The sequence below is a fragment of the Hetaerina americana genome, unplaced genomic scaffold, assembly GCF_022747635.1.
Source record: "Hetaerina americana unplaced genomic scaffold, ioHetAmer1.1.p SCAF_4, whole genome shotgun sequence".
NCBI classification, from domain to species: domain Eukaryota; kingdom Metazoa; phylum Arthropoda; class Insecta; order Odonata; family Calopterygidae; genus Hetaerina; species Hetaerina americana.
Window position 1 is genome coordinate 77,385,948 of NW_027286985.1, and position 60,948 is coordinate 77,446,895.

The window sequence follows — 60,948 nt, forward strand, 5'->3', positions numbered from 1 at the left end:
CAGCTCATTGATAAGTTGGAAGAGTGTAGTAGTGGTGAATCTAGATTTTCTAAGGCCATAATGAATAAATGATTGTAGCACGATTCCACTTGATTGAAAATATCAAGTGGAAAAGTGCTGCGACCAGTTATTCATTATGTTCGACTTCCACCACATCATGCCTGAAGCTACTCAATTTGTTCTAAGGCCATGTTGAGTTTGTTGAAACAACTGATTATGTTCCAGAAATTTTGATCATGCAGTACACTGGCCTCAAAATTTTTGAGAACACAAACTACATAGAGGATGGTAAATATCAGAGATTTTGACTGCACCCTCTATAGGGATAGGAGTGGCAAGGGAAAATTTCAAGCTAGTGGGGAAGATATCTTATGACATTAAGTTGACTATTGGTTTTGTAATTATATGGTTAGATTGATAATCATCTTTATTTTGGGGTGAGATTGAGAGTAAGGAGTCTCTTCTACCTTGGATGCTTCTATGAGAATAAGAGGGTATTTCATCAATACATGAAGACCAAGTACTCTTAACTGAAAATTCTTCATTCAGTAAATAATTACAAGAAGTAGGGAATAGTAAGAGGCTCTAGGTGTGCATGCTACAGTTATGAAAGTATGAAAATTGTAAGAGTTGGCTTTCAAGGTAAACTCATCAAAGTAATTGTTAGGTACAAGATAAGAGATGGAAAGACTGCTAAGAGTTATGTCTCCCACTTAGGTCCTCTGGGCAACTTTTTGAATTATGTTTATGAATATTTCCAAGAAAAGGGTTATTAGAAGTCTCTGGAACTGAAGAAAATGTATTAAACAATTATGCATTTGACAAAAGAATCATTGTAGAACACAGCAGTATAAAAACACATTGATACTATGTTAACAGGACACACTTCTGTGGCTATGAAATATAAAACAAGGTTTGATTGATAAATTAGTAAAAGAATGATTGTGATGACTATAATCTGTATCTCCAGAGACATAACCAGAATTAAAAGTTTCATCTTTTTGCCAAGTTTTTCAAATAAGGTCCTTTCTGCCTGTTCTTGTTGAATAGCAATGGAAAGCTAGTTCTTTAGTAGCTAGAATTGAATGATTTTACTGATTTAATGCAGCATTAAAGCTTGTCCAAATACATATTCATTAACCAGAGTTGTGATAAGCACAAGATGAAACAAAATCCTCTTTCTCTTCAATTTGTTATGGCTTGAATATTGGGTTCCAACTTTTTCACATTTTGGAAACCTATACTCAAGTATACGAGCATTTTTCCAATTAAATACCTCATTTTCTTTGAATACTGATTATTTCATTCCAAAAGAGTCAAAAAGTCTGTACACATGCTGCTCAACGATACATAGTTTGCTACTAACTAATCAGGTAAAAAAATTCCAAAAATCTCAATTCTATTACCATGGGTAGATTAATTGGTACCCTCTGAACAAACTTAACCAGCACAGAAAAAAAATTTGATCTGTAAGTGAGTTATGACACTTAGTACTTGTTCTGGACACATAATTTTACTTCTTCGGCATGGCTAAATTATTTATTGTGAAAGTGAATTAAGATAGCTTATAGAGAAACTTGGATGGTTTGGGACTCTGGAGACCCAGAGATAGATTGGTATTGTCAGGTAGCTGAAGGTGGAATAATATTGATACAAATTGATCAATTAGGTAACACAGGTAGTTACTAGTGTTGAAGTCGAATTAAAAATTATGGCCTCGTACTAACATCTGCAATCAAAATATAACCTGCCTATTTTAACTTTTCATTTCATGTCTCCACTCTATGTCACCTGCAAATGCACAATTAGCAGGTGCATGTGAACTGTACAAAACTTGCAGAGTTCTGATCAGTTATAATAGAGAATATACCAAACATCCCTTTGGTTGGCCATTCCCTGATTCCTACCATCTAACTTTCGGAGGGAACTTAAAAGGAATGCATGAATCTAACTGGAGAGTTTGGGAGCAGACTGGACAATGAAAAATTCAACAGAAACTTTGCATTCACTGGAGACTATTCAAAGTGCAACTTGTTCATTTATATGAAGGCCTCAGACCAAATGAACTGAAATCAGTGATTTGAAGAAAAAATGAGAATATGAAAGATTTTGAAAAAAATTTTAGCTTAGTTGACTTCTACTTGGTCAACACAGGAGGTCAGTAAAGCTGTTTTGGAATAAATTGTTTAAAACATTATCCTTACTGGTGTACTGTTTATGACTTTTCAACATTTCAATCCTAGGGAGATTAAATGGTTATATTCGCCCAGTAGTGCTGCAAACGAGGATCAAAATCATCTTTGTGACCTTGACCACATTAGAAGTATTCATACAAAATTTTCCTATAAAATTTCATATGCCTCACATTTTTAACAGACTCTTTACTTTAGCCTAGTTTATAAAGAATCATAGACTTACAAGCAATTTTGATTGTAGGAACGAAGAAAAATTAGAAAAATGTTTGGTTCATTTTCTCCAAAATCCCCATTTTCTGAACTAAACTGAGGTTTCTAAGATGTTCCTTTAGGTATTTTTTGTGCCCAGAACTACTACATTTCCTCAACCTCTGAGGTTCAATGACTAAAATATTGACAATGCAACATTTATGACGTGTAAATCATTTGCCTTTACTGGGATATAGGCAAATGATTTTTACACCTTGAAATTGTTGCATTGTAATGTGCATTAGTGGATGAATCCATTAAAAGTTAATCTTGTAACACATACTGCAGTTAATTTAAATTTGTAAATGATTGAAATTTGAGGTAAGAAAAAGAAGGAGTTCACTAGACACTACTTCAGTTCTTTTCTGTACCTTTTCCCAACCTAACCTGTTGCTCTAAATACCCACAAGTTAAAACAATCACTTTCACTAAAATCGTATCAATCATCCTGTAATCTCTGCCAAATTATGCAACAATAAATAGAATAATTGAATACAATAAGAAAAATGTCAATGGTTTACCACAGTGAAAATCATTTATTGGTATATTCAAAATTATTTAGACCAGCATCAATGTATCAGCATACTGAAATTCAGGACTTTTGGCATAGTCGCTTATGTCTAGAGCCACTTCACAACTTTCTCTCACAACTCTTTTACTGTCCGCAAGGTAAAGTTTTAGGGCCTCAACACAACTCTCAGTCGCAATTGATCCAAGAGCTTCAGCACACTCATGCCGCACCTGTAAAGCAAATCAAGAAAATTGAACATTAGTAGTCAAAAGGGAACATTTTTACAATGGAGATTTTCATCCATACGGTGTTATTTCTCCAAAAACTAACCACATCCAGGCTCAGTACATACTTTACTTCCCAGGATTTTGCATTATTTTTCTCATTCTCACTAGGATACTATCATGAGGCAGCTTAAGGTGCAGCACATTATTTCACTTCTTAAAGCAATAGTTAACTTTTAGGTGAAAAGGAATTTCTTGGGGCAAATGGAATGTAATAAGGAATGTGTTCTTCACTGGTATAGTTTCATTAGTTCAAACAAAATTTGCAACAAAGTTCTAATTTCATTAAATAAATGCCTAAGTTTTTTTAAAAATAAATAATGCTATGTCCTCTTTTTATAAACCATGGAAATAGAAGGGAACGACCATGTATTTTGTACAGAAGTTTGTGGGATGGGAAATATCCAGAGCTAAAGATTCAAGTTATTGCAATATGTAGCACAGAGATTAGGGATATTTTTTCTCGTTACTTGGGGATTAGGAGCACAGCAGTGTGCAATGTCTCATCATCATCAGTGGTTGTTCTACAGCATGGCAAGTTTACTCATGGTGGACCTTCATGTCTTCCTGCCTTAAGCCATTCTTTTCATTCAAATGAAATGACTGCAGTGCCTGGGCCCATCAAAAACCTACCCTTGCTCAGCACACCACTAATAATAAGAAATAATAATTCATTCAAATCTAAGATCCTTTCCAAATATCACCACAATCTTCAAGGCTTCTGCCCTGTCCTACATGGAACTTACCCCACCTTTGAATTTTTTTAAATATTAAGAAGGCATAGTTTATACGCCCAAAATAAAAATCCGTGTAATCTTGAACTATTGAATAAATGCTAGGCATTATGTTTTAATTTTAGTAATTTATGAATAATGTAGTCCAAATCTATGACTATCAAGCAAGAAAACCGGTGTGGGTAACACAGTAACAGGTGAGGAAATGCAGCGAAAGCCTCAGAAAACACTGACCATTTCATTTTCAGTAAGATCAGCAAGGTTTTCCTTCAGGCAGTCGATAGTCTGAGGATCTTGCAGTTGTCCCAAAACAAAGGCAACTTCATGTCTGAACAAAGCACTTCCACCCTTCAAACCTTAAAGGGAGAAAATTCAAAATTAAATCATTAAAATGTTCCGATACTAAACTAGATATTCACAAAAATGAGCTTCTCCTGTGAATAAGATACGACAAATTAGTGCCATTAGGCAGAAAGTAAACTTACTACTCCAACCATATTTAGGGTATTTATCTTGAAAATGAGAAAGAAGATCCCTTTAAAGTTTCCAGGGACATCAACACATATTACACTCAGTAAGCATATATTAAACAAATAACTTAGGATCAATTTCATCATTCAACAAAATCTGAAATATCGATCAATAGTTGTTCAGCGTTCCAAGTATTAATTAAAGATCATAGTTATACTCCTGAGAAATACCTTTAGCGATGCTGAGAGCACTTTCGGAGGACCTCAGATTTCTTAGAGCAAACAGAGCTCTGTAACGCTCAAAAAGAGATTTATTGTCATCCAATAAAACAGACTCTAAATATGATATGTCCTTTTCCGAAGCCGGAGGAGCTGGATCAACAGAGTCAAAGGGGTTTTGTGATAATGTGCCACTGACGCAATTGCTGTCATTAATCTCTTTCCACTTTATTCTATCTATTGCCAACTGACAGGTTTCAGCAACTTCTGGAGATTTATCCTTAACGAATTCTTCAAGTATGAGAATCACATTCTGACCTCCGATAGCGCCAAGCGCTTCTCCTGCAAAAATTGCATGCATAAATACAAAGACAATTCAAATAAAATGAAGTTACCCAAGGTTAACTTATGTATTTACCAGCTTCATGCCGCACCATAGGTTCTTGGTCTTTATTTCGAAGGACAGACTCCAGTATTGGAATTGCATCCTCATTTTGCATTTGTCCCAAACAATATGCTAGCTCATGCTTTAGCAACGCTGAATCATCAGAAAAACATTTTTCGATGCAAGTGATTGCTACGGAACCTCCCAAATTTTTTAAGGTGAAAAGGGCACGGAACCTTTCCTTCAGCGGCCTCGAAGGATTATTAAGCACACTTCCAATTGCTTTAATTTTATCTTCTGGCACCATTTTTAAAGCCTAAAAACTCACAAATACCTACACTCAATTCACTCGCCCTTCTTTACACACGGGAATTGGCACCGCTTGACGCAATTCGTTATTCACTTGCCAAACAAGTAATTTGCGGCATGGCCTGTCGCAAAAGTAATTAATTTTGAAGTGCACATTTTCGTTTTAATCGTGTACATTATGCCTCAAAATAAAGGATAGTGACATTAGTAAGACTGTGAAGTAATCGAGTGGAACTAGTGTGTTGTCTATAGCGGGAATTCCGCATTTTAGCAAGTATGGCTTGGAGTAGATTGGAAAAAATCGGAACTATATTTACCAGGTTAGTGTATTAGTTTTCTTCTTCAGTTTATCGTGACATTTTTAGTAATTTTTCTTGTTGGGAACACCGTTGTAATCTGTTGTTGTTGGAAATGTTTGGAAAATTGCAGGATGAACTCCAAAAGAAATTATGGTTTGTGTCCATACGTATTCTTGTTACAGTTCTTTGTCATGTATATGTGACCTAAAGGATCTTTAAAAATTGTAATCAGTATTTGTTCTTTGTTTGCTTACTGTAATTCTTATGCTTCTTACCTTTTGCAGTGATTTTGCGTTTTAGCCTAGGTAACAGCGTTTTCCAGGACAATTGATTATTGGGCATTAAATTTTTGGCTATTTTCAGGGTTAATGGATTGATTAGATCTGGGGCCCTGAAAGAGGATGATAAGCCACTTTGGTTTGATCTTTACAAACGGTTTCCACCGATTGAGGAGCCAAGGTTCGATCGACCAGCCAAGAATGTTCCAGTGAGGAAAATCTTCTACCCGGAGGATGAAGTGAGAGCGTAAGTACATTTTCTGATATTGTTTCAGCCCATTTTTACTATATCTTAGTGTTATTGAATTTCGTACTAATATAAAACTTTTGCTTTAAGATTTTACTTTTTGACCTTTCCAGGAAATTCCATAGACTCTACGGTGGGCGTAACAGAGAAAACTTAGCTGACCCTAAAACTGAAACTAAATGCCAGCAGTTTATCAAGACTTACAATTTGCTGAAGGTAAAAGGGAGTTACGATGAAGAAGAAATATTCGATAAGGCTATAGAGATGATCGGACTGAGAAATGTCCGAGGTGTGGCAAATGTGGTAGGAGATGACATTAATGTGATTGAAAAGGATTTGGGAAGCTTACAAAAAGAGACTATTGTATCCAGCTTTAGGAATGCCAGAGGAAAACAAGATGAAGGAAGTCAATCTATTACTGATATAAATTTAAAGGACATATTCAAAGAATGATGGTCATAGTGTATGTATGACTAGTGCATAGTTACTTCTTGTTAGATTTAGTTATTTAGTTTATAACTTGAAAACCTTTGGAAGAGTTGTGATTAAAGTACAAAAATATTATCATCTTTTTAAGCTGCTAATGTTATACTAAAAGTGATTAGTCATTATGTTCTGCGAAAAGAATATTTGCACCTGTTTTTTTGTCTTTTGAATTGTTTTGATTAAACACATCATATTAACATATTTTAAATCCAAATGAAGAGTTTATGGGTGATTCGTGGGTAAACTTAGGAAATCGAGATCAGTTCACCAGAAATTTACATTAAACATTCATTGTACTCATATTATCACGTATTTCACATTTAGTAATTCTGAAAGATGCTGTGGAAAACCCTCCAAATAAAGTAAAAAATTTCATGCCAGAAGAGTGATTCACGTAAATTCCGCCTTGAAAATTTTTAGTTGAGCTGCCCATCATCGTAAGTATTTCAATGAAGAATTTGAAAGCCATCATTTGCCATGACAGTTCTTCATAACATTCCTCTTTATTTGGATATCTTGATTTCCCCATGTTTTCCTCTTGAAACCTTCTTATTTGGTTCCATAACCATACATGTTTTACCCAATTCATCCTGTTCATCTATTCCAAGGCACAAGTACATAAACCGTGCAGAGAGCAAAAAATAAATATTTTAAAATACAGAATAAGGTACAGAATCAAGTTTCTGAAATGGAATTTTTCAAAAGCCTTCTTTGGAGTTAGATTAATATTATCTATGATTGCATTAAAGTATTTTAATTTAAAAATTATTTTCATCAAAAAATAATTCATTATTTTGAAGCCAGTATAACTATGTACTAATTATTAATATCTCATGCATTATCATTTTGCATATTGGAGTGAGTATTCATTTCCCCTCTCAGCTAATCTTTTATTGATGATTGATATTAATCAAGCTATCTAAGAATACTCTTCTAATATATTTATCATGAAGTTTTTGTATTAACTTGTTGCTCCTTACCTGAATACAGTTTATCAAAATTAGTATGGTTCTTATCCCTTATAGTTGCTATCATTTTTCTATTTTTAATATATTATGCAATCATATATTATATTGAGAATCCACACCAAATGGAGGAGACTTTGCATGCAAGCAGGATGATGGAGACTGTTTTGGGATACCTCTTTTCTGTTTCTCATTCCAATTTATCTTTGCACTACATTTCTGCCCAACATTTTTGCTCTATTGGGGTATTTAATTCTTGATATATTCTTTTCCCAAGCTAAAGTCCACATTCTTACTGATCTCATAAGTTTTTCTAATCAATTTTACTTACTTTGCACTACATGTCATCAGTTATTTTGTGCATACCATTTCTATTGTTTACTCTGCAACATTTATTGCTCTTATCAGCCTTTAAAATCTTCCCACATTTCCTTCACTCTCTATCCCTTTCTCCTAAATTAGAACTTAAGCATCTAGTTCCTATTGTTAATTCCTTTTTTCTGATAGAAGCTTTCACAGTGTAAACATATTCAACCTCCTTCCCTTAGTCTCCCTAGAATTTCGATTCACATTTTTAACCACAGGATTTTGATACAAAAATTGTGCGAATCCTATGTAATTGTGAAAATTCTTAATGGTGAACTACCTTAATGCTGACTACCTCGTTATCTGTCTAGTATCTCCTTAACCTCTGTACAATATCCTCATGTGCCTTGGTATTTGTTGGTATTTTAATCTGGTTTTAGATATTATTACCATATTTTCCCATCGATAATGTGCACCCTATGTATAATGTGCTCCCAGAATTTTGTTGTTATAATGAATTTGTATTGACACCACGTGCCGAGGCTTCATAGTTATCTTGAAGGTGTAATGCTGCTGCGCAACTGTTTATACATGTGCATACTATATGTATAAAATGGAATGCAATTAGAAAGGCTTGCTTCCAGAGTAATACATTTTTGCAAGACTCTTCTTTAAATTATTGTGTATGTAGGTATGTAAATGTTTGAATATTTTCAATTTAATTACATAATGCACATCGTCATTTTTTCCATCATCTTAACATTTTTGTATAGATAATGTGCACGTTATCGATGGGAAAATATGGTAATTCCATTCTCCTATTATTATTAGGTAATCTACTGGTTAAGGTAGGTTTTTTTGAATGGGCAAAGCTCCTAAATAAATATTTTGTGACTCCTAGCAAACACAACATCCTACTCTCCATCAGGTCCCTCTTCATCTCCGAGTACCTTCTTCCTTCCTTCATCCCATCCGACATCCCTATCCTGTTCCTTCCCTTTCCTCGTTTGCCCAACATCTCCCCTCTATCACAGTCTTCAGCATCCGACTGCCGGTGAACACCCCCTTCATCCACTTTTCCTGCCTCCGTAGTCTGTCGGATTGGACATTTAACTACGGACCCCTTGGCGCCTTTCGTTCAGAGTAGGCTAATGTGGATGCCAGGTTTCTCTCCACCCTTCATCCTTTCCTGTCCATCCCTAATAAACCCCAAATGACCTGAGCTGTCAGTCGCCTCCCCTAAATACTACTACCGACAAATGGGAGGACAGTAATTTAGTATATGATGAATGCAGTTGGAGAAAATTGACTTAAGAGCTAAGGGATTTCTGATTTTAGTGAATATGTATAAGAGACTTACTAAACACAGGACTTTAGGGGTAACTTTTTGGATAGGTTGTGCCAAGGTGAGTTTGAAATCAAAAAATTACAAATCAGTAGTTAAATAACATATGTAAATAACATTTCGTGGAGCAGAGAAGGGAATCGAGGAACTAACAGCATTGGCTCATGAAGCAAATGCAAGTACTTACACTTTTAAAGGGTGGACCTTGAAATACCATGTTGAGTTGAAATTAGAGATGGGGTTAAGGACACCCTGGTAGGCTATACTCTCAGTAAATATACCATCATGGTACCAATTCCATGTGAGCCCAATTATGCAGTCTCTAGATTATCGTTAATGCAGTCTAGATTTTGGAGGACTTTTGAATGCTTACTCACCCACTATTGTGCCTATATGTATAATACAAATTTTGAGGAGTAAGATCTTATATGAGGTGATAATGATATGAAGCAAGTGTTCAAATCCTTCTCATAAATATTTATGTAGAGGATGCTACCATGTATGGATTATCCTCCTTAAGAGGCCCATTAGTGAACCTGAGGATTTTCTCATCTACCCTTGTGATTTCCGTGATCAACTGAAAGATGGTGTATTGAAATAAGTGCAAATACTTCTGAGAACGTTCATATCTGAGTATTAGTATTGTGAGCGAATGTACTTTATATAGCATTACTTATCAATTTTGTTTTAGGGGGTGATAGTGGGCCCTGTGGGGCTTTGTTTCCTTTGGTTTGGAGGAAGTTATGGTGCCCCATGCAGCTGCATATGTGCTGTTTGTCATCTCCATCAACACAGAATAATGCCATGTTTGTTAATAGGGGATGTATGAGAACTTACTGTAAATATTCTATTTGTTCTGCATGATCACATCGAAAACCACCATCATGCATCTATCAATTGTCTGTTTCAAATTTTAAAGACTTGATGGACTTCTATTTTCAATTTAAATACATGGGTCTTTTTTTGGGAAACTTACTCTCAAAGTTGCCAATTAAACTTTCAACAGTATTCCACCATTCCACGCACTTGGCATTATACCTATGTTTAACACCAATACAATTGCATCATATAATAGATGGCCATGACATGAAGGGCAGGTCTTTGTTGAACCCAGACACTATACATTACCATACTCCCAGGCTCTAACTTGTTTTGGATCAAAATGGTTAAGGTAGAAGGGATATAAAAAGAAGGATTGCATTAAGTAAAGCAGCTTTCACGAGGATGGAACTGATGGGAGGGATGTTGAGTAAGGATATTAAGTAATGGCTTGTCAAAACTTGGAAAAGGAGCGTGGTTTTGTATGACACAGAAACTTATTCATTGAGCATGTTTTGTGAATATTGGAGGATTTTGAATTGTGGGTCTGGGAAAGGTTGGAAAATGTGAAATGGACAGAAAGGGAAACAAGCTAGTAAGTTCTATGCATGGTGGAGGAGGAGAGAGGATTGTTGGGAGAAATCCAAAGGAGGCATAAAAGATGGATGCAAAGCATTTTGATTGGCAATGGTATGTTGAAGATTGTGATAAAGGGGAGAAGGTTGGACATGCAAGGAAGCAGTAGAAATAGGATAGGCATGTTGGATATAATGGAGGGAGCGAGGAAGTGTGTGGAATTGAAGAGGGGCTTACTGTAGTGTTGGATGTTAGATTGTGTTTTGTTAGGAGAGGCAATGGAATATATCATTATGTAGACTGTGTCCATCTAAACCTTACTTAACTCGTAGGATACCTAATGATAATAAATATACTGATATCTGATAGTTCTTGTACAGGTAACCATGAAAAAGTAATGAACAAGGAATTAATATTTGGACTACGGAAATTAATTCAGGGTATATTTAAAAAATATGAAATACATAATAAGGCCTTTCAAAATTGCCACTTTTTTCCCATTTTCCTTTTCGCTTTTGATAATTTAAGATTACTATTTCACTTTATGCCTGGAGTTAAATATCCATTATTATTGAATAATTAGGTAATCTACCGGTTAGGGTAGGTTTTGAATGGACACAACTACTAAATAAATATTTAGTAGTTTCTGACGGAACACAACCGAACATCCTACTATAACAGGCTCCTCTTCATCTCTCTTTACTTCCTCCCCTCATCCCATCCTGCATCCCTATCCAATACCTTCCCTTTCGTTTTTTGCCCAACATTCTCCCTTCTATCACAGTTTTCAACTTTCCTCTGGCGATCAATATGCTTTTCATCTATTTTTTCTGCCTCTTCATGATTTCTCCTAGCAATCCCCTATCTTCACCCACCATACTTAGTACTTCCTCATTTGTTTTCCTTTCGGTCCATTTCAACTCCATCCTTCTCCACACCCACATTTAATAAGCCTCCAATCTATATGTCTATCCTCTTGCTTCAATGACCAAGCCTCTGCACCATACATAGCTATGTTCCATATCAAAGTTTTCACAAATCTTTTCTTAACATTCTTACTCAACGTTCCTGTCATCAACTCCCTCCTCCTTGTGAAAGCCTCTTTGCTTAGCGCAATTCTTCTCCTTATATCCCTACTACTTTGACCGTTTTGTTCCAAAACACTTCGGAGATATGTATACTGTTCCACCTTGTCTAGTTTTTGCCCTTCTATTTTAAAGTAAAGCTTAGTCTTTCTCTTTCTGGTAAACACATATCTTTCTTTTTATTTATATTGATTCTCAACCCATATTTATCTGAACTGAATTTCCAATTCACTCGGCAATGCTTTCAACCCCTTGGCTAACTGATACACTGGAGCTTGGTCATGAGCAAAACTAACTGGTTTCACGGATCCCCCTCCGACTTTCATTTCTATCTCCAGTTCTTCCTATGCCTCTTTAATCATTTCCTCCAAATGTATGTTGAACAGCATTGGTGATGACAGACAACCCTGCCCAACACCTCTTCTTAAGACCACCCATCTGGACTCTCCCTCCCCTCTTGCACCTGAGCAGTCTGTGATGTGTAGAGGTTGCGGATTAGCCTCCTGTCCATCCAATCTATTCACATTTGCTACAATGTATTTACTCATAACTTTTTTCCAATATACTCTATCAAAAGCCCTTCGAAATCTTCGCAGCAGGCAGCTACATCTGGCTTGTGTTATATATTCCTCAATTAGTGATGTCATTACTACAATGGCGTCATGTGTGTCTCTTCATTTCCTAAAGCCAAACTAATCATCCCCTAAGAAATCATTTGCCCTGCTCTTTATCCTTTTGTCGACGATCCTGAGAACCACTTAAGCTGCATGGGAAATCAAACTTTTGTTTTGTAGTCCTCGCATGATGTAGCCTTTACCTTTGTCAGCATAAGAGCTAACACTGATCCTACAGTCTTCGAGCCAGATTCGTTTTTCATAGATGCTAAGGATCAGTTCATTTAGACTCTTCCTCCCACATTTTCCGAAACCTTTTAGTAGTTCCACAGGAATGTTGTCTACCCCCATGACCTTATTTGATTTCATCTCCCTTGATGCCATTTCTCTCTCATCGTCAAGTATCCGTGGACCTAAGCCATCTTTGTCTACATCCTGTTTCTATGTCTATCCTTGCTGACCTAAGTTCTTTACCACACTGTTCTCCTTTATATTCCTTATACAAGTATCTCTCTCGGATCTTTTGAGTGTCAACTATTATCTTACCTGACTTATCTCAAACTGTTAAGTAAGATCTTCCCTTCTTACTCCCTGATAGTGTTTTAGCCTTCTTGTATTACGCACCAATTTCACCCTTCCTTTGCAAACTTTCCATATCCTTGCACTGCATCTTCCACCACACTTCTTTTAGCCTATTTGTTACCTGTCTCAATTTATTATTTAACTCTTTTGTACCTTTAACTTTGTACTTCCTTCTGCCTAATTTGGTGTTTACATTCCTCCATTTCCTTCTCTCATCTATCTTTGTAATCATCTCATCCATAATACAGGTCTTCCTCCCGAGTCAATTGTCATTCTCCTGTAGTTGTGCCGTAAATCTGATATGTATCCAATACACATTCATTTTTAGAATAATATGTTTTATGCCTTAATTGCAGCAGAAGGACAATTCACTTGGATTTCATCTCGGCAGAATCGGAATTTCATCCAATGGAAATTTCATTTTTTGGATAGAATTGTTGGTCAAAAATGAAATGCAGGCATAGAATCTATTCTTTTAGGTAAGTGGTTTATTTTGTATTTGTATGTACCTAGTTCAGTGTTGGAAAATTAATCAAAAATGTCATTTTTGTCATTGTACAATTCGGATGGATTGAAGAGTACACAGTAGCATATTGTCAAGGTACTATTTGTGTACAAACAATGTGCAGTTATTGTAACATAGTTACGTAGATCTTGGGTTGTCACAATGTGTTAAATATATGTATATAGGCTTTTAGAGAGTTTGGTGGTGAAAAGAAGATTCTAGCGGTAGCAATTTAATATCCATGAATACTCATGCTGCTGCATTTATTGAACTGGACATTGGAAAAAGTGAATTGGTTACTAGTGAGTGCAAAAAAAAACTAATGTACGACTTATAAGACAGAATTGCACTTACACTTCTACATCTGCATAATACCCCGCATGCCAACTCAAAGGCGTGTGGTGGGGGGGCGTTAGGTCACCATCCTTAAAAAGGAGCAAAACCACATGCAAAATTGCACCCACAGTGGCGCAAAATCCCTTCATCCCTCATGCATGATACTCAAAACCGTTGAAGTTTTACCAACTCGTGATCGATATGCGCTTAGATGCGAGAATTCTGTCATTCTCTCCCACTTGCCATAGGTCTCTTGGTTGCAAGATAATTTTTTTGTCATAGTCATGCACACTCGGCGTCAGTTGAAAATTCGAAATGCTAGCTCGCGTATTGAGCAGCCAGTCATACTCGTATCGTTGGGAACACTAGTCAGTCTCCAGGGTGATGTAGCTTCTTTAAAATTAGGAGAAGAAATTTTAACAGTGGAGAGGAAAGATGCATCAAGATTTGGCAACAGTCGTGTGGAAGGGTTGCGGTGAGGTGGAAGAAGGAGAAAGTTGAGGTCATAAAGGTCAAGGAGTGTAAGGTTTCTTTGCGTATAAGAAGCCATTGCTGTGCTTGTGATTGAAAATGCTTTCAGCCGTGTCCAGTCTACTAATATTGTTGGTTGTATTTTTGAATAAACAAATTGCGTATTGTTACCTGATGCGCCGTCTTCAGTATGGTGTTTGCTGTATGATATTTTTCGTGTCGTTCAAGAAATTTGTCTTGTATATTTTTATTGCCTTCACATTTTATTTCTTATCATCCTAATTTTTCCTGTGGAGTCTTTTCCACCCCATGTGCTCATCTAGTTTTCAATCTGATCTATTATTTGTAATAATTGAAGTAATTTGGTTGGCGATTAACGTATTTAAATCTTTTTCGAATATACAGCGGTAGGAAGATAATGAGAGATAGTTATTTTTTAGACAATCTGAATACCTGTAGTATTTCTATTTGAATGGCTATTTTTTCATTAAAGTTTTTTTCATTAAAAGTAAGAGTAATTAGGTCAAATGTTACCTGCGACAGATGGTATTTTCGCTTTGTGTACAACGTGTAGCAGCCGCAGCAATTTTAGCGTTGGGTGAAAATATTGTGACCACGCGGTTGATATTCGTGTTCCTCTGTACGAGAGGTAATGATTTCACAGGTGCATCTTCCCTATGCATCGCTGGAATAAACAACAGTTTTATTAGACTCCTGTGTGTAAGGTAGAATAATTTCCTCTTGGTCTCCGGAAATAATTCATTTGCTGGGAATATCCCAAGCGATCGCAATTAAGTGCTGATAAAGTGCAATCTTAATTTCAACAAGCGAAGGAATATTATTAAAGAAACAATACAAGATTGAAAGGAGGCATCGTAGTGTAAAACTGAGAAGGATCTGGAATAGTATAATACTACCACACAATGTATATCCTTCTGCTCCCAATTCGAAGAAAGTCCACAAAATGCGAAAAATAATCAAAGTAAAAACATTAAATATCGTTCGGCCGGAATTGTTCTGAACGCTTTGAATGGACATAGAAAACTCAGAATGAACATCGTCACAGAAACCGACGCCTTATGCCTTCAGATTTGTACATTTTGTGTGTCTGCTTTTCAACATTTGGTGGTCAGAAAACCGTAGGAAGGGCTGGAGGTAGGATTGAAACCAGTTGGGCAACTTTTCAAGTCAATTCAAGTCAAGTAGGGTAAGAATCAATCAAGTAAACGAAGGCAATGGGGCCCGCCAGAAGTGCGAAGGTTGAGTTATATATTTAAGTTGGGGGAATTAATGTTATTCATTAAGGAAGGCTTTTATTTACGGTTTCCACAGCGATTATTTTCTCTTAATAACGTGAGTTTACGTTGCGTATTTAGCATGCTTCATGACTTAACGTTACGTTCTTCCTGCTGGGACCGAAACTTATTAGCAAGGGTTAGAAATAAAAACGGACAATGAGCGAGGACATCAAAAAGGATTTCCGTTCAGTAAAGGTTCTTTTTACGGGAGGAAGAAGTCAACCATCTAAAATAAAGATTGAAATTAAAGCTTGGTGAAAACTTATGTAAAGCGTAGTTTTTGTGGATTTGAAACTTGTCCTTGAGGATAAAGGATACGCATGGAGTGGAGGCTTTCTCCTTGCCTTGCACTCTACGTGCAACCGTTACGTAGTGGAAGAGCTTGTGCGTTCCGATGACCCCTAGAGCTGTGCTGGCGGGAGCAATGATAATTGATCCAGGTAGGGTCACCCATGCCAGAAAGGTCGAAGGTCAGGAGCCAAACGAAGGGGTCGTCCACGCAGCATCTGTTCCTCAGTAAGGTGGCTGCAAAGGTGACAGACCTCAAAGGGGCGGCCATCGAGTGATGGTGTCACGTTGAAAATACTACTGAGGAAAGTAACGGGAAAACACCTCAATTATTAATCCCCGGATTCTCATGATGGGAAGTGGAGGGAAAATGAGCCCTGGCAACTACGGAACTCGGTCCAATCGGCCGTGTCTCGTGCCCGACAGCGGGAGGGGCAAGGCGTGCGAGTACTTTCAGTGCAGTTACTGGAATTGAACATTCAAGTGTTGATCCCTAGGCGTCTTTAGTTGAGAGTGGGATTTTTCATTTAATTACACGAAGGTGTGGATAGCTTCATTAATCGTTAAAATGTTTATCTAGAAAAAAATTTAACTATCATACATACTTAGAATTTGTACCATTGAATGGGAAGAATAAAATTCTCATTCGTGAATGAATCGAGTAGTCGAGGTCCTGCTTGAGAAAAGGCGAATATTTACATTCTTCCTAAATGTCCTAGGATATTTGTATTATTTAAATCGCGGAGAAACTGTTCATGCTCGTGAACAAAAAATCTAATAATAACGAATATTCCCAATGAAAACTTAAATGAATTAAATACCATGAGTTATAAATATGTGTAATCGGGGCAAACATGGTGTTTTTAATTCTTCAAATAGCCGTCAGGTTTTTTTTCACGTAATTTTCCTTTTGGACTTGAAGAATGCTGTAAAAAGTTCTATTTTTTCGAAGTCTTAAAATTAAAAAAAAAACAATGGATCTTAAAACTCATGCAATCGTCCTTAAAAATGTTAACGCCGCACGCATCCTTATTATAATTGTTTTCTTTATATTTCAGTACTTTTGCAATAGAAAGTATCTCGAGTATTATATCCGAACATGTTGACGCAATTGGGCAATGCGTTTTTCTTAGAGACGCACTACTCAAAGCAAGTTAAGTAGTGCCAATCAGTATTACTGAAGGTTAAAAGAAGAACACATAGTTTGACATAAATCTCAGTGATCAACCCGAAAGTCGATTTGATAGGTGCGGGAAGAGCTCGCCTAGTGCTGAGCCATTTGGTATTTTAAAATAGGCAATCATTTTTGTGTGAAAAATTAAGTCAACTCCCTAATCGTTCCAGTAATGACTGACTAGAAAATAACAATGTAAGTACTTTATAAATTGTGTATGGTAAAATTACCAGTAGGCGTGGAAAATAAGACTGAATTAAGTAATTAAAAAAACATTTCGAGTAAATCTTTTACATTTTTACCAAGAAGACGCAAAATCACATTCATTTTATCGTCAGCATTCGGAATGCGTCCGCACACTTAATTTCGTTTTTCACACAAAATTTGATACAGATCGTTTGATCCATTTTTTGTAACAGGCAAAAATCGAAGACAAGCCAAAACACGCCCAAGCAAAACAGCTGTCGACAATTAACGAAACATTCAAAATTGCCGAACCTTTGGGTACAAGTGAGAGATATAAGTACCAACATAACACCACAAAAAAAGCGAACATCAAATATACGTAACCCGCGGAAATTCAAAATTCGCGATACTTTTTGAATAGACGTATGTTTTATTTTTATTCTTATACTGATGCGAGAACGTTTCTTCTAGGGGGATTAAATGTCTCAAACGTATTTGTAAAATAAAACACTCAAGATCTTCTTAAATGACATAAACCAAGCCATGAACACAGTAATCAACCTTAAGGCCGGTTTGAAGTAAGTGATACGGGTGGGAGGGCCAGTTCCTTTCCCTGTGCCAGTTATGGTTTCCCAGGGAGATCTGATACCCGAAAAATCACATAGCTTGGGTGGAGCTGCAGGCGACCCACTTTACATAAATTTCTCAGCTATAAATCATTGTCTAACAATGTACTTGTGCTACATTTATGCAACAAATGGTATGCATCTTTAAGTGAATATATAAGAAAATAAATAATTTTCTGTAGATTGAATAGAATGGATTGACCGATTTTGATTCTTTGATGTCAGGGCGATACCCTGTTTCGTAGGTTCTACAGATTCTTGTATTATCTTACACTGCGGGTGTAATGTAAAGTAGAAACGGCGAACATTGTGTAAGATGTAGTGAAATGGAATTCATAATATCGATTAAATATGGTTGGAGAGCTATATTGTCTATAGTTAGAGGGGTGGGAAGTGGCTTTTTATGAAATTTCCATCTTACCTCGGATCTCGCGTCCTCTTCGACTGTTGGCTTCTTTCAATGTGCTCTCGCCATTTCTATCCCATCAAAATATGCCTATATTTATTACAAGTTTATATTACTGTTGGCATATCCATGCATGGGGAAGAGCAAATGCACGAATCTCTGTCCTTTCTATTTTCTACAATTTAAATATTTTTTTGGGCTGAATACGCTTTAAGCGTATTACCTATTCTACGTCTACGAGTACATCTACATAAATACACCGCGATCCATCGAAAAGGTTTGTGGGAAACCTGGAAAAAGCGTGCAAATCCATGTGCCAACTGGCGGAAAACTTACCAGTGGTTTTAATTTCACCCAATAAATTAGTTCTTTGGTATACGAAAATGAAGGGAATGAAGATGTACAACAATCTTTTAAACGAAATTTGATTAGGATCTTGAATTGGATGAATAATGGTTGTCGTTAACAGGTACGCAATAGTAGCCCCATGACAAATTATTTTTGATTTCGAATAATTTCACTCGGAAATGGCACCGCCAAATTTGAAATTAAAAATTAACATTACACCATGGATTCGTATTTGGGCAGAGAAGTGTGATTGATGCAATTTGTTTAAGAAACGGAGTGGAAGATTTGTGGAAAATATTATTGATAAATAATGCTAAAAATTTCGAAAGGGGTATCAAGAAAGAGTGGATACTTCAGAATATCGAGGATATATTAAGATTCAGTGCTAATACAAATACACAATTACAAATTTGACTAAGGCCCGGTTTTATAAATCTCGCGAAATCCAGGCTTTGAAAATGTGAACGCTTACATAATTTGGAGATTATTGACAAATCCGATTATATGAACTAATAAGATTGATTTATAGTGAATGTGAACATTTTACCTGTAGTAACGTCCGTTAGTTATTCGGCTCTCTTACAATCGGTTTTCCTCCGTTTATACTGCTGCATTTTGGCCTTAACCGCAGGTTTAAGTTAACCTTCAGTTAAACTAGACATTGTAAAACTTGTCTAACTTTTTAAGCAGAATAAAACTTGTGTAAGGGCAGCATAAAGGAACTTCAATGGAAAAATAATGTATGGACATGTTATAAATGTTTTCGCAACGAGAATAACAGTAAAAAAACCAAGGTAACAGCATTTTTTAAGAGAATCTTTTCAATAATCCGACGCAGACAAATAAAGCAGATCATCCGATTTATTCTCGACTGTTTTGGATTTTTTGCCAATATTTTTACATTACATTCCTACACGATAAGAAAAAAAAGACGTTTCTCTGGGAAGTCGGTAAGTTGCATAAAATTGTTCTTTTTGGCATGGCTGTATTGAGTTGTAAACCTCCCTCGTCTAATCATTTTTGGAGGGGCGTTAGGTGTATCAAACGCCCATTAGAAGTTTTCAATTGAGACATTGCATTTTAACGTGAAATATGACAGCTTATTATGACTTCGTTTTTCCCTCTGTTTATAATTTTCAATTTCGAGTCTTAGGGGCCGGATGGGTGTGACAACGTATCATGCAATAGCACCAAATTCAAAAGGCGGAGATACGAATCCCTAACTTGAAGGGATTCCCAAAGACACTTTAATCCTTGTTCGCTTTCTCTGAGAAAACCATTAGGCAAAAAATTATAGATCCAATTTCACTCTCAAAAATATGTGATTCTAAATGGCATTTGAATAACACAATTTACAGTGCGGTGAGCTTGAATTCCTCATGGTTGAGATAACATCTTCCAAGTAGCATGAATAAGTGAAAATTATGCCAAGAGCAATGCTTAACTTGTATGTAAATTCCTTAACGTTAACGTTTTATGCGTGATTCGGGTATACCTGATGCTTAATTGTGCTTAATGTAACTTAGGACCATTCCTTTACAAGGCTTACACGATTTTGACCCATGATAATAAATGAATCATTTATTATTTAAAATGACCAAAGAAAACGATCGCAGATACGTTTGCAATGAGGATGGGGTCATCTACTTTTTCCGGTTGGTAACCGCAGAGCCGAATATTCGTGGACGCCATGCTCCACGACCTGTTACATACCTCTATCGCGTTCACAATTATCAGTTTCCATCCCTTGCCAGATAAATGGACGGCATATGCAAACATTAATTCTCGGATGACCTTGTCTGACACCCAAATCTGTTAGCCTTCGACAGCAAAAAGGCAGCCTGAACCGTCAATATTTTGAATGGCGACAGCGGTCGCGTTCCGTATTAACCTAAACGTTTTCTGGCCTAGTTATACCATGCCATATTAATTTGATATTCCATATTTGGTTAAATTGAAAGCGCTTCTCAACGCTTCCTTCGACATTAATCAGTAAATGCCAGAGGTTGTTCAGTCGACAATCAAGACTAATTCAGTCGTAATATACCACGCCATTTTACGGGACCAACAACACTGGGCATTTGGCAGCTGCAGCTCCCACAGGGCTCATCTTTCTGACCTTGCGAGAGATCAAATCAACAAAAGCACCATATCAGAGTCTCTTGCTTGATTATTTACGTCTTTCTTTCCTTTTCTCTCTCCTATTTTTCCCCGTTCTCGTCTCCGATCCCTCACTTCGCACCGCGGAGTGGGCTCCAGGTCGCGCTCACGTAATCTTAGGCGTAAACCAAATAAAGGTACAGTCAGAAATCGATTCAGGCAATCACTCCGACACAAGTTCATTATGGGCTGGCATTTTTGTTCTGTAACTCTAAGGACGGCAGATTGGTCGAGGCGGTCTCCCCAGACTTGGAAGTAGAGCGCTCAGTATCATCGTCTTCTTTTGTCTCATAGATCTCGGGTGATGGCTTCTTAAACCTGTTTATGAAATTTCTCAGCCTCTTCTTCATGAGGTCCTTAACATTCTTCTTCCAGACGAATATGAGGAATATGAAAACACCTTGCAAAGTGTTCACAGTGTCCGTGAAGAGCCAGATGCACTTCGACCCACCGATGAGGTACGAAACGATTTCCAGGATCCAACTGACGCCCATGACAATCGAGAGCTTTATATATAGCTTCATTCTATAATAAGAGAAGACGGAAATAGATCATTTTTTAATAATGAGGGGGTTTAGTGTTTGCATCTGCAAGATTTTATAAAGTCATCAGTTATAGTCCATTCACGTACCTGTTTTTGTCTTCCTTATTCTTCGTGGAATTTCCTCTATGCAAAATTGACGTTTCTCTATTCACTTTGTGAATATTGAAGGCAGTAAGGATAAACAAAACCACGTTGCATAAGACAAGAACCCCAACTGGTGCAATGAAGTAAGCAAGTCTACTGGAATATTCTGAAATGAGAAAAAACTGATTACTATTTTCATTTAGTTAGAACTCTGATCCATAAAATAAACTTTCAGGCAGCATATTAGATTGAAATATTTCCCTCGATGATTTGATTCCGATGGAAATTGAAACCTGGCAATGGCATGGATGAGGGTTAGAAAAGCATTTGATATAAATTTGAGGTTGGTGTTTAATGTTTAATGAGGTTAATGTTTAATTACGTGGTCTGTTCCAAAGGTTCCCGAATTGTGCGCCTCCAGTTGGTTATTTTACAAATTTGTGGAGGCGTCGAGTCTGCGAAAACTTCCTAAATTACCACCTTTATCCACTTTGTTAATATCTTATTTTTTGATTTGTTACGGCCGTTAATGCGGAGGGTTGTTTGTGGAGTGCGGCGAAAAATCGACGTTTGACTATCAGGGAACTTGCACAAGAGTGTGGCATCTCGATTGGTCTGTGCTATGAAATCCTGACTGAGATATTGAGGATGCATCGAATCACCGCCATATCTTTGCCTCGCCTGATTACGGGGTGGTGAGTCCAACTAAACGCTTGTTAAGTTTCTCCACGCTTAATTAAAATTCTCAATTGAAACTGATTATTCTTAGTAAAATCGTCTTGGTGTTCACCGTTTCTGTTCAATATAAAGCACTTTTTAACCTCTAAATTGATGTGGGTTCCTTCCACCACATCACGCTGGGATTTCTGGCTTTTAATACTGAACAAAAATTTGATAGCCGAAATGGTGGCTATTATTATGGATTTATTATAAACCTTTTTATAAAATTTCACTACTTCGTCAGAAAACACTCGATATTATTCGAATCTTCTTGCCTGGGTCGACTTCGATTGCGTGCAGCGTAGAGAAGCTAAATTTGTGAAACGTTGTTATGAAAAGCTTAGTAGCGTATCCAAAATATTACAGCAGCTAGGCTGGGAATCACTCACGGAGCGAAGGTTAAATTACAGATTGAAGCTCTTGTATAAATTGGAAGGGAGTCTCTTTAGCAGTGATGTTGAAAATGTATCATTACCCCATGGTACTTTGGTAGGAGAGATCACGTTGATAATAGTAGAGAGATTATGAGTAGAAAAAATGGATTAAAATGCCATTTTTTCCGCGATTTAATAATAACATTGCCCGACCGCGCTAGTGTCATGTTCGGGTAAAAATTAGTCTGGTGTGCAGTTACCCCCTGCCGCACTCCCTTCCAGCGGCTTGGAGGATACATAAATTAATAAATAAATTATCGTGATTCAGCTCATATTTCCTTTTCCGGTTTTAATTGTGCAACTAGCGCTTTGCATCGAAAGTTGGTAGCGTTTGGTACTACAACTTACTCTGCCAAGAACTTCGGTTTATACGGCGAGTTCTGCCTACGCGCGTACGACAGTCTCGCATGCGTCATTATACCTTCCGTTGACGGCACACGAGAGAGAAAGTAAGTGCAGGATAGAGGGGAAGTTTTAGGGGTACACCTAAGCCAGGCGCCTTGTGAAGTGGCTGATTTTAGTTCGGGCCCTCCAAATTTATAATATAGCCCATTCGATTGGGCGTAGTGCACTCAGTAGGTATACTTATTTCTTATTTAATGCCATGTTACGCACGTCGGAACCTGAGGTTCCCCTTGATTTTGGCATTAACGAGAAACCATTCGAAAACTACCAATGTTTTCAGATAATATTCAAAAGTAGCAATGACAACTTAGACATTTCGCCCCCACAAAAACTGCAATCTAAATTTGAAATTTTAATTTTAGATCTGCCACTAAGGGTGTTTACGGGGGCTGATCAGAAAGTAACTTACGTTCCGGCGTAGCGTGGCGGTGGGTAGAACTGGAGCCACTATCTTGGTGTCTAATCGTTCCAACACTTAGTACGCATCCTTCTGTGGTAGTTTTCAGACTATGGTTTTTCTACATTTCTCTCTGCGAGCTGTCAAAATGTGCGATGTATTAGAAAATCCCTCGAGTGGTGAAGTGCGATCTGTGATTAGGTTTGTGCAGGCAAAAAAAAAACCACCAGCCAATTGAAATTCATGAGCAACTTTGTGAAGTGTATGGAGACGGAATAATGTGTGAAGGCGGAGTGAGGCAGTGGTGCATTGAGTTTAAAAATGTTCACGCACCAATGTTCACGACGAGGCCCGCAGTGGTCGGCCTAGCCTTGTGATAGATGAACTTTCGGTGAAAATCAACAATTAAAATTCGTGAATATCGGCGATTTAGCATTACGTATCTCTTGATAGACGTGGCTTGCAACACAGCGTTTTAACAGCGACGCAGAATGGCATGCTGGTGTAAATAAGTTATAAAATGTTAGGCTGCAGATTTCTTCAAAGACGGACTTGAAAATATTGTGTATCATTATGAATGCCTCCATTTGAATAGCGATTATGTGTAAAAAAATTTAGCATGTGCATTTCAAATGTGTATAATAAAACTTTGTCTTGTCAGTAGGTTAATGTTGTATTTCACAACATAATTTACTTTCTGGGCATCTTTCTTATGAGCGGAAGACCTACCAGGATAATGAGGCCGTGTTAAGTACTCAGGTAGTAAAGTGTGATGTAATTTAAACAAGGAACATGATTAAATTTCTCATGCAAAGATGTGCATGATTTTACTTCCTACTATGTATCAAGATTATTACATATTCAATGACACTGGATGCTTTGAAAGACCAGTGTATTAAAAAGTTAAAACTGACAATGGTATTGAACTCTGAGATGCAGGATGGCTTTCAGTAAACTTCCTTGGAGAATAAACCGCGAATCACGGACCGGATGGTACGATAAGCATTTAGAAATAAGTTCCCCTATTCGGATGAGGAAGAGGATACCGGCCTCCTCTTCCTCGTGCTATTCCGTATAGCTGGGCGCGCATGTCTTCTTTACAAATAAATATTACTTAACTTAATATCCGAAATGTACTAAAGGGCCTCCTTGTAAATTTGCTAAATACTTCCCCAATTTCCTCTCTTAGATTAAATATGCATCGTTTGTATTGTGTTTGGACTAATTTCTCGACCATACAGTAGTTTCTAACATTTCAGTAATTTTTATTTGGGTCGCATATATCTGGTGTAGGTTCTTCTACCCCGGCAATGTTTATACCTGAGTTGACGTAACACAAACACGATCCGTGGGCATGTTCGTATGCGTGTACATCTTATACTTACTGCGGAACCAGCAGGTTGTCTTGAATTCCGGTTTCATGAAATCAGCCGATATTCCAGGATGGAATTCCATGATAGCGGTCACTAATATGATGACAAATGGGATCCCCCAAGCATAGACAATATATGAGAGAAATTTCTTATTTTCGCTGCTATGGACTCTCGGAGGGGTGAAAGAACTGCAATAGAGTGCACAAGGTACATAAATTCATTTTTCAATATTAACAGGCATAGCGGATATTTTTTTGAAAGCAGTTTATGTGTATTACCGTTAATCCAAGGTATTGGTACATCGGTTAAGTAAACATATAAGGTAAGTAATTGTGTGATCACGGTGTTTGTGGTCTCCTTTGTATTATTCCCGCAAAGTTACATTTGTCCTTTTCACCTTTTTCATCCTTCTGCACCCCCTCAGTTCAAAATCCTCCTATCTACGCCTAAGATCTTGCTTCAATGGCAATGTTTCCGCGCCGTAAAAAACCTTTCTCAAAATCAAAGTTTTGACGAACCGCATCTCAAACATCTTCACTCATCGTCCCTTAGGGAATCATTGTCACATTGTTGTCTCATTTATATACGAATGCATTACCTCAATTTCTGGCGAAACCTTCGATTGCGCGCCTTGTGGAAATCACAGTGTAACCATTCCGGTCACATAAACGTCAATCCCGCACTTGACAAATTCCACCCTACTTCAACCCATGAACGAAATCCCTTCCCTGTCCCCTTTTAGTTGAAACTTTTACTAGCGACAACTCTCTATATAACCTCCTGTAAATCCTTCCTAAATTCCTCAAAACTAAAAATTACCTTTCAACCAAGGAACCTCTTGCCCTAAAAATCCTACCGGCTAACCCAGGCATCACAGTCACCATCGCAAATGAGGTTCCTCAGTGGTAATTTTAATTACGAAAGATTATATTTCCAAAGCCCTTAATCACATCAGCGACCCATCCACGTGTACAACTCTCATCAACAACCCGACTACCACTTTTAATATAGCAATTCCGTCCTTTCTCCTCCAATTTGGACCATATAAAGGCCTTACCACCAAGACATGACCGTACTCTCGCCGCCAAATCCTAGAACACCCCAGTTTTATCTCATTCCAAAAATACAAAAACCCACATCCACATTAGCCCTATAGTCTCCAGCTTCTCCAATCCCATCGAAAGAATTTCCGCCTTTCTTGGCTATCACCTATAATTTATGGTACTCTCCCGGCCGTTCTTCATAAAAGATTCATACCACTTACTCAACCGTTTAAATTTTGTCTCCATTCCCCCCACTCCCAACCGACGTATGGCCACAATCGACGTGACTTCCATCCACACCTTTATTCCCCATGACGATGGCTTACCCTGCCTCCGTCACTAACTTTCTCTACGCCCCTCACCTCAGCGTCCTTCGACTGGATTTTTCCTTAGCCTAGCCACTTTCGTCCTATCAGAAAAATGTATTTTCTTTCCAAAGAAGTTTTAATCGACAAATCAAAGGCCCAGTGAAGTGAACGAGGATGACAACATCATACGCAAATCTCTTCATTGGTCACCTTGAAAAGACCATCTTTTCGCAATGACCTCTCCTACTACTTTTATGGGTCCGCTATAATGCAGAAGAAAATCCGCCATTCTACCTTACCTATCACACCACATAAAAGCAAACCCATATCTGATGCAGTAATCAACCTTATATACGACCTATTTCCTTAGATGCTGCGTACACCCTTGCAGCTTTTCCCTATTTTTATCTTCCAAGACAGCGACGCAACCTCCTTTCTCCTGCCCGAGTGCCCCCCTCTCCTCTACAAACGACCCGCCATTTTCAAATCCTCGAATCCAGCAACCCTTCGGCGCGCTCCCTCAATAACTTTCCTCATCTTTCCCCTGCATGCAACCGCCCCCGATGTAAAACATGTTCTCCTCCCCTATCCCCACATCACGTAATTGCTTCCCCAACTCACTCCCAGGTTAATCGCCTCTCCAAAAACGTATCTGCTCTCGTGCAACCAATGCAACCAACCATCTTTCCACATCGCTGAAATCATCACTTACTTGTCCATCCACATGAACAATCACCCCTTTTTGTGTAATCCTACTTCTCTCTCATACTATATCTTCCTGTCCCTTCACTCGCAGAATACCACAACCTTTCCTTCGGTCAGCGATTCTCCCAAACAATCCTCGAATCTCTTCCCGAATGAACCACCATTACACAAGTAGAGGTGAAAACTCGCGAATCTGCCTTCATACCTGTATGAGAATTTAGATCCTTTGAATCTCACGGTCTGAGCGTGAAAACCGATAATGTCTTGTATATTTGTTAGGTCGGAAGTTTTTCAGACCACCCAAGTATATATATGTAAATATATATATTAATAAGACTAATATATATATATATATATAATGTATAACACTTAGCACTAGTGGACACAGACAAAAACACAGAAACACACAAAAAAAGAGACTCACTATTTTTCGAATTTTCGGTGGTCGTTGCCACCTTTATCAAGGAGGAGAGGGACAGAACTGAGTTGTTCCTGACTGAGAGACAGACTGAGAGTTCTGTCCCTCTCCTCCTTGATAAAGGTGGCAACGACCACCGAAAATTCGAAAAATAGTGAGTCTCTTTTTTTGTGTGTTTCTGTGTTTTTGTCTGTGTCCACTAGTGCTAAGTGTTATACATTATTATTCACGTCCGTGAGACTTTCAAAAAGTGTTTTATATATATATATATATATATATATATATATATATATATATATATATATATATATATATATATATATATATATATATATATATATATATATAATTAATTAATTGTTAACCTGGGGTCGAATTTGTTCTCTTTAAAGTTTGCCGCAGCCTACGAATTAATAATATGAAAGTTAATCAACTGTTACATTTTAGCTAAACAGAAAATACGTATTATTTAAGTTACTGTATTGCGTTTAGTATCAGAAATTTCGTGTCAATTAAATTCAAACCCAATTGATTTTTATGTCCAGATACATTACTAATGAACAAGTATATCTTACGTATACGGGTTTTCGAGGGACGATGGAATATTTATGGAACACCCACTAGTATTCTGTTTTTGAGTTTTAAATATGTTTATAAAACTAAGGTGAAATAGGTGAAATACCTGAATGTGATGTAGATGTCGATGCACATGATGTTTAGCCAGAAGAAGGAGCAGAGCAACGCGAAGTATATCACGAAACCTGTAAAAAAGAGATTGAAATGGACGTGAGGAATAGTGCAATCGTTGAACTATCATTTGGACTGAAATATAATTGTCATTTAACAATGGTGTCGGTGACAAATGTGGCAGGATGACTACATCTTGGACCCCACTACTTGCTACTGCTTTCTTTTCCGCATTGGTAAAATTTACCAATAAATAATAATAATTCTTGTAATTAGATAAATGTTATTTGTTAGTAATTTCTTATGGAAATTTAAAAATTTTAAATTTCAAAAGTAATTAGAGTGATAATTCAATGTATTTCTTGAGAAGTATAAAATTAGTGATGAAGGATATCCTCACTTTTTGATTAAGAATTTCTTTCTAGCCGCGTGAATAACGAAAAGGGAATTTTGATGAACAACTTACTGATTGAAGTGGTTTATTTGCCTGCGCTGATGATAACTCGTGTTCTTTTGGGAAATTTGTGATTCATTATTACAATGGTATTACTTATTCGACTAATGACGCTGAGGTTTGGGTCGAAATGTCCTTTCCAGGCGTAGGCGTAATGTGGGTGGCACGCTGTATGGATTGATTTTTCGAAATAAACTTTAATATTTTGTGCATGCATGAAAATATTACACATTAAAGTTTATAACTATTAGTTCCTAGTGGTATATCTGAGTGTCCATATCTGGCTGTACTTAAAGCATCCTGGACAATTAAACAATATCGTGCTAATTAAATTAATCATGGAGAACCGATGCGGGATGTAATAAAATAGTTTCTAGAGTATAAAACCGTGGAGTAAAGGTAGACCATACCATTCCGTCGAATATCTGATCTGAGTTATTATATCTTCATCGTTATCTATGCTTTAGTAAACGAAACATCCTTATTTCTTCTTAATGTTATATAAGTTAAACTTAGTAAAACCTTTACCAGCCTAATAGTGATAAAGGGTTTTCTATAAAATTGGTTCATTTTTTTGTATCTCTCGTATTTTAAAGTTGGATTTTTTTGGTCGCTTTTTCGATATCTTGACCATCAGAGAACCACAGGTTTGTGGTTCTATGTAGCTCTGTAAAACGAATTTGTCTTCAGGAAAAGCGGGGTATTAGGGAATTTTGGTTCTTTGGCCAGTTAAAGATGAAATGACGGAAAGAATAAATAGGCATTAATGGATTCGTGAATAAAGAAAAGTTTTTGATAATACCGACTGAAACGAAATGCTTTCAATGAACATAGAGGTGTCTCTTAACTGGAGATGGATAGTCAAAAACCTGAATAGAGATCAGGAGACTTTAATTAAAGCTGAAATTATTGTTAGTCGTGAAAAAGTAATAACGTTACAATTGTGAAAGTGTAGGCCATTGTTTGAAGAATGGCAAGGATGATGGGATTATGGAATAACATAATTCGACTCTGATGGAATCCACATATTTGAGGAATCTGGATAAATGCTGCCTGCAGTAGAAATAGAGAAAACTGTTTGAAATCATTGGAAATGTCGTGATTTTCTGGTGATAAAAATTACGGATGAAACAGACGGGTCGGGTGGAGTAAGTAACTATTGGAGGTTTTTAACCAACAGCGCCAGAAGAACGCAACCGGAATATTTGAAAGTATAGGAAACATAATTCTTTTGCCCGCGTGTGTACTTGCTGAAGAACTATAGAGGGAAATTCGTGAGAGAAATAATGCAACGAATAAAAGTGATTAGATAATCAAGCTGAAAAGGATGTGATCATAGGAGAGTTGCGTATAGAGTTACATCGAACCCATCTCGCGGTAGATGATACATTAGATGGGACCTTTTTGCAGATCCTTCGCCTCTTTCTCTTTCAATTTGTGAGTGTGCTGGCTCTCCTCGTGTGAGTGTAAGTTAAATGTATACATGAACCCCCTTCTGTAAATTTTTATGATGAGGGATGGAAAAAGTTAAAAAGATTAAGAAACTATAACCTTTATTTATATAATTTTTCGAGTCGCACGCCAGTAACTCATTTTTTTAATAATTGGATTGTAATAAAACCTTTTTTTTATCTACTCTTAACAAATCGGTTAAATGTAAAATTTTGTTCAGCTCATGCAAAAAGTGTTTGCGTAATCGCATCCAATGAAACATATACATACATATAGGAATGTGCACATCTTTCGAGGAGTGGTGAAAATATATTCAGAGGGATTCAAGACCATTATTTAAGTTTAATTCAGGGAGTCGAATATGTTCAAGACAACATGAATTTCCTCTCTACCATGGAAAAAGTAAAATTTATTTAGTTGAGTAAATTTTACTATGACAAAGTTAATGATTCTCCCTGAAAATATTAGCGAAGTATTTTTGCGGAAATGTCATGAAATTACGATAAAGGAATATTTTTTTAATGGCTTCAAGTGTTCTTAAAAGGAAAGTACAAAAGCTAAAAGTCATAATTAATTTATAGGTGGTGGAATCATTTTAATGATCCGCGTTGTCTTGGTTATTCCCCATTAGACTTTTGTCGGCGATCTTTTTTGATGCTTCTTTTTACATTTCAATCATCTCATGAAAATAATAAAATACATGGTGATATATATATTTTTGAATTAGAACCTTTTGTGTATAGCAGCTTAGTTTGAATTTTTTTTAAGAATATGAATTTGTTGTTACTGTCACTGTGTCGATATCGTAGCGTAGATGTTTCGGGTTATTGTTTGAGAATGATAAGTTGATTTGATGCTTAGGCTTGGTGTGTTACCTGGCGCTTGTCTAACTGCACATATATAATTTAATAATTCTTTGTCTTTTTCGGTTAGTAAATATAAGTGGTGAAATTTTATTATCCTGAAAAATGTTTTCGTGAGGACTTTTCGGAATATATAATTTATTGACATTGTATTAAGAAGTTTTTTCAATGCATTTTTTAACAATATCCCAAATTTACTCTAAATTTACCCTTAGCAGTAAGCATAAGGACTTCTTAACTTTTATAAAGACTTATTGTCGGTAGTCATTAGCATGGCTTCCTGCATGTCCGTAGTCAGGGAGGAAGCGGTTATATTTCTGCTTATTAGGGTAAATTAATGAAGAATATCTTCAAAATATTCACATGTTTCGACTTGACTGTTGCTTTTATCTATCGGGGGAAAGGAAAAAAATATTTCCTAAAACGTGAATTACGCTGCATTACAGTGTTTTTAAATAGATATTTAGATGACATTTATGAAAGTCTGACCAGCGAAAATCATTCCGTACGTCGAGGGTATGGAAATAGCTATTTGTACTTATCTTTCAATATAAAACTAATACTAATGTAAGAGTTAAAACCACCCAGAGGGGCCGGGTTCAAATCCCGGTGGTGTTGAATATTTTTCAGTGGTATCTCGATCCCTACTTGAGGTGCTTTGTGGAGGGCTCTCTGAGTGAGTACGCCGTCCGTCGGATGGGACGTTAAGCTGCGGACTCCTTGGCGCCCTCCGTAAAGAGAGGCCAATGCCGATGCCTGGTTTGTCTCCACCCTTCATCCTTTCGTGTCCATTCCCTATGGCGCAAATGACCTTAGCTGTCGGTCGCCTCCCCAAAATATTACTATTACTACTAAGAGTTAAAAATGTAGAATTAAGAAAAGCGTAAAATATTGATTATTAATTTCGGAAAAATAAATAGAATTTGGCAGTTAAGAATGACAAATTGCGTCTTCATTCACTAGGGTTAACGGAAGTACGGGATTAGGCTAAAGAAAAGAAATAAATTGACATAATTGTCTCCAGCGCACTTACCAAATGCTGTGCATGAGCCGTCGCTCAAACCACTGCCAGCACTTTGGACGATTGCCAGGAATAGATAAGCAACCAGTAAGCTTAAGATGTGGCACATTAAGCACCTCCCATGCAAGTTTCTCAACTCCGCCGTTGTAGCATAAACAACGAGTGATATGATGAGGAAGATGATTGAAATGGTCATCCCCAATGGATAGACGATGTACCGCACTGTGTCACAGATTTCATCAGGTATGACGACATCGATTTGTCTAAAGCACACGTAGGGAAGATAGACATTAAAATTCTCCATGTAATCGAGACAGTAACTTGAAGCGTCCAGGGAAAACTTTTTTGCATCTGGTATACTCAGTGTACCATCTGTGACATTAATATAGAACTTATCTTCTGGATACTCATCTGGCTCGAGGAGGTAACCGAAACAGTAGTTGCCGTATGCAAGACCAAAATAGCCGTATTCTATCTGAAGCATTTGGAAGGTGGAGTTAGCACTGATATTCGGTCGGAACCATTCCGGAGATTTCCCTTCATGTGGGATACATTCCAGAGTATCATTGTCCATCATTTGGTTCCAATCGCAGCACTTCCTCAGGCAGGGCTTGCCGAGCTTGCAGGGACAACCGTAAATATGCGTTCTCCCATCTACCATTTCCGACCAGTAGGTGCCGGGAGGGTACATTTCCTTCGCAGCTCGGTCCTCGACGGTCCCGTTGCTGTGGAGAATGGCGTCGACGATGTTGGCTCTCTGCCATCTCGGACACAGGTCCAACCCCCATGCAGGGGCTACGGCCAAACAAAGTAGCACGAAGCAAAGAACATTTGCAGGCATGGCGAACTCGTGCAAGGCCTGAAACGAATTAAACATTATTAGCTTTGTAATATTTGAGTCTGAAAATTGCTGCCAACATTTATCTCAGAACGTTCCCAAATCCGGTTTCCCAAAAATCGTAATTGGAGAGTTCCAGTCCCCCATAGAAGACCTAAATGATGACATTAGTCATTAAAAACCCAATGGTAACATCATAACAGGCATTAAAATTTCAAGAAAAATATGGAATGAAAACTATCTGTATGGTTTAATTGCGGGACTAAAGTAAATAGACTAGTATTTTAGTTAAACGGGCCACTGGCTGTTGGATAGATGGGCTGCCAAATTATGACCTTCGAGTTATTGGTTCACCAAATTAACGTAATGAAATTGTTAGTTTTTGAAACTTTGCATTACAGCTTCAATTTTTCGGTAGACATTTGTTATGTAGGGAAGTATCGAAAGAGAATCTGAGTGTAGAGAAACATTCACCCTCATGGGTTGTACTGAAAAAGACCTGTTAACGGTTGAATTTTGCAATGAAACTTATTGATAGTATTGTTTATTGACCAGACCTCGAATTAGAAAAAATACCTCCGTTTGGAAGTGCATTTATATTCAATCCATTTTAGTGTATTGGAACATTTTGACTTCTCCGTCTAAATATAACTCAATATATTTAAATATCGTACATAAAATTGCGGGGGACAAGCTGAATTAATGCTATAGCATGAAGCAATAGGTCTTTTAAACATTGTAAAACAGCAAATGTAATTTTCATTGCGGATATTTTTCATGGATGAGCAAAACATTTTATTAATATTATTATTATCGGTAAACTAACGATTAACGTAGGTTTTGAATGGACACAAGCTACAAAACGGAAAATATCCAATTCCCTTGTCTTTCCTTACAAAATGCTGCTCGATCAACCTTAACATCGGCCCCTCTTCAATTGGCTTACTTCATTCCTCCTTTCATTCCGTTCAACATCCCTCGCTTGCATAACATTCTTCCCTCTATTACAATCTTTAAAATCTCAATGCCCATCAAAACGCTCTGCATCCATCTTATTTTGCCTCTTTTTCATTTCTCCCAACAATCCTATCTCCTCCAACGCCAAACCTAACACCTCTTCCTTTGTTTCCTTCCAGTTAATTTTATCTTTGCCATCGAAGAACGGATGAGAGGGAGGGAGAGAAGGGAGGTGAATAAATATGATAGGGCCCAAAAATTTCATCAGAGGTTATGGAAGCAGAACTTTTTCCTTAAGAGTTTACTTGTCAAACTGTCATTCATTTTCAGGAAACTTTTATCAAAAGATTGTGAATCATGGCAAGAAATTAACAGCTTATCTCGTAAATTTTCACCATCCCTTCCAATTAAATCAATCTTAATTTAAAGAATGAATGAAATATAGGAAATTAAACGATACAAATGAGAAATCATATGGGACTCCACGGCTATTCGAACTCGAGTTGACACTTGACCTGTACTATTTGGTTGTATCGTTGGACATCATTGGATTATTAAACTTGGTATTTCTCACAAACACTTTATCACCAATACCAAGGTTAATTATTCTGTGATCATTAATTTTCACAAAGTGGAGCCTGAAACTATCGCAGGACGTCCTTAGAAAAAATGCGATTGGGAGTATACTGCAAAAACTGAAAAAATACAGCCAAATTACGCTCGATTTCCAAATTAATGAATTACTATATATACGCTTGTTAAATTTGGATTACACAAATGGTTCCACTACAAAAGGAATTATTATTATGTAGGGTAATTTAATGTCAAGGTAGGCTTATTTTTGAACTTCCCTCCTGTCGCCTGAGACAAATACCGAATACACTCTACAATAAAATATCCCATTTTTAAGCTCCACATATTTCATTCAGTCAAACCTTCTTCTCATCTGTCAAACATACTTAATATTTTCCTCCTTCCATCTCACTTACCCTAAATTCTCCCCTTTGTTATAGAAAGGGAATTGTACATTCTGGCGTCGAATTCATGGCATTGATTCAACATCGAACAACGTTGTCAAACGTGCTGCGGAGGGGGGAGAGAAATTTCAACGTCCGAAGAATATCACGATGCGTATAATCACCCTGAAACCAGTAAGTGATTGCTTGTTTTCCTGTTCGGAATATAGTCAGATTTAGGAGATAAATTTACATTTAAGTCATTGCGTTAATATAAACAAACATTAAAGTTGTTCCTAGTTGTGTGTTCCTGGTTCTTAATGTTTAGTCCCCAGAAAGATAGACTTGAATTTAACCCAAAGATTCCTTTCGTTTTGAACCAGCAACGCCGTCTTTGATGGTTTCAAAAATAATAAACCTTTGTAATTATTTCAGTGGGATATTTATAATGTTTAAAGTCGATTATTTGTGCGATCAGATTTGTATTAAATTGAAAATTAAAATATCCCGCGTGGTAGACCAAGGGAAAAAGACTCAATAGTGACCTTAGAATCCGTGAAACATATCCTTTACATGTACCAATGATCGAGTTGACTAATGGATTTTATTGGTTTAGGCATTCATTATATTTCAGTTTTGGCTATTATAGAATACGGTGTTTAGGTATATCTGTTAATTGATACTGCATCCATGTATTATGTACTATGAATTTGCCATGGAAAAGTTGTCATTTTCTTAATCTAAAGTTTGCCAGTCCGTAAAGCTTTGCTGAGCAAGTCTTTCCGGGTTTACCACCGGGTCAGGGTCTCGACCTCTCGGTGACAGACTTCGCAATCGTATTCCAGGAAAACACCAAATCTTACATATTTCTGAGCGCATCTGGAAGTCAGATATGGGGTGAGAAGAAATGTATATAAAACTTTGGACATGCGGTTTTAGAGAAAGAGAAAAGCTAAGTTAAAATATTAAAATAGGAGCTCATATACTAGAGCAGAAGAAAAAGGCTACTTCTATGTTAGACACTACAATAGTAGGGCATGCACCAGAGGAGGGGCAACAGTTTACCTATTTCGGAAGTGTTTTGGATCAAAATGATCGAAGTAGGTATGACTTAAGGAGAATAATTGCGAGGAAATAAGATATGTCATAATTCTGATCTTCAAACATATTTTTTTAAATTCGATTCTTCAGTCTAGAAATATACAGCAGATTAATGAATTCGGGCTAAAACCTTGGTAAGAGGCATTAGGTGGTTTTATTTTGATTCTTGAGCTTAATTTTCCTATTTGAACAAATGCTCTTTCATTCATCCTCATCGAAGGTTTTGTCTCATATTAGGAAGGCATCTTTCGAAGATGTTCATTCATCATTAGATCAAATTCTATGCATCAAATAAACATATAAAAAAATATTCCACCATAATTCACTTTTGACCTGTTACATTATTTTTTTAGTCGGGAGTTAGACTAAGTTGCTAGCAGCAAGCTGATAAACTTTCGACTAATGACTAAAACTGGAAAGACCTTGGTAATCCCTGGGCTTTTCTGAATCTTCCTCTAAAAATTATATTTGTATTGCATTAAAGAGTTCTCTCCCCTCAGAATTCCAGAAAACTTTGGCTTCACCGCCAAAATTTCACTATTTACTAGTATTTTAAAAAATTACCTTCATGAAGAGTGTGAAAACATTTTAATGAGTCTTCAATTTTTCATTACATAGTACATTGATAGCAACCGCTAGGGTGTGTGGCAGGGTAGATCAGAATGTATTTAATGGATGTTTTAAATATATCCCAGGCATGGAACAAATTTAGCAATTTGCATTTGTATTCCAAGTAGCCTTTCTAGTGGCTGTAAATTCTTATGGAGCGTATTGCAATGCTATCCGCCATTTAATATTTCTTTTGCTTCGCAATTTTATGCTTAAAGTTAACATTAATGCATAATTGATTGAAAATAGCACTTAATTTTATTCCTGTAATATACATCCTATTTTCCATTATATAGTTTGATTCTTTTTTAATCTTACTTTCCGGTTTACAGTCTCCTTTGGTAAGTACATTTTCCAGTCATTTGATATACAAAAGTCTCCTTTTAAATGTGCTCGTCAGGTCCGAGGCCAGAAAACCTTACAGAAAAAACGCCAATCTTAAGACTTCACATGAAAAATTATACTGAAGAGGGTGATCCAAGCCAAGGGAAATGGCAGCCTGAAAAATTGGGAGATGAAAATAAAAGGTCAATGCTTTTCGCATTCGTCCACGTGGTGAATGCATGTGGAATGTAAGCGGTGAAGATTTCTCCGCTAAAGGATACAAAATTTTGAAAGGATACGCATCAGCAGCACGAGGGATAATGCGACAATTCCATGATTCATGGCAATATTGGTACCATACTTGGAAATTAGAATTAAACGTTAAAACGTGCATAGTGATGATTAAATTGGAATAGTAGTACCCTCCCGAACGCCTATTGCATCAGGAATACAAAAATAGAAAAATGCACACTAGATTAAATACTTCGGCGTTACCCAAATTCACGACCTCTTCTGGGTGAAAATTACTCGTATACGGGTAATACGTGTACAGGCTAACAAAAAATTAGGATATATTTGAAGAGTACTTGGTAAATGTTATGAAAAGGTCAAGGAGAAATGTTATCTGTCGTTGGTTAGGCCTCATTTAGAATATGCTCTAAGTACATGGAATCCTCACGAAGTTGTACCTGTATTAATGGCCTAAGTGGATCACGTGCAGCGTAGGGGAGTTAGATTTGTAAAAAAAAATGTTATGATAAACCTAGTAGCGTATCCAAAATATTAGAGGAGCTAGGCTGGAAATTACTCGCGGAGCGAAGGTTAAATTACAGATTGATGCTCTTGCATACATTGAAGGGCGTCTCTTTAGCAGTAATGTTGAAAATATATTACGAGTATTAGCCCCATCGTATTGCGGTAGGAGAGGTTGGGTCTTTAAAGTTCTCATTGCCAAATAATTTAGTTTAAATGAGGTGTGGGCCTATGCTAGATGATTCATGCAGCAGGTCACTTAAGTTGAACAAGATAGCATCGGATGGTAAATTTCATAACGGATTCTATTATGCAGCGTGCGGGAACATAAATTCCTTTTTTAAAGGGGTTTTGCTTAAAAAATGGAATTTATGTTGCCGCACCCTGTAATAGGAAAAGATACGCGTTTAATATTCAAGCAAACTTAATGCAAAGGAAACCTCTATTAGAAGTCAACAGCCGGATAAAAAATAGCCGCTGAATATCGTCAGCCTACTCAAAGCACATGCCAGACAAGTATTGGAACTGAAACCTGGTTATCCACTAATATCTTCGTCAGTGAAATGTTTCCAAAATCCTGTTCCTTTTACAGAAATGACAGAGTAAATTAAATCGGCGGCGGTGTCTTTATTCCGGTAAAAAAATCTTGCGTTAACAGGGATGAGGCAATTCCAGATGACACTTTGGAAAGAGTTTGGTATTCAATTAGAGATTCTGAACGCAAAGAGACTATGTAGGGGTATTTGACAGGCCGCCGGACGACCATGATAATACAATACGAGAAATAGACCAGCAAATCAAAATTTCCTCACCACAAAACAGCGATCGTGACCTTATCATCGATGGAGATTTCAATGCCCTAATTATTGATTCAAGCCCGTATTATTTTAAAACGATGATACCCGCGATTCCTTTACGTTGAACTCCATACATTAACTTGGTCATTTTATCGACAAGGCGCGATAAAATTATTGCCTGTTATTAACGAAAATACCTGAATAATTCTTAAATACAGAACCAAGTAAAGGAACTGTGGACAAAGGATCCCATGCAGGAAAACTTAGCAGTAACTGCTAAGTTTTCCTGCATGGGATCCGAAACAAGAATCCTGAAAGTGGAATAAACTTGTTTAAAAATATGATAGAAATGGCTTTAAGTGCTTGTAACAGAGTTAATTCGCTGATTTGATGAAATATAGTAATCACTGAAATGCTGAGCATACATGGTGTCACTTCCTTGACTTCAACCCTAATCAGTAAATAGATTCATTCCAAATAAATTTATAAAAGATAACACGGAGCATAGATGGTACTACGCGATTGTTAAGTTCCTTAAGACGTCAAATATTATGTCATGGCAAGATGGAAAATATAAGGAACATTATCTCTAGCGCCAAAAAGAGTGAGATATTTTATAATTAACAGATATCTAGGGCGAGAGCGACAAAGGAATTTCGGAAACCGTTAAGCGAAATCAAAATGAAAAAACTAACATAAAATTTGAAAGAGAATCCCGAGGCATTTTGGTTGTACATCAGAGAAGTTCAGGAAAAAAGGTCTACAGATAATTGAGTCAAAAACGGCGAAGGAGAAAGAGTAACTAGGACTTTAAAAAATGTTTAGTTATTAAATTCTTTCTTTCAAACCGCCTTCACCAATATACTATATTACCGAATTTGTCTGATAGCTTAACCAAATCGTGCCGGGCAACCGATGCCAAAAATTGAAATCTCATATTATGAGATAGAACGGTTGCTGATAAATATTAGGCCAAATAAATCTTCTGGGCCCGATGAAATACCAGCTCCCATATTTAAGGAACAAGCGTCGAATATTGCGCCTTATCTAGAAATCGTATAAGTCGCTAGTAGTTCTCAAGGTCTACGGCAACTGGAAAAAGGGTAATGGAATAAATATATTTGAAAACGGAGACAGGGAGGAACGAAGCAATTACAATCCTAGTTCCGTCGAATCCAGATCGTGCAAGGCCTTTGAACATACAATTTATAATTGTTCCTTCGATAGTGAGACACCTCGAAAGTCAAGATTTAATACTGAAAAACGAGCACGGTTTCTGAAAAGGTAACTACTACAAGCAGCAGTAAGCTCTTTTTTTCATATTATATTTTATTCAATATTTTTGGTTCGAGATAGAGAAATGTTCAGTGGACTTGGTTTTTCTAGATTCTTAAAAAGCTCTCTACAAAATACGTAATAGTAACCTACTCACAAAGCAAGAAGCCAATGGCATAGATCTAAATATCCTGTCTGTATTAAATGAGTTTGCAATTTTCCTCAGACTATTTGAAGTCACAAGGCGTTTCGCTGACTTGGAGCATCATCAAATATAAGTTTCGTTCAAATTCAGCAGTTGAATACATACAATACCTGTACTCTTAGGACAGAGGAGAGGGGGGTGACAATGTAGAAGGGTGAGGAAGGGTGGTCAGTTGAAGGGTCGGTGGGGTTGAAGGTGGGGGTCGGGTTTTTTCGGGTAATGGAAGGGGGTGGTGTCTTGATTATGACGTGGCATTGGGTGTGGTCAGGGGTATGGGAGGGGAAGGGGCGAACGGGTACGTTGAACGGTTGGATTTTCCCCCCCTCAAGGTTAGTTTCTCGGAAAGAAGTGGAGGGGGGTGTGAGAGTAAAATAGCATTGCCGGACCCGGTGGCGGCGGGGTAACGCCCTCGCCTGGCAAATCAGAGGTCGCGGGTTCGATGTCCGCCTTGGTGGGTTTTTCTTCCTCATAGGTTTTGTGTGTTTGTAATTGTCTTTACTGTTTGTATGTAGAGGGGTTATATGGAAGAAGGGACAATTAAGTCTTAATCTCGCCACAGTAAAAGTCCTTAAATAAATAAATATAATTGCTTGCCACAAAGTTTTGTTTTGGGGTATGCCAAGTACCTTCGAATCTCGATTTGCTCGAGGGCGTCGATTTTTGATCCTTTAGTGTGTATATGCAGATTACTGGGACAAATTACAATTGTGTTTACAATCTATGAGTTTTTTGCGAAGAGGGAATTGGCGTTTTTATTTTTGCGACATCTGGCGTGTTCCTTGGTTCGCGTCTTGAAATTACTCCCAGTTTGACCGATATAAAAGGGGTTGCTAATATCGCATTTTAGTTTGATAATGCCTGATTTAAAAAATGTGTGACGCGGTATTTAATTTATAGATAAATTTTCCCCGATACCGCGAGACAAGGGAGGCCGCGACTCTACTTGTTTTGAGGGCGCCAGGCTAGCCGCATGGCTAGCCGCAGAGTCACGCCGCTGGCTGTCACCTGGCCCATCACACTCCTCGTCCCAGGGGAGGGCTCGCTCACCTTTTATGTGCCCCGGGGTGGGCAGCGGCTCTTCAGCTGAAATCACGAGGGGCGCAAGGAGGCGCATAAAAATGGACTCCGACGAGTAAACTTCATAAGAACTATTTATTATCACAAGAAAAGGTGTGGGCGCTCCCAAGCAAACATGACGCGCGGTGCCGACGCCTGCTGGGCCACGATGTTGGGTGGCCGCTCGGCTGCAGCCGAAGATGGCCGCCTCGCTGTCGACTGCTGGCTCCCGATGTTCCGGTCGGGGCCTGCGGGGGGCCCACACGGCGAGGTCGGTTGCTGGCACGCGCACCCCCGGTGTTCGCAGGCTGTCGGTGACTCGACGATGATAGCACACGACCTTCTCTCTCGGACATCTCACAACGAACTCTCCTTACCACGTGTTGGCCGGCACTCTCCGCGCGCGGCGCGCCCCGCTCTTCTTTTTTCTTACATACATTGTCGGCGCCAACAGATAGCGCCCCGCCGTTCTACGGCTCGCGAGAGAGGCGCGCGTATTCGAACTGGGCAAGTGACGCTGCGCCAAGCACAACGTCACAAATGTATCATTTAAAAGTGTATAAAAAGGTCTTTTATTACCATTAGCTATGAGTTTGGAAAGAGTAAGAGGTAGGTAAAAGGCCGCTTTGGGTGAAGTAGTACATATAGATTTAAGATGTCATTTTTTCCACGAACGATAAGGGATCAGAATAACATTGTCCGACCGCGGTAGGGTCACATTCGGATGAAAATTAGTCTGGTGTGTATTCACCCCCTGCCACGCACCCTAAAGGAGGCTTGCAGGGTAATAAAATAATAATAAAATAATGAAATTAGGAAGGAGGAAACCCCGACCGTCACCTTCAACTTTCCACCATCCCTCTCCCTCTTACATAGCCTCCCCCTCTCCTCTGACCGTAGGCTATATACAAGGGTATATACTTGTATTAAAATGCTGCATGTGAACGAAACTTTTAGGCCAACGCTTCATTTTTTTCTCTATCCTTTTTGTCACTGTTCCCTGAAGAGGAGCTTTTCCTAAAACGGGGACTTTTGTCGTTTCACTGTTAATTACTTTAGAGTTTTACCACTTCTTTCGCTGTGCATATTCATAACGGAAATAAAAACCTCTAAAATCTAAATCGGGAACAAAACTTTTACCTGATGATGCCGTAAGTCGGTGAAACGCTCTGTACCTTAAAATAAAGGCTGTGGAAAATTACAAGCTTATTAAATATGACATCAAAAAATTGCACGAAGTAAAGCCTAAAAGTTTAAAGTTTATTTTATAAATATCATGGGCTTGATTAAAGACTTCTTGAATGTTCGCGTACCATTGTGAGTAGTTAACGTACGATAATGTACTTTGTCAAAGGCTTTCTTAAAATCTAGAAAAACCGCGTCCACTGCAACATTGCTCTCTCTTGAATGCTAGAAGCATATGGCATAGATAAAAGTATCCTGGGTTGAATTTATGACTTTTTAAATGGTCAGGTCAAAGAGTAGTGATAGATGGAGTTCGCTCAAAAGCAGTAGAAGTTATTTCAGGTGACCTCTACTGCTTTTGGTTACTTCACCTTGGGAAGTGTTATCGGACCTCTATTATTCCTACTTTACGTTAATGACATTGACTATGTAGTCACTGGTATAATACGTTTATTTGCCGGCGATGCAGGGGTTTACCGAGATATTCATGATCCTGAGACACAGCAGCTTTATCAGATGGCGTTAATGCTGTACAAAGCTGGTGCGGCACTTGGCAGTTAAAATTAAACTTAAAAAAGTGCGTAGGGATGAATTTTTGAAAAAAGTGCAATTCCGTCCCGATTGCCTACTGTATTGGGAACACCGAAATGGCATGCGTAGACTCGATTAAATACTTTGGCGTTACCGTCACTCTTGACCTCTCCTGGGTGAAACACATATGGAGGATATGTGGACATGCTAACAAAAAATTAGGATTTTTTAGAAGATTACCGGGGAAATGTGATCAAAGGTCAAAGAGAGATGTTATCTTTCCCTGGTTAGGCCTCATTTAGAATATACCGCAAGTATATGGGACCCTCACGAAGTTGGATTGATTGCCGAATTGGATCGTGTGAAACGTAGGAGTAGGAGGAGCTAGATTTTTAAAACGTTATTATGATAACTTTGTAGCGAATCAAAAATATTAGAGGAGATAGGTTGGGAATCACTCACGGTTTATGTCCCTGAATGTTTCACCCAGGTCGTGAGTGAGGGTCACGCCTAAGTATTTAATCGAGTCTACGCATTCCATTTCGGCGTTCCAGATTCTATAGGCGTTCGGTAGGGAATTGCTCTTTTTCCAAAAAATTCATCACTACGCACTTTTTTAAGTTTAATTATAATGACCATTTTTCGCCCCAGCTTTGTGTCGCATTAACATCATCTGATAAAGCTGATTTATCTTCAGGCTCACGGTTTTCTTTCAGAAAGCCGTAAATTAAAGTCAATCGCTGTATGGAGAATACAGACTACCTGTATATAGTATTTATAGGCTAGCAGTGTGATTAAGTTCCTTCATTTGAAAGTTTACAGTGCCCGGTAAATCCTCGAGGAATTGATGACTGTTTATGGGTATGAGAGCCCGTCATATGACACAGTTGTGAGGTACAGGGGTAATTTTCAAACTGGCTACATGCCCCTCCCAGACGACCCAAGAATTGGAAGATCATCACTCACGAGCGATTCCACCGCATTGAACAAATTGTTGGACTTTATCCTTATAAATCGAAGACTAACCTTTCAAATTATCATGAACGAGACTGATCTTAGTTACGGCATTATGTGACAAATTATTCACGAAAAACTGCCCACTCCAAAGGTAACAGCACGCATGATTCCACATCTACTGACTCAATTTCAAAAGCAAGCATCGACCGGCAATCAAAGCGATGGCTTTGAAATTTTGCTACATCCGCCCTGTTCTCCCAAAGCGACTTTTTATTATTCTCAGAACTCAAAAAAAAATATTGCGGGGTAGGATATTTGAGAAGACAAATGACGTAATTCAAGAGGTGGAAAAATAGTATTCGACACAATCTACTTAGTTTTACTATGACGGCCTTCAAAAGGTTAAAAAACGCCGAAGGAAATGGTGGTAATTCTGGGTGGTAATTATGCAGACAAGTCTTAAGAATTTTTTTTTAAGTTACTTAAGTTACTATCTCGATTATATTTTAGTAATGATTAAACGTTTACGATACCCCTCGTAAAAGCTTTTTTACCTAATATAAAGTTATTATTTCCATACTACTTTGTCCATCTTTATCCAAAACACTTCCTAGATGGGTAAACCTCCTCTAGTTAATACCTCAATATTTATGCATGACTTAGCAACCATATTTATCGAAATTTCTATGATTTTTCCTTGTCTACATAAATTGACTCCCCAAGCATATCGCATTGATTTCGCAATCTCGCTCGCTTCATCATTAACTTAATATAATTTCCTGCAGTGCAAGGGTTATTTTTGTGTCCAGCATTAATTATATTCTGAACACGCACTGCATTATGCCTCTCGCAGCCCGGCCTTCCCGGGCAAAAAGACGACATCGAGCCAATGGATCGCCGGTGTCGACGAAGGCAATGAGGGAACTCCCCTCCAGCTTGGGGAAGTCCCACCTTAGCTTTCCCGGCAGAAATCCCCTCTTTTCGTTCCAACGTTTTTAACGAGTAAGACATCCTAAATTAACGGTAGGGTTTGTCTTCCTGTAAACTTCAATCACAGCCAAACTTTCAACATATACGTAATTGGGATATACTATAAGCCGGTGGAGAATTTCGAATCATCGAGCGTCGTCAGGAATATATGTACTCTCTGTGTTTGCAGGGAAGAAATACGAGATAAAAGTACACTATCTGCCATTTAGAGTTTTGAAGTTGTGGACGGAAGGTGTTCTAATCGAAACCGGAAAATATGGCGAGGATTTTTGTGTGACTAAACGGGGATAGGCAAGTTATGTCGAAATTTATTAAATAACAAAAATTATTCTCTTGGTAACATCTCAACGAGGAAATTAATATTTTTCATCTTGCTTCCCATTGCAATATTATTTTTACAATTTGTTGTATTGCATATTCCCTTGTGTGATCGGTGATGCGTCACATATCCTTGTTTCGGAAAACGGCAGAGGAATAATTGAGAGAACTTGTGCGTATTTCGTAAAATGAAAGTCCCTGTGAAGCGGTTATCCCTACTAAATATATGGTAGTCTATAGGTTTTTCATTTGGTGAACCACTAGCTGCCACCATTTTGAACAGACAACTTATCCCGGAAAAGAATTTTCCCCGGCAGCACAGCATCCATTTCCTTAACAGAATTCGAAGGACCTTCCGGGTCTCTCCGAGTACCTCGTCGCCCACCAGACCACCCCGTTGGGTCTAGTGACGTTAACGGCGAAACCAAGGGGAAGGACGCGGATTTGAATTTCGCCTCATAAAATGTTGCTGCATTCAGAAGTGAATGTCGTTTTTGAACTGTGACTAGGGCGCTGAATGAAGGAGGTGCGATCGTGACAGCGCGAGTCTAGGTGTCACCTTAGTTAATGTGTTAATGAGAAGTGGTTAAATCAATGTAACTCCAATTCATGCGTGTTTCTTAAAAAGATTTGATATGAGCGTACATTTTTTAAACTCTGGAAAAGGTTCTCAATAATTATCGATTGGCACTCTAAAATTTTATTTTGGATTAGTTTTTAGTCTCGAATTATTGAAACTACTAGTATGCTCCTTTGTTTTTCCAACAAATTAATTGATATCGCTAAAATAATGACATAGAGATACCGTTCTGTCAAGGCTATTACAATCCTTATATGATTGCGGCCATGATATTAGTTTTTCGTGGGAACATGTAATTCTTCTCCATTAATTGATAACTGCTGATAGTAATCCTCTACTGCCATGAGAAAATCTTGGGATTTTTTATGTTAATTTCTATAAAAACCAACGGAGGAAGGCCATGTTTTATCATCTTCATTTGATAGAGAACACTTAGCGTTACAAATAAAGGATTTTTTCACAATGGCATGTACTTGACATATACAAGCATGTATTTGCAACCACCCTAGGGAATAAAGATCTTGAACGCCGGATCACCTGAAAATTGCTTTTAACAATAAGAACTGCACTTAAGATTTGGCCTCTCGAAAGCCGAATTCTGACGTCCCGAACCTTTTTATCAGCAACATGCAAACATATTTACAGGAACTCCACGAAATTACTACCTCAGGAGTTGATAAAAAGTCGGAATTACGCGGTACTTTTTTCCGAGGTCGAAGAGGGAGTGAGCTTAATGCTACAGCTGAATTACGAAGCAGAGCTGAATTATATAGCTGAATTATGAAGCCGATAATGTCCGGTTGTTCCTTTTATTTCACTCCAAATAAACTGAAATGGTATTTCTCAATATTTCTTTTTGTTAAAAGAGGTTACAGCTTGGAAAATATTCATAAATAAAATGTACTCAACTCGGGATTAACTACCTCAATGAGTAGCTCGAGGATAATAAAATTAGAGTATACCATTCTTTTATGATAAAATTTAATCTAAGATGAGAAAAGAATGGGAAATCAAGGTGATAATCGGACATCCACCGTAAGGTTACTACATATGTAAGGTTCCAAAACTTACTGTGACTTATGCAACCCTTGTCAAAAGATCGCGAGTAGTCAGCTTAGTGTACATTCTGTATACACTCCTTTCATTTGAAAATTCAAAGGGGATAACGAGGTTTAGAACATTGATGCATAGTTTTGGAATATTTGAGGATTATATTACGCTAATTCAGTAAATCATGCTAAAGAGCAGACGACGGCACGAAATATTATCCTCGTCGACGGTAAAATACATCAGTTTCGGCCTTCAGAACCCCGCCATCTGCCTCCCAACGCTTCGCGATTGTTGTGATTTCCGTGACCTTGGCTGTATTTCTACACATCTTAGAAATGGAGAATGAGAAAGAAGGCAGGCATCGCGCGTCCTCTCCTGGCAAGGCGGCAGCTACGTCCAGTTTCGGAAGATTGCTGACTATCGGTCATCACTCGCACGAAATTAGCCCCTAAAGGGCGGAGCAATGGCAAGGGCAAATGTGCTATTTAATCTATGAATTCCGTGAAAGAAAAGTACTGCGAACATCTATGAGAACAAATTCCTCTGCGCGACAAAGGGGAAAGAGTGACCGTAAAAAAATTACCTACCACCATGAATAGGGTGAAGACAAAAGTGCTTAAGCTCCCATGGTAGTAAACGATGATTTGAGGGAAATGATTATGTACCTTTCGTGGAATGTTTTAGACAACAGGTAAATATTTAATAGGAAGCACCGGAGTGGCTGTGCATAGGGAAAATGCATGAGGAAACCTAATTTATTCCCTAATAGTTCTCACGGAATAAACGCCGAGGATCAGTTGAACAGAACTAGACGACGGAATTTCATAATTCAAGCCGAGTTCCACATCCTATAGGGAAAGGAAGTATATCGTACCCAGTGTTAACATTAACCTGCAAAAAATATGAGCAGATGTAAGATGTAACCTCATTATCAAAGGAGAATGAACAGCAGAACGAGGAAGTGATTCTTCTGTTATGTCATGTTCTAAAAATGAGCAATCAATTCAGAACGACTAACACGAAGTGAAAATCTACCACACGCAGCCGTAGCAAATACATATATGATGCCATAGTTCACAAGTTGAGAAATGTTGGCAGGCTATTTCCATTACGAGTAAAGAGCAAAATACTGCAGACGATATCTCCCTTTCAGATGGTAAAACGTTATCATTAAGTGAATTAGCATTCAAATTTGAATTATTTTCTCTCGTTGAATTAGTGTAGTTACTCGTTAAATATGTAGGAATGCAAAGTTAATATCAAAGTATTTTTATTAATTCTTGAAAAACATTTGCGACTACCTGTCACGTTTTTGTACCGGCAATATGAACTAAACAAAAAATAACAACTACACTTCATTTCTGAAACAACCCCAATGAGAACCTGGAAGTTTTTTAGCGTGGTCTCACCTTATGGTTAGCCCTAAGGCGTGCGAAATGCTAACCACCAGAGGGGCTCGGGGGAGGGAGATGGGGATGGCGGGAGTATTCCTTTTCTCGTCACATTTCCCGTATCAAGTAAGTTCAATTTAGCATGCATAAACATGCAGTGACATCGCTTAGATTTTATTTGGGTTCTTCCATATATCGACATAATCCACGTCCCTAAGGTCCGATGATGAACCTTGGCTTTAAAAACTTGCTGGACCGCAACTGCCCTTCCTCTTTCCGTTTTCCTAATACTTTCGATGAATCGACAGAAATTATTACGAGATTTTAAGCTCCAAAATGCACGAAATACAGCAGGAGTCGTTTTCCATACATGCATGTACATTTATATGCAGTGGTCATGTAGTATACCGAAGAAATTAAAACCACGAATATTATGTTCAGAGGAAGGGGCTAACTGACCTTACGGAGAAGCGCCAACCACGAAAACAGGTTTCCCGCACCGTTCGAGCTCCCTGCTAGGACACATACACTCGCCCTCAACGGAGGAAAAGCGGAGACTGCATCCCGCCTTCCCTCTCTCCCACAAGATGGTGCGGATTTCCCGGAGTTGTCCGCCTGGCGAGCGAATTGAGAACCAGGCGTTCATTACAAGGTGAGCGCTCGTCTTTGGAGAAGAGAAATCGTGTACCTGCAGCTTCCTTTACGTTGCCAACACGGCGCGTTGGGAAAATGGTCTTTGAAGACCATGGCGAATGGGATTCCTCTTGAATCGACGAAGGAGGCTTTGTCTATCAAATCGAATCCACAACGAGGGATGCAAAAAACGACACGGCTACGTCGGAAAAGTCTACCGTTAGGGCGAGTGAGAGGGATGTTGGGTCACCAGCTGTAGATAGAGGTCCATCATCGGGAGAGGTGTTTAAAAATGCTTGTTATTCTTTTTATGTTCATCGTAAATACGGGAATACCCTTGAACTTATCCTATCATGTTACGTCTCTCGTATCTCACATTTGTCAACATTGACGGGTATACAGATGCAGTGGAAGGGGGTTGTTCCGAGTGAAATCGCCTGATTTGCGCGTTTTCACGAAGTTGATTCGAGCCTTCGAGTTTCCTTGGAGCTTCAAGCACCCATCCTTGATTGTGTTGTCATTTTACGTTCCTCTGAGGCAGGTTTATTTCAAGATGGAGAGATTGTCATCTGCATGTTCTTGCAGCTCTTGAATCAATATTTCCTGAGAGGAATCAAGAATGCCAGTAGGAGGCAAGAGAATTTTCTTTTTACTTTTCAGTGGACTTTTATTACTGTTTTATCTCCTATCATCAATAAATAATTGGAATAAGTGAAAATTAGATCTTATATGAAATTAATCCTTAGGCTTCCGCGCCGTCTCTCTGATGAATCCATGCTGGTTTCCGGGAATTACCGTCGCGTAGTTTGTTTAACTAAACTACGCGACGGTAATTCCCGGAAACCAGCATGGATAGATCTTATATGATCCCAGAAATGGTTTTAGTATGATCCCTGTGATTAAATTTACCCTTGGGCATTTGTCTGTTAAAAAATTGATAGAAACACCCTAATCATACATCTATTTTAACTCTATACGTCTATCGTGTAATAAAATATTGTATAATGTCTACCATATTCTACTATCGTATGTAGTTAAATAGGAAACCGTAACTCTCAGTAGGACGATGTCGAATCAATAATTCGATAAATACCCCTTACGAAGAAAAAGAGTGACATTGAAAAATACTGCTTTGCGATAATGTCATTCAAAGGATGTTTATTTTTGAATCGCAAAGAATCTCGTTCGATATCCTGATATTGAGATTATTTTTCGTGTTCTTAAGCGCTCATTGGTATTATGTGGATTATGGCCGTTTGGAGTTGGATATATTTTCAGTAAGGAATATGATCTCAGTTTATTGGCCAAATATCACGAAGTATATGTCAATCTGTTGTAATTCTGTTTTAGCTAAGAAAATGAACTAATGATAATTTTTGGGAAAAGGTATAAATGGCCATTCAACCCCCATAAATTGGTATGCTTTATCATAATAATACATATGAAAATGCTGCTCATGGCTAAATAATCCTTAATATCGATAACTACGGCATTATAGATAAAAGTGCCATATCGGAAAGTTTTCATTTGCTTCCACCTACAAGCAAGTACAACCATATGGTTATTTACGGTCGAACTTTCGTAATGAAGTGCCTGGAATCTAGAAAGATGCTTCAATTGGTGGACATTTTGAGTAAGAGAAAATGAGAATGTTTTAGGTCATTACAAGTAATGATTGACTCTGGAGATGTGTAGTGGAATGTGCATTTATATTTTTATATGAATAAACCTCGTGGAAAAATGGAATGAAATGCTTTTGGTATGAATAAAAAAATGCAATATGCCCCTTCGAAAACTTTGGGACATTTCAAACAGGTTTTCTTCACCGTTTATATCTTAAGGTTAGAGCTTTCTTGGCGCTATCCTTATCTGTCATGGTATCTGAAGGCTGAGGAAAAGCAAAGATCTGAGACCCAGGAATTTCTTCTATAAGGTTTGCTCAAGCCTAACTGATTACTCGACAATTTAAAAAGGGGTATCGATGCAGAAAAATGTGTATCGATGGAGCCGGTAGGCCCTTTTTTGTAGGATATATCTTCAGAAGAACATCAATTTAACGGTTAAACAGCCCTACGACCCGACCGAAGTCTGCGGAGGAATGAGTCGAAAATGTTGAGATATTTATGATAGGTATGGATTATAAAAGACACGAAACTTTTCAAAAGCAGCTAATATTATATCTTAGCGATATCTTCCCTAATAGCTCTTCATTTAAACTCACTAATTGAAATGATGATCCCCGTATGGAAATTCAGTTCCTTAGTTGATTGTTGTGTCCATCCAAAACCTACCTTAACCGGTAGATTACTGATTATAAGAAATAATTATTTGGCTTGCGGAAAAGGAGGGAATAAAATTGAACTACAGCCAAGCACAGCAAAGAGGATCGGGAAAGTTTTAACGTGCACTACATTAATTATATGACGATCCCATGCGGGCCTGCGGGAAGGGAATTATACTAGCTAAATAAAATGCTTGCGCGTCTTTTGGATTCGACTACCTCCTTTAACTGTTTCTAGCTTTCACCATCTATCATTATTTCACGTGCATATTTTTAAATTTTTTGATACCCTGCTATTTGGACCTTCTTTTATTTCACACGTTTATTCCAGACTGCAAACTGTGGAATGCGCGTCTTTGTGAGCGCCATGGGAAATGCTGTGTAAGAACTTGGATGAGTACCAAGTATAAGCTGTTATTTTGTCAAAGAAAAGCACACGTCTATGAAAATTGTATAGATTTACCTTTTTTTTCATTTAAGGTATGGTGTTAATTTATGGTGCACTATTTTTTATTTTTGAAGCGCGTGCCATTTATATTTGGGTGGTGGCTTCGGAAATAGTTTTTGACTCCAGAAGAACAAATTGACTATTGCGAGAGAAAGTAAAATAGCTCACGAGGATTGAAACCTGTGATCTCCGCGCCTGAACTCTAATAAGGGCTAATAATCGGGACACCATACTTACTACGGGTCGTTTAGACTCGACAGCAGGAAAGTAAGGTGCGATTATAACATCTCCATCTTCATAATACCCCGCAAGCCGCCGCAAAGGCGTGTGGCGTTTTAGGTCAACATCCGTAAAAGAGAAATAAACCACGTTATATTAATGCTGATTCATTTTCACGATCGATATGCTTTTAGAGAAGTGATACCGACTAAATATACGCATTTTCATCAAGTTTGACTTTCTTAAAGTTGGAGCTTGTAGCAGTGTGTACGAGATATCAAAAACTAACTCACAAACATAAGACCAACGCAGGAGCCGTTACGAACATTTTATTGGGATCGCTTCGAACACCCACGACTTAGCACCAGAGATTTTCATCTGTTCGAGCCCTTAAAAAATCATTTGGGTGGCTGAAGTTTTGAAAATGATGATCCCGCAATTGGGACCTTTGTTACTACTCGTTGGTTGCGGGGATCGAGATGGTGCGGGGGCTAACCTACTGGCTTCCCACCCTGAGGGCGCGGGTTCAAATCCCGGCGGTGTTGAATATTTTTCAGAGGTATCTCGATCCCTACTTGAGGTGCTTTGTGGAGGGCACTTTGAGTGAGTACGCCGTCCGTCGGATGGGACGTTAAACTGCGGACCCCTTGGCGCCTTTCGTAAAGAGCAGGCTAATGCCGACGCCGGGTTTCTCTCCACCCTTCATCCTTTCCTGTCCATCCCCTACGGCGCAAATGACCTTAGCTGTCGGTCGCCTCCCCTTAAAACTACTACTACTCGTTGGTTGCGCAAGCAAACAAAACCTCCTTTGCTACCGACTATCAAGGGCTTGCCAGATGTAAAAAGACTAAAAAGATGAGATAAGGGTCTAAATGTACAAGATGAAAATATAAAAAAGTGTATAAAATTTCAGAAAATTACTTATATTATTATTGCCTCAATCCAGTTATGCCAGTTATTTATCGACTTACCCTTTTAATTATATACAGGGTTCGTCCGGAAAATAAGTGTACTGACTACTGATTTTTTCCCGCCGCTCCAGGCGCGCCCAGCACCGCTCTGACGGGCTGCGATTGGAGGGGGGTATGTTGGCAAGCGACGCTGAAAAAGGCAGTCGGCTCTGAGCTGTGGTGTAGTGAGGAGCTCTGTTAACGCGAACCTCCACGCTCGACCCACGTCACGGAACGCGATGCCGAAGTTTTTGGAGCAGCAATATTCCATCAAATTTGCGGTAAAGCTTGGGAAACCATCTACCGAAACTGTCGGTATGATTAACCAGGTTTACGGGGAGTCAGCCATGTCCAGAAACATGATCTTTCGGTGGCACAAGATGTTCGTGGAGGGCAGAGAAGAGGTCGATGACGAGTCTTCGAGAGGTTCCCGATGATGCCTTCGCGGGAGCGTTCCAGGAATGGGAACGCCGCTGGAACAAGTGTATCGACTCACAAGGGTCCTATTTTGAGGAATATTAGCTTAAGATATGTAAAAGTGTAATAAAGTTTTTTTCCTGAGCTCAGTACACTTATTTTCCGGACGAACCCTGTACGTGTTCCCTACTGTTTGCACGCTCAGTACTTATCCCACCGAATGCTACATATTTAAAAGAATCAATTTCACACATTTCTAGTTCTCTCTTATCAGAAATATTTGAGCGCCTCCTATATGAGGATCGAAATTTGAGATCCTCCGATTTTATTTCATGACTACTTCATACCTCTTAGAAGGGTGAAGCGCTTTGTGTATCCTGTTGATGCTGAGTTTGAAGGTGATTGGTCTTCCAAGGAATTGGAAGGGGCCAGAGGTTTGGTCCTTTGAAACGCTGAAGTTGGAGATGAGAAGTTCCCTCCACATCTTCCCTCAGTCTGAGATTTATGCGGCAGTTATATTCCAGATGGCCAACAGTCATTCTCTTCTCGATTCGAACAGTGTTATATTCTGAACGTCTTTTTGACATTAAATACACTCGAACTGAATTAGTTGGCCAGGCATATCGAACGAACGCTTCTAAGGGAGAAACTGACTCTTCTGTACTTACCTATACTACGGAAGAATTTTGAAATAAACCTACTCCATTTAAACTGGACTTAAGCGGCAGCAGTGAATTAGGGTAGATACTACTAGAGGCAAAAGAGACTTGTGAACCCTAGCGTCATCATTTCTACCGCAGTTAAATTAAGCTAACAAAAATTAGTTTTAATTACCTTCACGAAGTTGGATTGGTTGCCGAAATACATCACGTGCACCGTAGAGAAGCTAGATGGGTAAAACGTTGTTTAGTAGCGTACCTAAAATACTAGAGGAGCTAGGCTGGGAATCACTCACAGAGCCATGGTTGTATTACCATACAGATTAAATCTCTTGCATAGATTGGAATTGTAGCTCTTTGACAGTGATACTGAAAATGTATTATAATCTTCATCGTACTAAGATAGGAGAGACCATGTCAATAAAATTAGAGACATGAAGTGTAGGACAGATAGATTAAATATTTCATTTTTTCCACGAACGATAAGGGATCAGAATAACATTTTCCGACCGCGGTAGGGTCATATTCAGATAAAAATAGTATTGCGTGTATTCTCCCCCTGCAACACACCCTAGCGGACAAATTGCATTCAATTTACAGGGAAATCCAATTCAAATCAGTAAATTATGCTTCCGCGCCCTGTCTATAGTAGATAGTTATTGTTAAGCAATTGGCCATATTTAAATATTTTAGTAATTAAGAATAATGATTAAAATTAGTTAAACAGTAGATGATATGGTGGAGAATAATAGAGTGGATACTTACGAAAGTGCAGTCTCTTAAATAATGTCAGTTTCAATAGAGCATGGAAACTTCAAGCTGCCAATATTGAATGAGCCTATAATATTTTATGAGTATGCCAACTTCCTTAATATTATGTGAGGCTCCATGAGTACCATCTAGAGGATTTAGCTTATATTCGTAGTCATTGAATGGAGCTGAGGGCTGAGAGAAACCAACTTTAGCATCAGCCAAGAAGAAAATGGCGGTGAGTTGACTTTCAAGGAACCAAAATCAATTGGCTTAATAGTCATATCTCACGAAATTCACGACTGATTTTTAGGAGTTCTAGGTTGTTAAGCTGGTTTTAGATCAAAGTGGAACTAAAGCAGTATTTTACTAAATCTACTTATGAAACACCTACGAGGGTAATTTGAAAAATCCTCGAAATGAAAAAGAAATACGCGACCCACCTTGGCGAAACTTTTTTATTTTTCAATGTGGTCTCCCTGTACACTAATGCACTTGGTCCATCGATGTTCCAATATCTTGATCGCATCTCAAAAAAGATTCCTAGTGGCCTGCAATATACTTGTTTATTTTAGATGTTAGTTCTTTGTTTGAGCAGAATCTCCGTTCACTAAGGAAAAATTTTGAGCTAGGGGAAGAAATGGAAAGATGGAAATCTAATGGAGCCGAATGACACAAATATGGCGGATGTGGCATCAATTCGTATCTTATTTTACGTATGCTTGTCATGGCAACGAAACTTGTGTGTTGGCGTGCCTAGTCATGTTGAAAGATGACTTTCGTCCTTGCCAAACCTGGCCTTTTTTTCGTGTAGCATTGGCTGTAGTTGGCCCAAGAGGTAAGCTTAGTATTGTCCAGTGGTAAGATAATCTACATCTACATAATACCCCGCAAGCCGCCGCAAGGGCGTGTGGCGGGGGTTTAATAGGAGAAGACAAAACTCATCCCTTTTGCTTTCCAGAAAACTGAAGCCATCATCTTCCCGGCCGACCGTATTGTCTGTGCTCTCTTTGGTGGTGGTGAATCAAAATGTTTCCCCTCCATTGACTGCTGTTTTTTCTCTGGGGTATAGTGGTGGACCCAAGTTTCATCTGTGGTCACAAGCCTGCCAATTTATTGGGAAGACACAAGCAAGGAAACTAGTCACATCTGTAAATATTCTGAGAAAAAATTGGTGAGCACACACAATGTTTTGAGCAGAATATATACATGTGTAAAAACTTAGGTAAATTAAAAAAAACGAAAACTCTAAGCCTCATTTAAACTCTAAGCCTCGCCCTAAGCGAAATTTAAAGACTTCAAACAAACAGGTGATCAACCTGAAGGCTGGTTTGATACACAAGGATAGAGCTCGCCTAACATTAACAACTAGTCTAACAGTATATGTAAAATTCACAAATCGGTTAAGGGGGGCTAGTTACTTTCCGTGTGCTGCCTGTGGTTTCCCAGAATCTTTCCAAGAATGTCGGAGGTTATACATGCAGTTACAAGTATGACCTGAGTGTACTTCAAGACTTTTTTACATGCAAGAAAACACAGTATTCTCCTCAACATTGCCTTTTCGCCATTGTACCAGCGAATTTGTTTTCTCTTATTTTTAAAGGGGTACTGGTATTAGTCAGATATTTCTTACCTGCATGAGGTTGTGCTAATCAAAGTCTTAATATCTAGTTATTAATTTAAGCATAATTTGAATACCTGTAGTATTTATCTTTGATTGCTCTATTTTCATCAAAATTAAAATTTGAGTAGTTCAGTTAAATTTTGCCTGCGACAGATGACATTTTCGCTTTATATTCAACGTCTAGCAGCCTTAGAAATTTTAGCATTGGTGAAAATATTGTGACCACGCGGTTGATGTTCGTGTTCCTCTGTGCATTAACTGCCGGATATCTGGAATAACCACTTCCCCTAGAGTGGAATCGTTGAACGTCATGATTTCACAGGTGCATCAATCATTCCTATGCATTGCTGGAAGAAACAATTTTAATAGACCCCGGTATGTAAGGTGGAATAATTTCCTCTTGGTCACCGGAAATACTGCATTCGCCAGGAATATCCAAAGCGACCGCAATTAAGTGCTGGTAAAGTGCAATTTTTATTTCAACAAGCGAAGGAATATTATTAAAGGAACAATGGAAGGTATAACGATTGAAGTAAACCGAGCAATGGAAGGCATCGTAGTGTAAAATTGAGAAAGATCTGGAGTAGTATAAAACTGTGACATATAGTAAATCCTTCTTCCTGCTTAGACCGAGACTTCCTTACGAGTTCTAATTAGGAAGGGTTTGAGATTAAAATATACAATTAGCAAGGGCATTAAAAATATTTCCGTATGGCAAAGGTTCTGTTGCCGGTAGGAAGAAGTCAATGATCTTAAAAAAAGATTGAAATTAAAGTTTAGTGGAAACTCATGTGGAGTGTAGTTTTTGTGGATTTGAAAGTTTTCCTTGAGGAAAGAGGAAACGTATTGAGTGAAGGCTTTCGAGATGTGGAGAAGAATTGAAATTATAAAATGGGCAGAAAGGATTACGAAAATGTGCTAAGCATAAAACGACGATAAAGGAGGTTGTCCTGATGATATGCAGTGGAATGTTGAAGATTGATGGAGGGGAGAGTGTTGGGTGGGAGAGGTAGAACGAGGAAAATAGTAGATATATTGGACGAACTGATGGAATGTGTGAATTATGTGAAATCAAAGACTGGTTTAGTGAAGTATGGGGTTCAAGTGTATATTTCTGTCTTTTTAGGCAGAAGGTCCTTTTTTAGTAGCGTACAATCCACCGAAATCCTATTTTAACTATTAGACAGAGTTAAATTATCATTCGCAATAGAATATAAGTCAGTAGAAGGCTTCGAACTGTGTTGACTGAAATTGAATTAGGTCTTCCATCAATGACATTTATAATTATTTCCGTTTAACGTGCGAGAGAAAGTTATCCCCATCCCAGCGTTCATCCTGAATGATTTTTTCGACTCCGCGATTTTTTACATTAAGACCATGGGTGAGCATTCTTACCAGTGGCTGGGCATTGGTATGTTCTTGATCGTTTCCCGCAAGTGTCAGCGTCAAGCTTTGGCAGAATTAGGCGTAAATAAACACCATACAGAAACGGATATGACTGGGCTGGAACCGCAACCCACACGCCAAGTGAATGCAGGATGTGGCGGTGGACGGTTGAGTGCTGGGCAAGGGAGGAAGTGGTGTGAATTTGGCGTGAATTCCGTGATACATGTAGTACCAACGCATGACAATTTTTGAGAAAAAATTTGATTAACTCTTAAGTCAGTATTATGCCAACTAAGCACTGCTAAGCAAAATGATAAAATTTTTGTCAATATGTGAAATTCTCCCCATAGAGGATCTGGAAATATTTCTGGCTGGCTAAGACATTAATGTAGGTTGTTGAAGGTGTATGATATGGAGCGAGATATATGTAGAACGGGATCTTTGAAGTAGGGTGATGGACTTATATTGAAGAATTTTGACATTTAGGTGTGGAGAAAGCATAGATAAGGTTGCAAAATGGAAGGAAAGGTAAAAAATGAAGAACTAATAGGCATTTTTGGGGAGGAGAGAGGATTATTGGGAGAAATATAATGGAGGCAGGAAATTTGCATGCAAAGCATTTTTACTGGCGATGGAATGCGGTGGAAGACTGTGGTAGCGGGGAGAACTATAAGCAAGCGAGAAAGGGTTAGGAAAAGGATATTAAGCCATTTTGGACGATATGGAGGAATTAGAATGCATGAAGAATTGAAGAAAGGTTTGTGGTAGTTATGGGAAAAGGAAGGGTTTCTTGTAGGATTTTATTGCTGTGCGAGGCTAAGAAATATAGCGTTGTTCAGTATGTGTCCCTCCAAAACCTACATTAACGATAGACTGGAAAATAAAAATTGAAGTTGCGCTTTAATATTGAATTGGCTATCTTTGAAGCTTCCATCTCACATGGAAGATGACACCTGTGATATTATGTAAAATATTTTTTAAACAAACGAAATTGTTTTGTTTCGAATTAGTTTGATTCCACATTTATCTGGGAAGCTGCATTGATTTAAAAAAATCTTGTGCTCGTGTTTAACTCTTTTATCGAAATTGTGGAACGTAATCATTAAAAAAATATTAAATTCACTCCAAGGTTAACTCTTCCTCTTGTGATTCATGCTAAAAATTTCGTGAAATTTAGGAAACTGCCCTATTGCCCTTGTCGAGGAGTTAATTCTGCTAAATATGATGAGATGGAAGGCTCATATAGAGGAACTACACACCTGGTATGGCTAAGACATTAGGCCAATAGCCTTAGACATTCGAAGAAAATGAATATGGGGTAGGTACCTACTCGCGGAACTACTTTCGGGTTTAGGAAAATGTATGAATAGGAATTTTTATGGCCTTATTCGTGGAATTTATGAGGGAGGAAGTTGGCCGTAAGATTACCTCAGATCAGTGCTAGTTCCTGCTCCGTAAAAGGGAAAGACAGCCATTTGTGAAGACTACAGGATTTTGAGCTGTGTGAAGGCTAAAGGATTTGTTTAGCATTCGCGCTCAGCTGAAGTGGTTTTCATCAATAAAAAGATGGAGAAGAGGGCAAATGAATACTTAGGGCATGATCAGTTTGGATTCAGGAAGGGGAGAGGCTCATAGGATATCATAGTAGTATTAAGGTCCCTAGAGAGAAAAATAGAATTCAATCAAGATAAAATGGTTTGTTTCTTAGATTTCAAGAAGGCGTTAGATGGTGTAAACTGGATAGAATTAATGAATTCATTGCGGGGAATAGGAATAGATTTGAGACTTATTCTCAACCTGTGTGCCTCAGGTATTCCGGGAGCAAGTGGCAGATGGAGAGTCTGGATGAGCAGTTTGTGAGAGGGAGTAAGAGAAGGGCGTCCAAGCAAAACTTTGCTCTTCAATGGATGAGCAAGTCGTTGATGCCGAGGAAATGGTTGAAGAGGTATGGGAAGAACTGGAGGTAGGAATGGAAGTCGGTGGGGAATTCATGAAGTCAGCTAGGTTTGCCGATGACCAAGCTTTAGTTTTTCAGTCAGCCGATGGGTTGAAAGCATTACTGAGCTCATTGGAAAGTCAGTACGATTAGTATGGGACGGAAAACAAAACAAAGGTTATTCAGTTTTCCAAAAAGGAGGCTAACACTGGTTAGGTAAAAGAATTAACTTAAGCAGTGAAAGCCGCAGTTCATAAACTAGAGCAGGTTGAACTGATTATCTAGTTCGGAAATACTTTGAAACAAAATAGTCAAAATAGTATGGACATACTATAAGAAGAGGAACTGCGTGCGGAAGGTACGGGACTTTTCCAAGCAGGAGAGAATTGATGATGTTGAGAAAAGATTGGTTAAATTTTTTAAATAGATCGTGGTTTTGTATGGCGCGGGAGCATGGTCGTTGAAGGGAGACAAAAGAGCTATATTTGGGGATTTTGAAATAGGGGTATGGAGAAGGGATAAAAAAATATTAAATGGACAGAAAGGGAAACAAGAGAGGAAGTTTTCATGTGTCATGAAGCACGTGAGGGGGGAGATGAGGTGTGATTTTTGAGAGGAATCCATAATTGGTACGAAAAATATGTTCTCTCTCGCTCTGCGTTTTTTTTTTGGCGATGAAATGTTGAAGACTGTGACAGAAAGTAGAACGTTGGGCAAGCGTAGAAGTGGTAGAAATAGGATAGGCATGCTGGACAGAATGAAGAGAGGAGGAAAGTATGTGGAATTGAAGAGGAGTATTTAGTGTCGTATTTCAGGTGATCTTTTGCTAGGAGAAGCAAGGGAAGGTGTCTTTATACTGTAATGAATAATGTAAAAATAAAACTTTGAAATTCCATGTATAAAATAAACTGTAATGCGACCTATGTTTCACTGCTGTGCTTGTGGATCGATTAATTATATCTTTATACCTTTGCATAGGTTGTTTTCATCCAAAACGTATCTTAGCCGGTTGAATGCCTATATTATTAATCATAATATTAAACATCACACTTCTTCTTTTGAACTCAACAAAGGGAATCTTTTCAATAATCCGTCACAAACAAATCAGAGCATTTTGTGATTTATTTTCGACTATACTGTAATTCGTGTTAATATTTTCAGCATTCTGTTCATGCACGATAAAGAACAGAAGGCGTGTTATTGGGACGTCGGTAAGTTATATAAAATATTACTTTTTGGCATTGCGATATTGAGTTGAAAAGCTCCCTCGTCTAATCATTTGTGGAGGGGCGTCGGGTTTATCAAACGTCCATTGGAAGTCTTCAATTTAGGCGTTGTATTTTAACGAGAAATATTGTTATTACTTTTCGTTATTACTTATCTCATTATTTATAATTTTCAATTCCGAATCCTAGAGGCCGGATGGGTGTGACAATGTCTCATACAATACCACCGAGTTCAGAAGGCGGAGATACGAATCCCCAACTTGACGGCATTCCCAAAGGCACTTGAATACTTGTTCGCTATCTCCGAGAAAACCATTTGGCAAAAAATGATAGATACAATTTTATCTCATAAAAACTTGTGATTTTAAATGGCATTTGAATGACACACATTACAGTGCAGTGATCTTGAATTCCTCATGGTTGAGATAACATCTTCCAAGTAGCATGAATGAGTGAAAATTATACCAAGAGAAATGCTTAACTTGTATGTAAATTCCTTGTGCTTAATTTTGCTTCATGTTTTACGTAGTGCCATTCCTTTACCGGAGGGCTTAGCCGATTCTCACCCTCAATAATAAATGAATCATTTAATTTAGCAGTCAGAAAGGAAACGATCGCGGTTAGAACAAATGAGGATCGCGTCATCTACTCTTTCCGGTTGCCAACCGCGTAGCCAAATATTCTTAGACGCAATATCTAATATGAAAACCGTTATCAGTTTCCGTTCTTTGCCAGATATGTCCACGGCACATGCAAACATTAGTTCTCGGACGTTCTTGTCCGACACCCAAATCTGTTACACTTCGACTGCAAAAGGGCAGAATCCTCAGAATGGCGACAGATGTTGCGTGCCGTTTTAACCTGAACGTTTTCTGGCCTAGT

At 38.2% G+C, this 60,948-nt stretch overlaps 3 protein-coding genes across 3 annotated transcripts; 1 reads left to right on the forward strand and 2 right to left on the reverse strand.

Moving 5' to 3' along the window:
- Positions 1–2,749: 2,749 nt before the first annotated feature.
- Positions 2,750–5,423, reverse strand: nero (deoxyhypusine hydroxylase nero). The gene is made up of 4 exons (XM_071590130.1): positions 5,081–5,423; positions 4,675–5,004; positions 4,208–4,329; positions 2,750–3,185 (listed from the first exon to the last, which is right to left on the reverse strand). The coding sequence occupies exons 1-4, from the start codon at positions 5,352–5,354 to the stop codon at positions 3,003–3,005; spliced, it is 909 nt and encodes a 302-aa protein (XP_071446231.1). The 5' UTR covers positions 5,355–5,423; the 3' UTR covers positions 2,750–3,002.
- A 39-nt stretch (positions 5,424–5,462) lies between these two features.
- mRpS23 (mitochondrial ribosomal protein S23) lies at positions 5,463–6,880 on the forward strand. The gene is made up of 3 exons (XM_071590000.1): positions 5,463–5,676; positions 6,019–6,180; positions 6,294–6,880. The coding sequence occupies exons 1-3, from the start codon at positions 5,633–5,635 to the stop codon at positions 6,631–6,633; spliced, it is 546 nt and encodes a 181-aa protein (XP_071446101.1). The 5' UTR covers positions 5,463–5,632; the 3' UTR covers positions 6,634–6,880.
- Positions 6,881–19,460: 12,580 nt separating this feature from the next.
- Positions 19,461–48,073, reverse strand: LOC139691954 (G-protein coupled receptor Mth2-like). Its single transcript, XM_071589920.1, has 6 exons — positions 47,997–48,073; positions 31,677–32,523; positions 27,870–27,948; positions 24,726–24,901; positions 21,388–21,550; positions 19,461–21,281 (listed from the first exon to the last, which is right to left on the reverse strand). Exons 2-6 carry the CDS (start codon positions 32,503–32,505, stop codon positions 20,939–20,941), a joined length of 1,590 nt encoding a protein of 529 aa, XP_071446021.1. The 5' UTR covers positions 32,506–32,523; positions 47,997–48,073; the 3' UTR covers positions 19,461–20,938.
- Between the last annotated feature and the right edge of the window lie 12,875 nt (positions 48,074–60,948).

Excerpts from the sequence above, each read along its gene's own strand:
- LOC139691954 (XM_071589920.1), bottom strand. The coding sequence starts at position 32,505 with ATGCCTGCAAATGTTCTTTGCTTCGTGCTACTTTGTTTGGCCGTAGCC. Across the intron at positions 27,949-31,676 it reads CGGCTCATGCACAGCATTTG|GTTTCGTGATATACTTCGCG; the intron begins GTAAGTGCGCTG and ends TCTTTTTTACAG. Across the intron at positions 24,902-27,869 it reads GACATCTACATCACATTCAG|TTCTTTCACCCCTCCGAGAG; the intron begins GTATTTCACCTA and ends ACTCTATTGCAG.
- nero (XM_071590130.1), bottom strand. The coding sequence starts at position 5,354 with ATGGTGCCAGAAGATAAAATTAAAGCAATTGGAAGTGTGCTTAATAAT. Across the intron at positions 5,005-5,080 it reads TATGGTGCGGCATGAAGCTG|GAGAAGCGCTTGGCGCTATC; the intron begins GTAAATACATAA and ends CAATTTTTGCAG. Across the intron at positions 3,186-4,207 it reads ATCTTACTGAAAATGAAATG|GTGCGGCATGAGTGTGCTGA; the intron begins GTCAGTGTTTTC and ends TTTGCTTTACAG.
- mRpS23 (XM_071590000.1), top strand. The coding sequence starts at position 5,633 with ATGGCTTGGAGTAGATTGGAAAAAATCGGAACTATATTTACCAG. Across the intron at positions 5,677-6,018 it reads ATCGGAACTATATTTACCAG|GGTTAATGGATTGATTAGAT; the intron begins GTTAGTGTATTA and ends GGCTATTTTCAG. Across the intron at positions 6,181-6,293 it reads CCGGAGGATGAAGTGAGAGC|GAAATTCCATAGACTCTACG; the intron begins GTAAGTACATTT and ends TGACCTTTCCAG.